General features: G+C 36.5%; 4 protein-coding genes across 6 annotated transcripts; all 4 read left to right on the top strand.

The window, feature by feature from the left end:
• Positions 1 to 12955: 12955 nt before the first annotated feature.
• col6a2 (collagen, type VI, alpha 2) lies at positions 12956 to 31271 on the top strand. The gene is given in 29 exon segments (XM_051912787.1): positions 12956 to 13079; positions 13082 to 13162; positions 16314 to 16409; positions 17297 to 17904; positions 18068 to 18088; positions 18545 to 18610; positions 18737 to 18790; positions 18927 to 18971; positions 19325 to 19351; positions 19439 to 19465; positions 19573 to 19617; positions 19977 to 20030; positions 20114 to 20176; positions 20985 to 21047; positions 21137 to 21190; positions 21293 to 21328; positions 21410 to 21472; positions 21625 to 21687; positions 21815 to 21877; positions 22065 to 22127; positions 22225 to 22275; positions 22549 to 22647; positions 23441 to 23503; positions 23656 to 23691; positions 23770 to 23815; positions 23888 to 24040; positions 24135 to 24590; positions 24708 to 24746; positions 29761 to 31271. Coding segments are annotated over 29 exon segments (3246 nt in total). The 5' UTR covers positions 12956 to 12970; the 3' UTR covers positions 30363 to 31271.
• An 871-nt stretch (positions 31272 to 32142) lies between these two features.
• phka2 (phosphorylase kinase, alpha 2 (liver)) lies at positions 32143 to 50519 on the top strand. The gene is made up of 31 exons (XM_051912392.1): positions 32143 to 32825; positions 33555 to 33713; positions 34438 to 34485; positions 34653 to 34821; positions 35401 to 35483; positions 35563 to 35643; positions 35726 to 35824; positions 36087 to 36233; positions 36673 to 36726; positions 36814 to 36936; positions 37067 to 37162; positions 37447 to 37554; positions 38208 to 38286; positions 39057 to 39191; positions 39326 to 39435; positions 39542 to 39686; positions 39777 to 39855; positions 39952 to 40091; positions 42107 to 42277; positions 42372 to 42472; positions 42566 to 42699; positions 42823 to 42979; positions 43712 to 43791; positions 43887 to 43965; positions 44068 to 44197; positions 44276 to 44377; positions 44465 to 44583; positions 44991 to 45044; positions 46045 to 46272; positions 46522 to 46722; positions 49150 to 50519. The coding sequence occupies exons 1-31, from the start codon at positions 32748 to 32750 to the stop codon at positions 49321 to 49323; spliced, it is 3663 nt and encodes a 1220-aa protein (XP_051768352.1). The 5' UTR covers positions 32143 to 32747; the 3' UTR covers positions 49324 to 50519.
• Positions 50520 to 50781: 262 nt separating this feature from the next.
• On the top strand, positions 50782 to 56877 carry si:ch211-227n13.3 (uncharacterized). 3 transcript variants are annotated; one of them, XM_051912394.1, is made up of 6 exons: positions 50794 to 50950; positions 51339 to 51399; positions 51528 to 52320; positions 52421 to 52499; positions 53767 to 53880; positions 55604 to 56877. In XM_051912394.1, exons 1-6 carry the CDS (start codon positions 50919 to 50921, stop codon positions 56289 to 56291), a joined length of 1767 nt encoding a protein of 588 aa, XP_051768354.1. In that variant the 5' UTR covers positions 50794 to 50918; the 3' UTR covers positions 56292 to 56877. The 3 variants fall into 3 exon arrangements, with proteins under 3 accessions (XP_051768355.1, XP_051768354.1, XP_051768353.1); XM_051912393.1 differs by having other exon boundaries at positions 51339 to 51453; XM_051912395.1 differs by lacking the exon at positions 51339 to 51399 and having other exon boundaries at positions 50782 to 50950.
• Positions 56878 to 57025: 148 nt separating this feature from the next.
• Positions 57026 to 64222, top strand: nxph2b (neurexophilin 2b). Its single transcript, XM_051913408.1, has 3 exons — positions 57026 to 58579; positions 59123 to 59244; positions 62769 to 64222. Exons 2-3 carry the CDS (start codon positions 59194 to 59196, stop codon positions 63513 to 63515), a joined length of 798 nt encoding a protein of 265 aa, XP_051769368.1. The 5' UTR covers positions 57026 to 58579; positions 59123 to 59193; the 3' UTR covers positions 63516 to 64222.
• Positions 64223 to 64661: the final 439 nt, after the last annotated feature.

Here is a 64661-nt window from a genome sequence, read left to right as displayed (position 1 = left end):
CTGAATTTATTTTCTATAAAATACAGTAAAAATAATAATATTTTGATATATTATTACAGTTTCAAACATGTTTTTTTTTTTTTTTTTAAATATATTTTAAAATGCAATTTATTTCTGTGATGGAAGCCATACTCCTGTCTTTAGTGTCACATGATCCTTCAGAAATCATCAGTCACTTTTGATCAATTTAATGCAGTCTTGCAGAATAAAAATATTTTTATTCTAATATATATATATATATATATATATACCTATATATATAACATATCACTTACCCCAAACTTTTAATATTAATGAACTCCTGAATCAGTTTATTTAATATCAAGGTGAGAAGGCATGAGAGGAAGCTGTAGTGTGCAGATCACATGTGGATTCGTTTTAGCCATTGTATGGTTTTAATGCTAATTTTCCCTAGAAAAGACATTGAAGAACAGCTGTGAAACATTAAAATAATTGTCTTACTGGATTCTTTTCAGGTAAACAAAACACTTTGCATTGGCAAGCGTTGCTTGATATCTGGCACCCTGTCTATTCATCCATCCTGCCTTTAGAACATCATTAGCATCTATTAGATGGTAATGAACCAATACTTTAAGATAACAAACATTTTATAAGCATCTATGAGGGGTCTGATTTTTTTCTCCCTACAGAATCTGTTACCGATTTGGATAGTATGTTTAAACGACCTTCAAGTTTACCCATTACTAATTATTACCCATACCATATTAAAAATTTTACCTTTGCGCTTCTCATATCTCTCAGAAGCACCATGTCAAGACCCATCTACATGATGTGTGCAGCTAGTATCGCCATCTTCACAGCAAGTGGTTGTTAAACCTAGTACTAGGTCATCTCCAGTCAGGGATTTAATAGCAGCGGCGTAATCTCACCTTCATCTGTTGAGGCTTTGCCATGGCGTCCGTTTCCTTTCCTAACTCTAGGGAGCGGAACCACAACAAACATTAACTAGGCCTAGTATCAAATATTTTTTGCAAACATGTAAATTATATCTAATAGTGAGTGAGTCATGACCACAACTTTGAATTTACAACATGGAATCTGTTTCCTGGCAGAGATTATATTCAGCAACGATGCATAAAATTGATCAAAAGTGACAGTAAAGACATTTATCATGTTTCAACAGATTTCTCTTTCAAATAAACACTGTTCTTTTGAACTTACTATTCATCAAAAAATCCTGACAAAAATTTTAAGCAGCACAACTGTTTCCATCATTGATAATGAGAAATGTTTCTTGAGCAGCAAATCAGCATATTGGAATGATTTTTGAAGGATCATGTGACACTGAAGACTGGAGTAATGATGCTGAAAATTAAGCTTTGCCTTAACAGTAATACAACCCGAATTCCAGAAATGTTGGGAGGGTTTTAAATTTGAATAAAATGAAAATTAAAAGACTTTTAAATCACATGAGCCAATATTTTATTCACATAGATAACATAAATGTTTAAACTGAGAAATTTTACAATTTTATGCACAAAATGAGCTCATTTCAAATTTGATGCCTGCTACAGGTCTCAAAATAGTTGGGACGGGGGCATGTTTACCATGTAGCATCTCCTCTTCTTTTCAAAACAGTTTGAAGATGTCTGGGCATCGAGGTTATGAGTTTCTGGAGTTTTAGTGTTGGAATTTGGTCCCATTCTTCCCTGATATAGGTTTCCAGCCGCTGAGTTTGTGGTCGTCTTTGACGTATTTTTTGTTTAATCATGCGCCAAATGTTCTCTATAGATGAAAGATCTGGACTGCAGACAGGCCAATTCAGCACCCGGACTCTTCTATGACGAAGCCATGTCGTAGAATAGCTGTAATAGCTGCAGTATGTGGTTTTTTGCATTGTCCTGCTGAAATACACAAGGCCTTCCCTGAAATAGACGTCGTCTGGAGGGGAGCATATGTTGCTCTAAAACCTTTATATACCTTTCAGCATACATAGTGCCTTCCAAAACATGCAAGCTGCCCATACCGTATGCACTTATGCACCCCCATACCATCAGAGATGCTGGCTTTTGAACTGAACGCTGATAAAATGCTGGAAGATCTCTCTCCTCTTTAGCCCGGAGGACATGGCATCCGTGATTTACAAGAATGTCAAATTTGGACTCGTCTGACCATAGAACACTTTTCCACTTTGAAACAGTCCATTTTAAATGAGCCTTGGCCCACAGGACACGACAGCGCTTCTGGACCATGTTCACATATGGCTTCCTTTTTGCATGATAGAGCTTTAGTTGGCATCTGCAGATGGCACGGCGGATTGTGTTTACCGACAGTGGTTTCTTGAAGTATTCCTGGGCCTATTTAGTAATGTCATTGACACAATCATGGCGATCATCTTTTGATGATGTTATGCACTGTAGATGATGAGATTTGCAAAGCCTTTGCAATTTGACGTTGAGGAACATTGTTTTTAAAGTATTCCACAATCTTTTTACATACTCTTTCACAGATTGGAGAGCCTATGCCCATCTTTACTTCTGAGAGAGACTGCCTCTCTAAGACATCCCTTTTATAGCTAATCATGTTACAGACCTGATATCAATTAACATAATTAGTTGCTAGATGTTCTCCCAGCTGAATCTTTTCAAAATTTCTTGCTTTTTCAGCCATTTGTTGCCCCCGTGCCAACTTATTTTGGGACCTGTAGCAGGCATCAAATTTGAAATGAGCTCATTTAGTGGATAAAAGTGTAAAGTTTTTCTGTTTAAACATTTGTTACGTTATCTATGTTCTATTGTGAATAAAATATTGGCTCATGTGATTTTAAAGTCTTTTAGTTTTCATTTAAAAAACATTTTAAAAAAATCGTATCAACCCCAAACTTTTGAACCACCCCTTCTTTTTTATTTCTTATTTCGTTTTTTAATCTACTTTTTGATTATTTTTTTAAATAGTGACCTCTTTCCTAAGAACAAGCCTTCCCAATTGGAGTCTTACTTGGAAAAATTCTGCAGCTGCTAAAACATCCAAACCCTGTCCAAATTGAACTTTTTTCCCCTCTCATCAGGCAAATTCAACCTACTTTTACAATTCTTTCTCAACTCAGCAAGCGCCTGAATATTTGACTGAACCAGATAAGCTTTTTATTGTTAGCAAACCTTCAGTTTCATAACACAAAGACAGTCAGCCTTAAAATTAACAAACTTCTGACTGATTTCAACATATTTAATTCTTTATGGTGCCAGATTTGGTGTTACAGTGCACTTCTTGTTATAAGTGGTGCAACATGGGTGGCATTGGGAGCTTCGCAATGATATAAAGTTATAGTTCAATATTCTGCCAAATCATGCTTGGAGCACCACATACATGCCAAACCCATTCACCAAATCTTCCTTGTTTGAAATCCCACAGACAAGCACTGTGGCCATGGAAACTGAGTGTATGGCGGTGTGGGGAAGGGGTTTAAAAGAGGAGGCGGGGAGGTTTGGTACAATGTGCCCAGCTAATGACTCCCAGCTGGCTTTGTACACTGAAGGCCAACATCTGGAGGCATGTGGTCACAGAAATATCTCCGTTAAAGGATGCATGTCCCCTGCAGAAAAAAGCTATGAGGTGAGGTGACAGAATGAAAACAAAAAAGGAAATATGTGTAAAAAGACTGGATTAAGTAAATATATTGGAGGAAATTTAAACTTATGTTTTGTTTAAGTTTGGTTCAAAGAAGTGGGCATGAATACAGAGTGAAGGAAACTTTGGGAAGATGGAGTAGAGAAAAGGGAGGATAAGAGAAAAATGGTGGGAGAGGGGAAGGAAAGAATTGGCTTGAATGGCGTAGCATGGTAATCCCACAATGCACTGTAATTTGCTTGAGCAATGAGAGCTGTTAGAGCTCCATAGTGGGAGTTTAGTTTAGTTTAAACAAACTCCAGCCAATAGTGGACCACAGGACCGGGATACCAAAACCACGGTTAAACACTTAGTCAAATGACACGCAATCTTGTTACAGCTTGTAGGAGAAGCTGAATCACAGGCTTAAATTAGGGGGAGGGAAAACCCACTTGAATCAAAACACTTTACATTATTATAAGCATGGATCATCACTAACATAATGGAATCATTACATTGTGATCTATTCTGAATAATTAATCATTTAACAAACTTTTCACTGGAAAATCAGCCTTTTCCTTACTGATTGATGTTGGAATTGCTGGACTGAATTAAGATGTTATTCATGAGTAACTTGCATGGAGTAATTCAATGAAATGTGTCTGATTTTCATAGTTATTTAAGTGAAAGTGAACCCCAGAAAAACAGCTTTCGGACACAGCTTTCGGCTGTGTCCGAAAGCTTAAAAATGCTGCCTTCGGAGAATGCATTCCAAGGAAGGCATCAAGGCACGTCTGAATCCAAAGTTAGCTTCACTTCCTGTCTCCTGAGATACCCGCATCTGATCGATTTTTGAAGGCAGTGGCTTTATCCTTTGCTGTCTTTGATATCTCACAATCCTGTGCGTTCCATTCTCTGACAGTTGAGCTTAAAAAATAAAGACGGCATCTGAAGATTGCGGTTGTAGAAATTACAATTGTAGAAATTAAAAATTTGCTCAGTTATAACCAAAGCTCATTTTATTTAGTTGCAGATTATTAAAGCGTTACACTGCCTCAGAAGTCTGTCTGAAATTAGTTTCGTGAGGTACCTTTGTGTGCAAACGCTGCCTGCAAAGTCATTGTCTGATAAGGCAGCGAGGCTGGCAACAAGGGCTGTTTGCCATTCAGAATTGCAATAAGAATGCTTTTTAAATTCCAGTTCAATTCCTAATTTTTTTAATTGAGGAAGCAAACAGGAACTAAAGTTACAATTTAAAGAAATTCATATAACCCCAATAAGTCTATTTTGAACAAGAAAAACTAAAAATCCCATTTATTTTCTCCATATAAGAAATTATTTTTTAACTTTAAAAACAACTTATATACAGTTAAGACAGACATACTTTGAGCTATGAGGTTAAATCGTTGGTATATGCTTTTGTTGAAGCCATAGTCCGCATTATTTCACATTATTTTTAAATAATCTTTAAATTTTTGTGAAAAACTACATTTCCCATGATTCTGCAAAGAAATCTCCACGAATCAGAGAATCGCACCAAAAGAACACTTTAGATTTTCAAATACTTTTTTTTTTTTTCAATTCAAATTTGTAATGTTGTAAATCACTTTGTAGCTGGTTGGTGTTGTTCATGGATTATAATTAGTTAACGAAGAAATTTCAGCGGTGCTTGTTCTGGAAAGCAGGGCCTAAAATTAAAACACGCCGAGCACCTAATGCCAGTAAAATTCGGCGTTGGCGAGTGTATGAAACTGTGCAAGTCGCCAGTTGGCCAGAAACTTTTTTTTTTTGTGACAGGATGAACAAACGTGAACTACGCTCTGTACAGTTGGCGGTTCAGTGCACCACGAAAGTTTCAGCCTTTCCAATGTTCAAGCGCTGCGAAAGGGAATTTGTTACTCACGCGCTGTGTGGGAAGTTTAACATTCAAAGCGCGACCTGAAAGCTGCGTTTCTCAGACAGCGAGCGAAGTTGAGCTCTCTTTCATGACTTCCTGCGCTTCAGTGGACAAATTCACATTATGTCGAATATCAATTATGTCAAAAAAAAAAAAAAACAAACAAACGCCAGTCTCGGCGAGTATCCATAGTAGTGGACTAGTAAACATAGTCGGTTATGTCTTAAGTGAATGCAAACACAAAACGTATGATCCGTGTGTGCATTCGGTCTTAAAGTGACAGTATCCTAATAATCCTGCTACTGTCTGCGTTTTTAATGTTAACCAAACAACAAAGTACAATCTAAAATTTTGGTGTCATAACTGCCTGTCTTTGTGTCATGGCTGGTAAAAAAATATTTTTGGCAAGTAAGTTTTCTCAAGTAACCGGCCATTGGCAGGTGTGGAAAAAAATAGCCCTGTCTGACTCTGGAAGTATTTTTTTCATTCATTTTTCCCATAGGGATTTTAAAATAGTGAAAGAGTTATAAGCCATGTATTGCTTTTTTGACTCTGATTGGTGTAATTTCAGGAATTCCACTGACTGTTCAACCTCGTAACTCACAGTAGGTCTGTCTTTAAAGGTTTATAAGTTATCATTCAAAATCAATTTCCTTATGAAGAAAATGAATTCAATTCAAATTAAATTCACACTTGTAAACTGAAGGAGAACCAACTCTTTTGCTCTATTGGTGACACAATAACCATAGATACAGTCAGCAGCTTTTATATGTGTAATATCAAATCTGAGCAGGACAGTCTTGTTCTTCAGTGTGAGAAGAAGGTCATTGGTCACTGCCAAGGTCAACGGCCACCCACTGAGAAACGTGAGCGTTTGCACCGACTCCCTTTGAATCTCCAAAGACTTCAGTATGTAATTGAAGGTTGCGACTGAGTCATCCAGCTAAACATCATAAAATGAGTAATGAATATGTCTTCCTCAGATTTGCACCTGTATCAGCCAAAATATCAGTTAAAACGCCTCATCAAATGACGATTTACAAATTTGACCCACCTCTATTTAATCTGGACCTGATGTGAGCACAGCCCAACTGACTAACAAACCACACTGTGTTTACAATACACAAGTAGATGACTCAATGGAACCGTCAACACACACTGCACACTTAAATAAAGAATATTCTGTGAATATGTTTTACGCTATGTTCCCATTGAGGCAATCTTTCCCCGTTGAGGGCAAGTCAGTGTTCTCAAAGGGATCCACTGTTCTGAAGCTCTGTCCAGCACGAGTCATTGGTTAGTGAGAAGGAGAGAGCGTTATGTAATGGGCTGTGCTGACTAAAAACTTGGAATTATTGTGAATAACGCTGTATGCCAATTGCAATATTGCATATCTAGTTTTGAACAGCAGACTAAATGTTATCATAAGCTAAATGTCATAGTAAGCTATGCTTGGGCTGCGCCTTGCTTTTATTAAAAACAGATCTGGATACTAAATGTGGGTGCACTAAAATTAAGATATTCTTTTTTTGTTGTGCTTCTGTTTTTCTAAACCTGTGGTTTCGTTTGAATAAGGAAATTGGTTCTGCGGCTAATTCCAAGATTTCAGAGGAGCTCTGGATTCAAACACAGGGCTCCATGATTCTGAGATGAGAGGACCGATGGCACGCACACATACTCTGAAGTTTCATTAGTTGCGTGATCATGGCTTATCTTATTTAATCTGTTATTTTTCATATGCACACATGCAGAAACTTCAAATTTCAGAGTAAAGAGTTCTTGTGAGTTCTTCAGAATGACAGACACGAGGAACAGTTTTCTGTTTAATCGCATACGGAGTTGTATGGACCAAAAAAAATGCTTTTGTAAATCATGACATAAAAGTATAATTGTAAGATAAAATGTAAAAAATAAGACAAAAAGTCATAATTATGATATAGTAATTGTATTTTGTCATAATTATGACTTTTTATGCCATAATTCATACTTTCATATCATTGTATCATTGTCGATTTTTACTTTACTTTTTTACGATTTTTTATCTCATAATTTAGTCTTTAAGTCATAATTATGACTTTTTGTCCTTTGTGCCATAATTATGACTTCATAAAGGAATTTTTATAATTCATTACATTTTTATTTTGACTTTTTATCTCATAATTATGACTTAGTATGGTCATAATTTTGACTTTTTATAATATATATATATATATATATAAAATAGTTTTTTATGCCAATTTTGAGTTTTATGTCACAATTTACCTTTTATCTCATAATTTCAAACTTTTTGTAATAATTTTGACTTTTTATCATAACTTATGTCATAATTTCTTTTTATCTCATAATTATGACTTGGTATGTCATAACTTTTACTTTTTTCTCATAATTCTTATAATAGTTTTTTGTCAATTCTGAGTTTTGTCAATTTACTTTTTATGACTTGTCATCATCTTGTCATCAAACTTTTTGTAATAATTTTGACTTTTATCATGACTTATCTCATAATTTTGACTTTTTATCTCATAATTAGCATGTCATATTTTTTTACTTTTTATCTCATAATTTTTATAAGTTTTTTGACCATTTGACTTCTATGTCATAATTATGACTTTTTATTTCATAATTACTTGTCATTGACTTGTCATTATTTACTTTTTATCTCATAATTGTGGCCTAGTATGTCAAAATTTTGACTATCTCACAATGTTGATAATTATAACTTAAAGCATATATTTTTTCTTACATGTCAGAATTGGGCTTCCATAAATAGCTGGTGATTTACAAAACAGTATATAAATGTGATCATGTATATATGTTATTCTGTAGAGTTGTTCAGTGAGGTCTTGATGTAGTTTTTCATTTGTGAGCTTGTAACTGGAGGGAAGTGTGGAATCATTCTTGCAGTGTTAGTCATCCAGTGCCTCTGAGACAAAACAGACTCAGTCCCCCTCATTTAGACCCCTTCCATCCCTTTTTTTCCCCTCGGTTCCTTTCTCTCCTTTTTAAGGAAATATGCAAGCGTCGCCAAGAAACATGAAAAAATACAAACCATCACTATTTCACAAGCACTGCCTGATTATTCTGCAGAAGTTTAGCTGAAATGATGTTTCCTCTCTGCTAACCACAGTGCATGTCTCTTCACACAGGTGCTTGACATCTGAATTTTTCCAGAGAAACATTTCAGCTAATCAGATAAGGTCCTGGCTGTCTCACAAAGCTGTTCTTCAGTCTTGCTCCAGTTCTGCACATTTTAAATTTCTGGCTAATCTAGTGCACATGATTTAAAATGGATGTGTCAGAATGAAGACTCTGCATGTCAATTTGCATATTATCCATCGTAAACAGTATGTAAGATTTTAGTTAGTGCTACCTAAATCATATTACAATTAAAACAGAAAGCTGAAAGTCTTAAATGATATACTATTTGAGATGGACTTACGAATGCTTATGACTTATGTATCATATACATTACCCAAAATGTAGTAAAGAAATGTGTTTAAAGTTTAAACTTTTTTTGGGGGGTAAGTACATAACCAGCCAGTGTTCAAAACTATCTCCTTACCTTAGCCCGATTCACTATGGTAAGCTTGTAATAATGTTTTATAATTCGGGTGGTACTGGTGAGTTTCCGCAGGAAATTCGAGCATGGCGCCGTTCGTCTTTGCGTCATTACGTCACGTCTGTTTACATAAAGATTTTTTTCTCACAGAAGCTGCAATAATTAAACATCATTTTGATGTCGGATTGTATGGTATGACAAATTAACGTTAGAGATTAAACTGTACAGAGATTGAAATCTACATGTATGTATCCACACCGGTGCAGTGACTGACAGCCACACATTCTCCTCAAAACATTAGATTCATCCGCGCTGAGGAGTCGTGTCGAGGCACAACCCACGTAAACATGATAATTCCACAAATAACTGCAATTGCAGGTTTCGAACAGAGATGGCGACAAAGAGGCAAAACTTACGGACTGCAGCTTTAACTATCAGGAAAATAATTATTGACTGTTCATTTTTTATTTTTTTAGGTAGAGAAAAGTAACAAGGAATGTGCAGCTGAATCTGTACCAGCACACCTTTCCAGCTAACAAAAATATGTTCTAAAAACGTTTTGCTAAAGTTATGAAAATGTTATTTCTGGATGTTCTCAGTTTTTTTTTTCATAGTTATACGATCGTTAAGGGAACATTCTATTACTTTTGAATGTTCTTTAAGTATTCTGAAACAAGTAGTAACTTGTAGCAACTAAAACATTTCAGAAAAACCATTCCATTAACATAATGTATAAATAATGTTTTTATGCTAACGTTTCAAGAACATTATTAAAGAACAGATAACTTTCTAACGTTCTATTAACGTTACTGTTCATAACTTTGAGAATGTTCCCTGTTACTGAAAAGTACTTTCCGATTATTAGCAAAGTACATGCTTTTAGTGAAGCATGCAACAGCTAAAATGTGTAGTGTTGCAAGCTGCACAAGCAGAATTGAGAAACATTCACATAGAACATGGATGCTTGTTGTTTGGATACAAGGTGGTTATATCCGGACATACATTAAATTAAGATGATTAAAGTCCTAACTGCTTTCATCTGCTAGTCGTCTGTACTGAAGTAGAGCAGGTGTAACTCTGGAACAGATCTATGTATGTACATTTTTTTGACTTTTTGAACTTGATATACATTGCATGTATGCATACATACGAACATGCCACACACGAAGTGTTTAAAAGTGAAAGGGTAGCAAAAAAGGATAAAGTCCATCTGGAAGTTGTTGTTATTCTTTTTTGTGTGTGTGTGTGTGTGTGTGTGTGAGAAAGAGTGCATGCACATCTGTGAGTTTATGAGTGTGACCACGGAAATGTGTGTGTATGCGAGCATGTGTGTGTGTGTATGAATCGAATGTGTTACTGTTTGAGTCTCTGATTTGGTAATAAATAGCAGAACTACTAAGTTAGAATCACAGTCCAATCCTTTTCTCACTCCTGGCATCAGTTTCATGTTTATTTTGCTTAAATGCCTTCTAAAACAGCTCCATTTGAATTGGTTTAAATGGCCCTGTTTTATTCCACATAAAAGGAGGCATCTTCGTACATTTGCATTTGACACATTATGTAAATTATGAACAAAATTCGTTCATCTTCAGAACACAAATTAAGATATTTTTGATGAAATCCAATGAAATTACCACATTTAAGGTCCAGAAAAGTAGTAAAGACATCCTTAAAATAGTCCATGTGGCAACAGTGGTTCAACCTTAATGTTATGAAGCGACGAGAATACTTTTTGTGCTCAAAAACAAAGCAAAAATACTGACTTTCTTCAACAATTTATTCTCTACCCTGTCATTCTCCTACGCAGTTGACACAGTGAATGCAGTGTAGCACTTCCGTGTTTACGTCCGAACGCCAGCCCAGTATTGGCCGACGCTGTTCATGTGAGCAGCACGACGCATTGGGTGTGATGCTTACGCAGCAGCCGGCCAATACAGAGCCGGCGTTCTGGCGACGCGGAAGCTCTGCAATGTGAGAATTCTGTGAGAATGACAGGGTAGAGAGGAAATTGTTGAATAAAGTCGTTATTTTTATTATGTTTTTGCGCACAAAAAGTATTCTCTTCGCTTTATAACATTAAGGTTGAACCCCTGTAGTCATGCTAACTATTTTTTCGATGTCTTTACTACCTTTCTGGACATTGAATGTGGCAATTTCATTGCTTTCAATGGGAGATTAAAAAAAACCTCGGATTTCATCAAAAATATCTTAATTTGTATTCTGAAGATGAACGAAGGAAGGTCTTACGTGTTTGGAACAACATGAGGGTAACATGAGTAATTAATGACAGAAATTTCATTTTTGGGTGAACTAACCCTTTAAAAATAAATATTCTTTTTGGCATCGATGGTTCCATAAAGAAACTTTAACATTCATGGAAACTTTTCATTGCACAAAAGGTTCTTTGTTGTGGAAAAAGTTTCTTTAGATTGTTAAATTGTTCTTCACACTATGAAAAAAAGGTTTTTAAGCCTTTATTTTTAAGAGTGCAACGATTGGAGCAAACTTCAATGTGTAACTCATCCTGCATCGAATGATACCTCAAATCATGCCGCTTCTTGAAAAGAGGTAAAATGCAATTCTTAATCTGACTGACTAACACTGAAGGCAGGAAGCAAGCTATATCTAGGATAAATCTAACCCTTTCACATCCCAGCAACCACTCAAACACTAGCATTACGATGGTGAGATTTGCATGAGCAAGTACCACTCACATTTTCTTCAGAAAATAAAAATCATGTTTATATTATAGAACATTAGTTTCCCTCTCTCTTCCTCCCACATATAAAGAGCTTTCTGTGCTGCTTTACTATCTTATGTAACATGGGTTCAAGGGGATATTTGTGCAAGTGATATAAAATTCTGTGGAACTTTGGAAAGGATGTTGAAGATATCTTTTTTTCTCTCTCATGCTCTTGTTCACCTTTCTTTCCCCACTCAGGGGAAATCCCAAATCTCGTCACCCCCTTCTCCCTACCCAGCAGTACAGGACACATGGCATACAGGCAGCATGATGATCAGTAATTTCCTCCTCTCATGTGCTGTCATATGAATGTATGCTTTTGAGGATTATAGTAGTTTTGTATGCTTATTTTTTGTAGTATGAGCAGTTCTGTGTTTAAACGCATTGAGTTGTGCATTTGCTGGGTGTGCACTTACTCATATTTATGGGAAAGTTTACTGGAATATGAATGTTTGTGTTTATATCTTTTGGTGTATGTGACTCAGTGGACTTGCACATGCTCTGTCAGATGCATACAATTGGAAATACCTTGTTATGCTATGTAATTGGCAAAGGAAATAACTACAGCTGTAACCATGGTCACGTAATGACTGAAAAAAAAAAAAAAAAAACTTGCCGAAGCTCATGAAGGCTCTCAAAAGATGAGAGGTCACATTTCTACCTAAAATAACCAAAATAAACAAATACTTAAATATTGTATTATGAAAAAATGGCGATTATTCACACGGTAAACTTTCACATGTTAAAGTACCAGTATGCAGTCTACAAAATTTTATATATATATATATTAAATTTATATGTTTTTCCCATGCAAGGAAACTGCAAATAGAACTCAAAAGATATGCCATAACGCCTGTTACCTTTGAAAATGAGCTATGGTCATTCTGTCGACAGATAAGCCTACTTTCTGCCATATGCGTTTCATTAATGCACTTCCACAGAAGAAAGGCCATATGAGAGTTCCTGCGATTAACACGACGCATACGTTTTACTAAAAACAATAAATAAATTATAATTCAATAAGATATCCTCACTCCGGTCTTTGTGAACATGTGTGGGTGATCCACAACCCCCCCACCCTATTTTATCACCCGACATCCATCAAAAATCGCGAGGAGTGGGAGTGTAGTCCATCAGTGTGGATGCACAGCGCCGCCATGCGGACAGAATACACTCTGCACAGATGCTCGGTCCTCTGTCGCTGATGAAGGAGGGACCAAACTTCTGTTCAAGCTCGGAGAAGCGCAGAGGAAACTTCTCCTGCAGCTTGGCTTCTCACTCACTCCCTTATTTTGGACTTTATTCTGATTTCTGCTTTACCTAGTTCGGAATGTACGCTTGATAACCATAAACATAAATCAGCGCTCGAAAAGTTCTTCAGATTTTCTGATCTTTGGTGGGTAAGTGAAGACTAACTTTATGTAACTTTGGCAGTGCGTTTCTGTCTCTGATGAGTGGAAGTGTGGAAATGCTCAGGCACTTATGCTATCACTTTGTTGCATATTGTTCAGTTATTCAGTGAACTGTACATTCTCACCTGCTTCTTATATTTGCTGAAAAACAGTGAAAAGAATAGATGGTTTTGCATGCTGTATTATTAGTGATTTTTATAACTCTGTGTGTTGCATGCACTTATTCATGCTATTTAATGTCGTAGATCGTCTTACAGATCACATTTGTGCTGCTGTTCTTCATGAGTTTATATTATGACTACAGCCTATATTTCATATTTCATATAGAATGGGCCTCAAATACCTGGTTATGGTGTAATCAGTATGATTAACAGACAGCCCTTGAAAATCAAACGTAAATTTAATTAAATGTAAAATAACTTTTAAAAAATACATTTTTTGTGTAATGCATATATAATATTTGCAACAATTTATGCATCATAAATATTTACAATACTTGATGATTCATCATGTCATTGGATCACCTGTGCTATTTGGATGTAAGCAGGAATAACACTGTGTCTAGAGGCCATATATATATATATATGGCCTCTAGACACAGTGTTATTCCTGCTTACATCCAAATAGCACAGGTCTGTATAGTTAGTCTGAATTGGCATCTGACAAATAAGGTCCAGAGAGAATATGACCTCAGATTAGTTTTCAACAGATTCTATTCAGAAAGCTAGCAAGTCAGGGGATGAATAGAGGCTCAGAAAGTCACGTTGAGTCATTTTTGTTTTATTGGAGACATTTGATGTACTAAACTGTACAATTGTTTGAATCTATTAATTCTAGTGATTTATATCTGGCATGCGGATGAAAATCCACCACTATATAAAATTTATATTTGTATTTAATCTTTATACAGTAATTGCAATGACTGTGATTGGTCCGTTTTGACCACCGCAGAGAAAAGTAACAGGCCGTCTGTTTGGTGCTTCAGCAGCAGCCTGGACAATAATTCACATGTGAATAATGACACTGAGAAACTTCATTAACTATTCCATTGAAAACACAGTGAAAAGTTCAAATAACCTAGGATAATTACTATGGAGTCTATGAAGACAATTAGAAACAACTTCCGGTCAGCTAAGCCACGCCCTTATTTAAAGCTAATAGAGTGCAACAGTGCCCGCCCCGCCCCCTTTTTCAGTGGCGCTGGTTCCGGAATTTTTTTTTTTTTTTAATTAATTTTTCCTATAGGGATTTTGAAATAGTCTTTGTTAAAGAGTTCTAAGCCATGAACCAAGCCAATCAGCTACGAGGTGAATCACAACTTCGATTTGAAGCAAAAAAAAAAAAAATCAAAACACAAAAGGTACAGGACTGAGTATGGCTTTAATAAGAGAAAGAACTACAATCCCATAAAGCATTGCAAATGGCATAGTCGAATTAAAAACAACAGAAATATAGAACTATTGTTTTATAGATGTTTGTTATATATAGAAACAATATATTTTATGTCTATTGCAATATATCATTATTTAGCAACTTCCATTTTAAAAACTCTTCAAAATTGGTGTGAACTTTGTGTAACATATGTCGTAGAATAAAACATGAAAGTCTCTGCAGGTAGTGTTAATCATGACACTTATTTCACTCATAACTTAAAACTCCATTGGAAAAACCCATTTGAAATTTAATGCCTCAAAATGCTAATTCTCTTCTGGATTTTAGGACTACAAACTGAACAGCTCTATTGTCATTTGACAACATTCAGAAACATGCACAAGCTCTTATTCTGCTGACAGTTGATGAATCTCTGGCTCCTGTAATATTTATACATATTGGAAGCAAATACATAGACTTGTACCCTGAAAAACATGATAGCTAATTCCCAAATGGATTTTACCGAATTGAATTTGAAGTGGATTTGAATTGAGGAAGCAATTCATGTAAGTAGATAATAATAATAAAAATAAATTTGTAAACTTTAGAAACAAGTAGGCTAATTTTTTGGCGATTTTGCCTTTATTATGATAGGACAGTAACCCCCGAAGCGCAATGGCGCTATATGTTGGTGCGCTGCCCACGAGGCTATCGGAGCCAACAATACAAGTAATTTTTAACAAGAAAAATGAAAGTTTGGCAAGACAAACTTTGAATGTTGTGGAAAAACACTTCATTTCCCAGAATGCCATTGGCATCTTCCTTCTCATCATCAATTTTCTAAACTTCTTATGGGTGTGGCTAATTATTGTTTCCATGGCATTTCCTAATATATTTGACACAAATCCAATAATATTTTTTAAAATAAATGTCTTAAAGGATTAGTTCACTTTAAAATGAAAATTACCCCAAGCTTTACTCACCCTCAAGCCATCCAAGGTGTATATGACTTTCTTCTTTCAGCTGAATACAATCAGAGTTATGTTAATAAACACCCTGACACTATCAATCTTTATAATGGCAGTGAACAGGGTCACGAGTTTGAAACTCAAGAAAGTGCATCCATCCATCATAAACGTACTCCACACGGCTCCTGGGGGCTAATAAAGGCCTTCTGAAACGAAGTGATGCATTTGTGTAAGAAAAATATCCATATTTAACATGTTATAAAGTAAAATAACTAGCTTCCGGCTAAACTGCCATACGGATTCCAGTTATGTCTAAAGCGTAACTTACGCGTAACTTATTAATATAACTCCGATTGTATTTGTCTGAAAGAAGAAAGTCATATACACATAGGATGGATTGGGGGTGAGTAAATCATGGGGTAATTTTCATTTTAAAACTAATCCTTTAATAATTTATTAATAAATTAAATATTGATTGTTTGACCAGTTAAGCTGTTTGTATGTCTCTAGTACTGGTGGATAATGCTGATGTAAAAGATACATTATGTGAAACTGAATTTATATAGATTGTTAGTTCATAATTTTATTTATGTGCATCAGAGTACTTTAATTTAAAATGGTAAAACAGTCACATTCCCCAATCTGTGGCACTGCAGAGACATATTTTACCCTCTTGTAAAAGTCCTTATGCTTTATAAATGGTCCTGCTAGAAGGTAACAGATGTCCACAGATGGGATGTCTGAGAATGTTGTGTTGTGATCATGGTCAACACATCCTGTTTACTTGTCTGTTTAGGAAGGAGAATGAGGATGATGAGACTGTCTATCCTCCTCCTTTTGTTTGTGGGCGTTCCCACACAGAGCCTGATTCCAGACGGCTCTCCTTGCACAAGTGAGTAAAGGCTTGTTTTAGTAACCGATTAATCTGCTTTATTCTTTGAATGCATTTCTTTGCTCATTACACTTTTGATCAATTTAATGCATGTATGTTTTATTTAACAATATGGATAGACAGATTAAATTGACCAAAAGTGACATTTATAGTGTTTCCAAAAACTTTTTTTCAAATAAATGTTGTTCTTTTGAACTTTTGAACATCAGAATTTCGTCAAAGAATCCAGAAAAAAATGTATGACGGGTTCCACAAAAATATTAAGCAGCACAACCGTTTACATTATTGATAATAATAAGAGATATTTCTTGAACAGAAAATCAGCATTTTTTTCGAAGGATCATGTGATGCTGAAGACTGGAGTAATGATGCTAAAAATTCAGCTGCACAACAGGAATAAATTACATTTTACAGTATATTTAAACAGATAACAGTTATTTTAAATTGTAATAATATTTCACAATATTACCATTTTTACAGTGTTTGTGATCAAATAAATGCAGCCTTGGTGAGCATAAGAGTCTTCTTTCAAAAACATTAAAAATCCTGCCATATTAAAAATGTCTTTACTGTCACTTGTGAATAATTTCTGGATCATTGCTGAATAAAAGTATTAATTTCTTTAAAAAAATCTTTGATTAATAGAAAGTTTAATAGAAAACAGCATTTATTTGTAATATAAATATTTTGCAACATCATTAATGTCTTTACTCTTACTTGTGACCAATTTAATGCATGCTTGCTGAATAAAAGTATTAATTTTTTAAAATAAAAAAGACCCCATACTTTGAAAATAGTAGTGTATTATTTTAACAAATATAAGTTATTTAATATTATCCTATGTCGTTTTAGTAACTTCTGTTGCTATGTATGTTCTGTCCCTCCAGAACCGATCGAATGCCCAATTGACTTGTACTTTGTCATCGACACATCTGAGACCATAGCGTTGCAGGAGAACCCACCTGGCAGCTTGGTAGAGAGCATCAAGAGTTTTACCACTGCCTTTGCTAGGAAACTAGAAGACGTTAATCACAGAGGTTCGGTTCAGATCAGCTGGTCTGTAGGAGGCCTTCACTTCTCCCAGAAGCAGGAGATCATCAGCGACGTCACCAATAAAGATGAATTCATCAGGAAGCTCCAACAGATCTCATACTTGGGCATGGGAACTTATATTGACTGCGCCATCACCAACATGACCCAACAACTCCTCAGCTTTCCATCCAAACCCAATGCCACGCGCTTTGCGGTGGTCATCACCGATGGTCATGTGACAGGAAACCTATGTGGTGGGATAAAAGTGGCGGCGGAACGAGCGCGGGATGAGTTAATTAAGATCTTCGCTGTCGCATCGTCCAGGAACCTGGAGGAGACAGGACTCAGGGAGATTGCTAACTCTCCCGCTGGAGTTTTTCGTGATAAATACATGGCGGTTGATCTGACGGGAGTGCGGCCTGTAATAGTGACATCAACAATTGACCGCATTTATGACACAATGGTAATGCAATGCCTTTTATACCTTTCTTTTGAGTATTCAGTGGCATAATAATCTGAAATGAAAACACTGGATTATTTTAAGACACATTTAATGATAAAAACAGAAGTATTAGACATGATTTAGTATTTTAATAATTTTTCTTTGGTCTTGTTCTCTCTTACAGCTTCATCTTGCTTATCAAGAGGTGAGATCCATATCTCTGTTCTGACATCCATTGATTTTTTTTTTTTATTGGGTGCCAACATGTTGAATCACTTTCTTCACAGCTGTCACTACATTCTTAAAAATAACGGTTTAAAAAGAGGTTTTCACAGAAATGCCATAGAAGAGCCATTTTTGGGTTCCACAAAGAACCTTTCAGTGAACAGTTCTTCAAAGAACCTTTTGTGCAATGGAAAGGTTCCATGAATGTTAAAGGATCTTCATGGTACCATCAATGCCAATGTTTGATAGGTCTACAAAGGATTTCTGTCTTTCTCCTAGAAAAATCTAATAGAATTTGTTTAAAGCATTTGGACTTTATTGTCCTCCTTGTAGCTTCATCAAATAAGTGAGGAAACATCTCAAAAAATATCTGGAATATGGAAAATATCTTTCATTGTATCATGATTTCTTACTCAATTTCATTATAATGTTCCAGTGCTACTCTGCAAAATGTTTGGAGACTCCAGGACCTCCAGGTCCACCAGGAAACAGGGGACAGAAAGTGAGTCTCAAAATCTCAAATGAATCTCAAAAAACAAAAGTAAAAAAGACATCTCTGACTGAAATCTTTACTAACAACTAATTTCACTGCTGTTTAACACTTGATCTGATGCCTTGATTATTACAGGGAGCTAAAGGAGATAACGGTGACCCTGGCCCTAAAGGTCAAACAGGACGCCCTGTGAGTACAAACCAGTTCTCATGAAAGCATTTGGTAAAATACTGCATTTTAACCAAAGACTATACTAAATCTAATTTGTATTCAGTAAAGCTCTTACACCAGTGCTATTTGTATTAACTCATGTCAAAACCTACAGGGAGATCCAGGTATTGAGGGACCCATTGGACATCCTGGACCTAAAGTAAGTTCTTCACATTCCTCATGTGCAATAAAATGTCTAGTCATAGACCAATATATATCGGTCAGACCAATTAATCTGCACATATTTGGCTATTTTGACAATATTGCCATTAAATGATAACCATAACTGATTACCAGAAAGGAAGGCTCAGACAGCCTTTACAATATATCATGTAATTTTAGTGGTTTTTAAGTAAATGTTCTATTAAATTCTCAGTTCAGCGTTTCATTTTAAATTTTGTGTACATCTAATTAGCTGTCATTACATTAAATTATGTATATGTCAGCCTTATAACACTCAAAATGTCCAGTTTACTAGTTGTAACCACCCTACTGTTTCTTTTTCTCGTTTAGGGAGAGCCTGGTAGCAAAGGAGAAAAGGTATGACTTTTCTGATATATATCTGATAAATATGGTTGGCATATTGATAATGCACCAAAAACTTATATGGAAATTATCTGTTTTTAGGGAGAAATTGGAACACAAGGGAGAAAGGTAAGTTCCTCATAACATTTACTTATCACTTTATATTTTCTCTGAATACAGAATCTTACATGCTGCATGTATTTTGAAATATTTATAAAACATTTTTATTCTAACAGGGTGTTGCAGGAATAGCTGGCCGCAATGGAACGGATGGGCAGAAGGTTAGTTATGATAAAAGTGGGGTAGACTCAGTGGCGTAGCGTACGGGCACGCGCTGCGGGGGGGCCCTGCGTGTTGTTATATCCGCTGTCGAGGGGAACGCGATTTCTACCTGAGGGGGACCAACAACCAACCCCCCACACCACACACACACCCCCCCTCCCCGGAACGCAATTACTACTGGGACCACGGAACACGATTTCTACTGAGCGGAGCCACGGACTTGAGGTTCACGTGGAGGCCCGCAGATTTGCGCTGCGCCACTGGGTAGACTCAAAGTGAAGTTTGGATAAAACATCATTAGACTGTCAAAATATACATCGAAATAAAAAATAAAATAAAAATGTCTGTTTTTTAACAGGGAAAAATCGGCAGGATCGGTGCTCCTGGCTGCAAAGGTGACCCGGGTGACAAGGTATGTGAGTCTATTCTTTTGAATATCTGTTACTTGAGTTATACAAGTCAATTAATGTCAATTAATGAATGTGCCTTTCACAGGGTCCTGATGGCTATCCTGGAGATGTTGGAGAACCTGGTTTTTCAGGGACTCTGGGAGAAAAGGTACCTGATAAATTAGCGAAAAAATAAAAACTTGACATTTAAAGGTAGGGTAGGCAATTTTGGACAAGCTAGCAATAGCAAGCTAGCTTTGAAAGCATAGGATCCCACCCTCCCACCCTTCAGAGTGTTCTCCAAAGCCACGCCTCCTTCAAAACACAGGAACGCACACAGCAGTGTCTGCAAAGTGTCATGAGACGAGAGACGGTGTTAAATTACCTCACGTCTCAAAGCATATATCATTATAATAATAATGAATGTAAACAACTTACAGAGCTCTAGTTGTACCACCTGACTGCTGCAGATTCATTTCGCCGTTGACAGTGTTGACATACTAGAAACATAAATCTGAGTCTGAGGACGTGAACAGCTCTGGGTAGAACGTCACGGGTTGCTGTCTCTATAGTACGGTTATGACAACATGATGTAAACTCTGTATAAGCTTGTTGATTTAGTTGAGTAGGAACTGTAAAAGCCGGATGCTGTTTCTTTTGCATAGCCTTGTGCTGATGACATGTGATGTCTGCACGAGCAGGGTGTGCGGAGGTATGGAAAAACATATATTGACGGGCAGGTAGGACATCCTATCATTGCATTCGGACCAAATTCAGTGATTGGATGAAAATTGTTTTGGTCCTGTGACTTCCACAGAAGATATATGTACATATTTTAATATTTAGACCACTTCTATTATTGATTGCTATCAGGATGTGAAGAGAGTTTCAACCAGTATAACAAATTGCCTACCCTACCTTTAAAAGCCATTAGGCATATTAGTTTGAGGTGTCATGGTTTCTCACTTTGTTCTCAGGGTGATCCAGGTCGTCCAGGAAGACCAGGTCCACTCGGCCCAGCTGGAGATCCTGGACCCAAAGTAAGATCTCACAACCACAGAGATTACATTAATATTGCCTAGCCATCATTTTGTAATGTATTGTAATGTATCACTGACACCCCCTACAGGGAGAGAGAGGAAGCCCTGGATCTCCTGGATTTCCTGGCCAGAAAGGATCTCCTGTATGTATTTGTTTTGGCCTTACTGTAATGTTGTTATTTTCATTTTAACACTCTAAATTAATTTTGATTTGATGTTATAGGAAATTTTGTTTTATTTTATAGGGGGCAGCTGGAGGACTTGGACCTAAAGGCGACCCTGTGAGGAATAGTTTTTGGACATGTAAAACTACAGTAGGTTGACCTGTGTCAGAATTGTAATATTTACTATTGCATTTTTAGGGAAGAAGAGGAGACTTTGGACCTAAAGGCAGCACTGGACCTAATGGGCCAAAAGGAGACAAGGTCAGTGTTTGGGTTCACTGAAAATGATAAAAAAGGTGTTAAGTAGCTCTTTTTCTGTTGTAAACGCAGATTGCATGAGGGGAGACTTTAATGTAATAATTATTTTACCAATGTCCTAGATGATTAATTGAAATATTTATAATGTTTCACAGGGTGAACCAGGTCCTGAGGGACCCAGGGGTCTTGCAGGGGAAGTTGGCAGCAAAGGAACCAAGGTAATTTGGTGATTTTGTGATCTGGTTGCTTAAAAACAAAAAAAAACAAAAAATGAATTTTTATTGGTTTTAAGGTGGATGTAGTTAAAAAAAAAAATATTTTTTGGCTGTTGTTTTTAACTTTTAGGGTGACAACGGACTTCCAGGACCAAGAGGCCCACCAGGAGCTCCTGGAGAACCAGGCAGAAATGTAAAAAATACATAATTTTCTCTTGTTAAATAAAAATAAGCCAAGTCATATTTGCTAGCTGTCTCACAGTACACATTGGCTGAAAGTGACCGAAAACCAAAGGCAGCTGCCTTCTTGTATCATTGCCCAGTCTTATGATGAACTTATTTAGCTAGAATTGGTAATGAACGTATTATCTCCATTATAGGGTTCCCAAGGTGATCTAGGTGATTCTGGCCCTAGAGGTGATCCTGGTCCCCCAGGGCCCAAGGTACATCACACACACAAAAAAATCTAATGGTTTAAAAATGGTGATTTTTAAAATGCTTGTCTATTATAAAAACAAGATGTTGTTTCTCTTGCCATAGGGTGATTCTGGCAGACCTGGGTTCAGCTATCCTGGACCAAGAGGACCTACGGTACTGTAATTAGTTTAATTTGTGGTAACACTTTAGTATGGGGAACACATATTCACTATTAACTATGACTTTTCCCTCAATAAACTCCTAGTTAGTAAGGTAGTTGTTGTAGTGGTTAAGTTCAGGTATTGGGTAGGATTAAGGGATGTAGAATATGTGCTTTATAAGTACTAATAAGCAGCCAGTATGCAGGCTAGTAAGCAACTAGTTAAAATTTACAAAATATCTAATTATTTCTGCCAAATGTTTATATATTATATATTTGTTCTACAGGGTGACAGAGGTGATAAAGGTACACCTGGACCCAGAGGAAGTAGAGGAGACTGCGGACCAAAGGGTGACCCAGGTCTAAAGGGAACTTCAGGAGAGCCGGTGAGCAAATTGACTCATTTTAGCTGTACGTTAGCTGTTCAGAAATTTTCTTAAAGTCAGCATGTGATAGTCTTTTCTTCTCTATTGTGATGTATATGCGAGTTAAAGGATTAGTTCACTTTAAAATGAAAATAACCCCAAGTTTTTTCATAAGTTGAATACGGAAAGCATAAGACGTAGCGTAAGCGTTTTGAACTGCTAGAGACGTTACACTTTCTTCGTAAGTTGAATAAGGAAGGCGGTCTGGCGGAAGCTAGATATTTTACTTCATAACTTGTTGAATATGGATATTTTTCTTACACAAACGCCTCACTTCACTTCAGAAGGCCTTCATTAACGGAGCCATGTGGAGTACGTTTATGATGGGTGGATGCACTTTTTTGAGATTCATACTCGTTGGTCCCGTTCACTGGCATTATAAAGCTTGGACGCGTCAGGATATTTATTAATATAACTCTGAAGAAGAAAGTCATATACGCCTAGTATGGCTTGAGGGTTAGTAAATCTTGGGGTAATTTTCATTTTAAAGTGAACTAATCCTTTAACTGCTTCTCGAACAAGAAAAAATGTACTTGATTTTGTACGGGACTTGTACGGGACTTGATTTTTGTTTTGTCCATTGAGAATTGCTTAGATGGTTGGATGGTTGTGGTTTGCTATTGGTCGATTTCATGTGTGTGACAGGTTGTCCCGATAATATTCCCAGTAATTCCCAGAATATTGTCCCAGTAATATTCCATTTTACTTCCATCATATATATATATAACAATAATATTTCTTCATTGTGTTTTAGGGAGAGCCCGGACCCCCAGGAGAGCCTGGACGAAGGGGGCCTAGAGGAGAAGGAGGAAGAGATGTAAGCTTAATTTTTAGTGCATATTGATGTTTAAAGGATGGAATATTTTATCTATTCAGTCACAGAAAAGAGCTTAAACAACAGTAAATGGCAACATCAGTGCAATTTATGTGAACTTAGTATTAAATGATTTTAAATTATGTCCTTAACAGGGTGATCCTGGACCAGAGGGAGACCCTGGCCTTACTGTAAGCATTAAAATTCAGTTTTTGTAATTAAATAGCACATAATTAAATCAGGGATGAATGTTGAATACATTTTTTCAGGAATGTGATGTCATGAACTACATCAGAGAGACCTGTGGATGCTGTGGTAAGATTCTTGAAATGAATTGATTGCTACAGTATATTTGCTTTTGTTACACAATTTTCTTGTTTATTTCAGATTGTGAAAAGAGATGCGGTGCCCTGGATATTGTGTTTGTGATTGACAGCTCTGAGAGTGTAGGGTTGACCAACTTCACCCTGGAGAAGAACTTCGTGATAAATACCATGAACAGACTGGGCTCAATGGCAAAAGATCCCAGTTCTGAAACAGGTAAAATTAGCTTTTAAATACACTTAGTAGCAATGTAGAAGTGGATTAATTTAATCTAACAATTAATTCAATCTGTATTTTCTAAATTTCTCAGGAACTCGAGTCGGCGTTGTCCAGTACAGTCACAACGGAACATTCCAGGCAATTCGGCTCAACGACTCCAAGATCGACTCTATGTCCGCCTTCAAAGATGCTGTGAAGAAGCTCGAGTGGATCGCTGGAGGAACGTGGACACCTTCTGCCCTGAAGTTTGCCTACGATAACCTGATTCGTGACAGCCGTCGTGCGAAGGCTAACGTCACAGTGGTTGTGATCACAGACGGCCGGTATGACCCCCGTGATGACGACAAACTGCTCAATTACCTCTGCATAGACACCAGCATTGACGTGAATGCCATCGGTGTTGGTGACATGTTCGACCAGCCAGAAGAGAATGAAAGCCTGAAGTCCATTGCTTGCAGAAAAGATGGAAGGGTCATGGGCATGAAGCGTTTCGCCGACCTGGTTGCAGAGGAATTCATCGATAAGATTGAGACCGTACTCTGCCCAGGTGAGTCTTGTGACCTGGCCTGACTTTACAATGTTTTTTAGCATGCTGTCTTGATAGCCAAAATTATAAAAATAGAGCTTTCTTTTCATTACTTTTCTTTTTTTTTATATGTTTTAGATCCAGTGATCGTTTGCCCAGATCTTCCATGTAAAAGTGGTGAGTATTCTTTCCTAATCTGTCCATACCACTGATATTTATATAAATGAATGCAATGGGCAGTCCAGTCTTTTAAATAGATCAGTGGACCATACACAAAAGATGAAGGCCCCTAATTCTTAAAAAAGACATTCTAAATGTTTTTGTTTCAGCCAAGTCAATGTAGCCCAAAAATACCTACATTTTATTATTTTTCTTCTTTACCTTATTGTTTTTTAATTTCCTTTTTCACAGGGTTTGAATGGGTATAAATAGAAGCTATGCACTCAGTGCATACAATCAGTGTTATTTTAGTTATAGTATTTATTCATATTTTGAATTAGTTTTTGTTTTTATATTTTCAGTTTTCTATTTCAATTTTAGTTTTAGTAATTTTGTTGTGCTATCACCATTTTTATTAGTTTTTTTTTTATATTTCTATTTAGATTTAATTTATTTATTTATTATTTTATAATATTTATATTTATTTATATAATTTTGTCATCTAATATTTTATTTTATTCACCAAAAAACGATTATTAATAGTTTTAGTTTACTAATAACAGCACTGCATACAATATTATTCATGGCCAATTATTGGATGACATTAATAGGTTCTGTGTCAGCCATTATATTTTGCTATTATATAAAAAAAATATCAGGTTGTATTTGGCTTATTGAAGCCATATTAATAATGTTTTCTCTGCAAATTAATAAAATGCACAGAATTGTCCAGATTTGCAGAGTAAATCAACATCATATTCATGAAGGTCATTTTTATACATTAACGGTTCAGTACACCTAACAAATGTTATACATTTGTTAAGTTATGCATCTCAAATGTATAAGTAATGAATATTAAACATACATTTGTTATGTGTGATAACCAGCCCAGTCTCGCAAGGGAAATGTCACTGTAACACCGTTTGCAGAAACTAAACATTGCAGTGAAAACTTTGTCACCTTGTTTCGATTTTGTAAATCGAAAGAATTTTTGATCAAATAAATGCAATATGAACATAAGAGACTTCTTTCAAAAACAAGCACAAATGTTCAATACCTACTGTAGTCAGATTCATTTACTGTATAGTAAATAAGCAGTTTGACCAGTTAATTTAGATCTTTTAGATAGTTATGTACTGTATGGATGACATAAATTTGTGTGGTTGTTTTGTACACAGAAGAGTCATACACATTTGTACAGTATCAAACTACTACCAGGCTAGTAAAATCATATATGAAATCAATATTAAAAGAATTTCTCATGGAAAACATGTGAAAAGACATTAATGGCTCATTTCCACCGAGCGGTATGGTTCAGTTCAGTACAGTACAGTACGATTCGGGACGGTAGACCCTGATCCAGCTTGCGTTTCCACCGCCAACAGTACCCTTACTTGATAGGTGTGGTGTATGCTGGAAAGTAGCGATCAACGTCATTTTAGCGTGAAGAAGAAAGTGACACTAAATAACAATGGAGGACATAGAACAGCTTTGTTTGAGCAAAGGCTTAGGGCTACATGGAAAAACAGCCGAAAAATACACATTTGCTGCGTCCAAAATCACATACTGTTGAGAAGGTATTACATTTGAATTTAAATTTACTTCACAACCATTGAGTATGTTCTATATAGTACGAATGCATGTAGTATGAATGAATTCGGATGTACTACATCCGCCATGTTGTTACTGTCACATGACCTACCAGCGTCAGTTACGTCCTTTCAACTCCATTCATAAATCCTCTCCCGAGGCCTCGGGATAGTAAAGTGTCCATCGTACGCGCACTTCAGAATCAGTGCTTGTGTTGCAACAGTATTGTTGTCATTCCCCTTGTAACATGCACAAGTGGCAATTCTCTGTCAACCAATCAACATTCTGCAGCTAGTGTAGCTCCACCCTTTTGGTACCAGTACTATTGGTACTATTGTGCTAGGTACCCAACGGAAGGGTCCCAAAAAAGTGGTACAGTAAGGTTCGAAATTAGGGTACCATTCACAACTTCTAACAATGGAAACGGCAACAATTGCGTACCATACTGAACTGTACTGAACCGTACTGCTCAGTGTGGAAACGAACCATAAAGGACAACAGAGGCTCAAGGAATCCCCTGCACTGAGGTTAAAAAGTTATCTGAACATTTTAGTGGAGTGTAAACAGTCATTGAGTGACATTTCCTTTTGAGCGTGTCAGCTAATCGCACAATAATCAGCGCAAAAGTTATCAAAATAAAATCTCAAATCAATCAAAACAGCATCTAAAGGGAGCCAGTTGCTAGGAGGCCCCTAAAACTATTGTTTCAACACTCACTTGCAGATGATGCCCTTGCAGAGGAGTGGAAGGACAGTCCCATCCCAACCACTGTACTAAGCGTCTCAGACTTAATGAACAATCTACAAGAGGCCAAACACCCTGATATCTACACCAAGGCTGTAGCTACATTGGCTTACGCAGCCCAGATGGCTAAACTGACCTCTGAACCTGACAAACAGAGATGGACTGATCTGTTCATTGACTCGTTTAGAGTAATCTATTCTGAGATGGGAGACCCAAACAAAGCTCTTGGCTTGTGTTAGGAAGCATGGGATTGGGCATTTACCAAAAAAAATGTAATTGATAGCTTGACTAAAAGGATACAGTAGGAAGCACTTGGCCTCGCTGTAGAATTGTGCTTAATAAGGACAGTTAAGTAAAAAGCTAGCTGGTCTATGCATGAATGTAGTTTTTGCGTTAACAGTAATCGAATGCAGTCGCTAATACCTCTCTTTTTGATGCAGTTTGCAAGAAACTAGCATGTTAGCATCATGGACAGTTAACAACCACTTATAATTCTTTGCTAACCTCTGCTAAAAACAATTCCCTGCTACAAAAATGTGAAATGGCAACCTTTGCCTCTTGACATTGACACCTGCTGCTCTGTAATAATTGTTTGCATTCAAATTTGCAAATGAAGAGAATTTTTCAACACTTTGCTTGCATAGCATGCTATCATTAGCTTACCCTAATTTGCTTGAATCCTCAGGGTTTCTAGGATTTGAAGTGATTTTTTTGATCCATAAAAAATTTGGAAAAAATAATTTACTCATCCTCATGTTGTTACTACGGAGCCCCGGACATGACATGCAAGAAAAAAATAGTAGGCTAAATCGTGCACACGATTTACTATTTCGTTCCCTCGATTTACTAAAACGTGCACACGATTTACTATTTCGTTCCCTCGATTTACTAAAACGTGCGCACGATTTACTATTTCGTTCCCTCAATTTATAAATCATGCGCATGATTATAAACCGAGGGAACGAAATAGTAAATCGTGCGCACACTTTAGTAAATCGAGAGAACGAATTAGTAAATCGTGCGCACGATTTAGTAAATTGAGGGAACGAATTAGTAAATTGTGCGCATGATTTAATTTTTTTTCTTGCATGTCATGTGCGGGGCTCCGTATGTTCCAAACCTATATGACTTTCTTTCTACTATGACAAACAAAAGGAAATGAATTAAAAAGGAAGCTTTCCATATAATGAAAACATATTTTAACCAAGGGCTGTCAAGCTCCAGAAAGGAAAATAACTCCATAAAAGTGTCTTAAAAGTAGTACATTGAAAGAAAGTCATACAGGTTTGGAATAACATGTAATGATGACAGAATGTTCAGTTTTGGTTGGTCTGTTCCTTTAATTTTGATACTATATTCATATCAGTTTTGCACTTTGCACATTAAGACTGAGTTTTTAAGCCATGTAGATTCTCATAGGTTGGTGAAATATCTATGAAGATTTTTAGTGCTGCTTTACCATTGTCAACCTTCAAATGCCCACTATATTGTAGACAAATAATTTGTATGATGATTAATTGAGATTTTTTTTTTTTCTTTTTCTAAATTGCATTACCTCTGTTATAGCATTCAGGTTTATTCTTCAAAAAATATTTCAACGTTTATTTTTTAAACTTATTAAGTATATTTACTAAATAATTGCCCCCTAGAGTTAATCTAATTTTTAGGTAACCAGTAGCTTTAGAGATTATATAATTCTTAAAGCATGTATTTGCAATGGCAATTCAGTCATTCTTTTTTTGTAGGCTCCTTATATAAATGTTAATGGCCATTTATGTGACATATATTGCATGATTGATGATTATCTCAGTGATTTTTTTTTTTTTTTTTTTTTTTGAAAAAATATAAAAAATACATATAAATGTGAATTAGCCATCTGTGAGTGAAAAAAAAGATGTCTGAGATATATGGACTATACACAATTCAGTGAGAATATTTTTTTCAGTCTGCCATTATGGTAAATAATGAGATTTTTCTTGGTAATACAAAATTATGTATATTTAGTAGCAAGTATTATATATGACACTGTATATCAGAAATGTGCAATGAAAAAATGGCAAGCTCTTGGACTGCAAGAAATGCAACTTGAATTATTTGTAACAAATAAATATCTTTAGCAATGAAATTCTTGTTAGGTTTACTTACTCTTAAAATTAACTTTATCATCTCAATTTAACACATTTTATTTTGTACAATTAATGATAAAAAAACAAACAAAAAAAACAATCATGCATCCAAAATTGCATACTGAGTAGGTACTACATTTGAATATACTTCGCAACCGTTAGTACATTCTATTCAAAGTACATTCTATATAGTATAAATATGGGTAGTATGAATGAAATTAGTCATTTTGTTATTGTCACATGACCTACCAGCATCAGTTGCGTCGCTTCACTGCCATTCATAAATCCTCTCCCGTGGCCTCATGGGATAGTAAAGTGTCCGTCGAATGTGCACTCAGCCGAATCTCAGCCGAAGTAGTAGGTCATCCAGGTACTTTCTGCCCTCAGTTTTTCGAATACTATGTATTCAGACATACTCTGTTGCAGTACTGTTTTTCACATACTATATAATAGGGAAGTATTCAATTTCAGACGCTTTAGGAATTTTTTATTGGTTCAATTCAAGCTTGAAGTACCACCTAAATCCAAAGCATGACAACCTAGATAATCATTGCTGTTTTTGTATTTTATAGAGCCAGCCGTAGCCAACTGCATCCAGAGGCCTGTTGATCTCATCTTTATGCTGGATGGCTCGGAGCGCATGGGTCAGGAGAATTTCCGCTATGCACGCGAGTTCGTGGAGAATGTCGCTAACCGTCTGACCCTAGCCCGGAAAGATGACGATGAACGTAATGCCAGGGTGGCTCTTCTGCAGTATGGCGATGAAAACCAACACCAACTGGCTTTCAAATTTACCAACAACTTCACCGTCATCTCTGATGGCCTGGCCAGCATGAGGTACCTGGATTCTACTTCCAGTGTGGGAAGTGGTATTGTCTACGCCATCAACAACATTGTCAATGCCGGAGGCAAACAATCGGCCAGACGAAATGCCGAGCTATCGTTCGTCTTCATCACTGACGGGGTCACCAGCAACAAGAACCTGGACGAAGGCATTAGCGCGATGCGCAGGGTAGAGGGCATTCCCACAGTGATTGCCATGGGCAGCGACATCGACAAGGAAATCCTGGTGAAGCTTTCGCTAGGAGACCAGACGGCCATTTTCAGGGGTCAGGATTTTGCCCATTTAAACAAAGCCAGCTTCTTTGAGCGATTTGTTCGGTGGATCTGTTGAGGGGTAGGGTGGGTTTTTAGTAAAGAGGGGGATTGGAGTGTCATAGGGTTCAGCATTATGGTTAGAGTAGAACGGATGCATTGTATCTACACTAAATCTATGCAATTCAAGCACTTATATTGTGGCAAAAGAGGTAAAAATGGTTTGTTACGCATATCATAACTGAAATGACAACTTGGGAAGATCTTAGAAAGAATGCAACTCGATCATTAGCCTGAACTCAATGATGCACCATTGGAAATGGGTTGTGGGTACAGGAAGACACTGCAGTAAAACCAAGAAGTCAAGTTACTAGTAACACTCCAAAGAATATGTACTGAATGTGTATTTTGACAAAGTTGCAATTGTAGTTTTTATTTCTGTATTTTTATGCTAAATGGCCTCTAACTGAATTTTTGTTTTATATATTCCTCTACACAAGGTGCTAAACCAGAGTAAGACTGGAGTTTTTCCTGCATATCATTATCAGATGCACATTGGTAAAGAAGTGCACTAATTCAGGGGTACAAGAATTCGACAAATACACTTGCCACATTCATTCTGTGTCACTTAGGATACCTTTATATCTAAAAACATTGTTTAAGACATTTACTTAAAAAGGGCCTGCAGTAGCTAAAATGAATCTATTCAACCTTCCACAGCACATGCAATCTTGATCCAACACATGCTTAGGAGTCCAGTGTTTCAGATTAAACATTTACTTATAGTGAAATATAGGTTTCTTCACCAACATTTTAATGTAAAGAATAATTATGAAACTATTATTAGCACCTCAAATAGTCATTTAAATCGAAGAAGCAAAAAGGAACATTTGAATATTTGACATGCTGTTGGACACTTGAATGATTATTTCCATTGTTGCTGTCAAACATAAATTTTAGTACAATAAATCAAGCTGTGGTATCACAACTGAGGTCTCTGTGGTTTTTGTTGAAGATACAATATTATGTCAATGTCAGATACAATGCCACTAGGTCTGTTTATACCCTATTGTATTATCATGCTGCTCTCTTTTACATTATATTCTTTTCTGTTTATATGTTCTATTCTGTTCTATATTATGTAATATAGAAGCAGCATTCTGTAGTTTTTGTTTTTACTGAACAACATATTGAGAAATCGAGCTGAGGGACTTATCGTCACCAAAAACACTTTTGGACTTTGGATTGGTCCAAGTAATAATTCAATTTAAGGTCAGTCTGTTCACTGGTTTACAAAGTCTCTGAAAGTTGAAGAAAATATACAGACCTGAAATGTCCCACATGAAAAAAAAATATTATAGTATTTACAACACTTTGTTAACGAATGCTACAGCATACTGTAGTATTAACTATAGTGAACTGATAAACTGTAATTAATACTGTAGTATACTTTAGTTTTTGCTACAGGAAATTGTAGTGTATTGTAGTATAATATACCCTACTATAGTTGCAGAAAACTACAGTATTTGGTAAAGTAATTACCACAACAAATTCAAGTACTTTACTATAGTATGGTTCAAAAACACTTTACTATAAATTACTATAGTATTTTTTCATGTAAGATAAAAGTATATATGCTATACTTTTATATAACTGACCATTGTTGATGGAATCACTAAATATTGTTTCTTTAAACGGACATGGCTCAGGATAAGATCACACTGACCTCGTAAAACTAGAGAGAAACTTTATTGTTGGCTTTCAGTGTCAATGCACTCTATGTATTTTCGTGCACTCATCGTGAACCAATCAGAAGACGAGCTTCATGAAAACAAATCGCGTTTGGTCCAGCGCGCATACCGTAGACGGAGCTCAATGTCAAAAGGAGAACGTAAACGGACTGTACCGTTATAAACCCCAAAACATGACATTTTAATTAACAGTTTGGTAGCGCTTAGCACGAGGAATAGGTGTGGATGATTAGTAATGACACTGACAATTTAAACAGGCTCTTACGAATTGGAATGTTTGTTTTAAATAACTATAAATCTTCCGTCCGTCTCTGGATGCTGACGAACGGAGTATTAAACTTCCCGGTTTTCCTGTCACTCAAACTTCCGTACGTCATCGTGTGGGCGGGGTCAAGTTTGCTGTCAACATTCATGCGGGATGTGCAACACTTAACAAACATACAGAGCTTTAATACAGATCCTTAAAATGGTAAAAGGACGTTTAATGACTCTGAAAAGCCTGTTAATGCGGTGAACCTGTTTATTTTAATCGTTTTTATTATGAAGTAAATGGATGGACAACATTGCGGACATGACTTGGCTAGTCATGAATCACTAATACAGTAACAAGATATGGTTGCATGCTCTCCTCCTCCTGTAATCGACTAGGAGGCGGAAGATTTCTCTTTCATATCTTCTTAAATTCCATGTCAAGATCATAAATAGATGACAGCATGAGGAGCCGCAGTAATTCAGGAGTGAGGTTGGATGGATTTGCCAGACTTGTCCATGAAACAATATTATGTCACCAGGTTTGTTCAAAACATCATTGAGAATTCTATTCTATTCGTCTGTATCTTATTCTATTTTACTATAGTGTGTTATATAACGCTGTTCTATTCTAATCTGTTCTATTCTGTTCTATCATTCTGTTCTGTTTTGTATTATTTTGCTATATTCTGTACTACTCTGTTTGACTTTACTGTTCTAATCTATATTATGCATATATATTCCATTCTGTTCTGCAGTACTCTGATCTATATTGCTTGTTATGTCAAACCAACTTATTAAAAGAGACTGGTGAAACACTTTAGTGTAAAAATCAAAATCCAGCTCAAATAAAAACAGGCCTTTCTAGTGTCTTGTGGTTAAGATCCTTCTATACCATTGGGGCCATTCTGTTTGGAGGAATCTAAAAATAAATAAGGCTTGAACAAAGGTCACCTTTAAATAACCTGTGTGAGTGAGGGAAATATTCGTACTATCTGCAGCATGTGAATTCTGTTAAAAGCAGAGCTGATGCTTTATGCACAACTGAGGAAACTGTATAAGTAATAATAAGTAATCACCATAACTATATTAGATTATTTTTATTGTTTTTTATATGATTTTACATTAGGTATCTAGTATTTAAAACACTATATAAAAAATATATACAATGCTCCAAGAATTAGCCTAACAAATTAGATCAAGCTAGTATTTAATTATTTGAACTATTGTACATTTGAACTAATAAAGATGGGTTTGACTTCTCCATACAGGATCCAGTGACTGGTCTACTACCAGCTAGCGAGCAGCAGAAGGATGCCTGGGTCAGAGATAATGTTTACAGCATCTTGGCAGTGTGGGGCCTTGGCATGGCTTATCGCAAGAATGCAGACCGCGATGAGGACAAAGCCAAAGCCTACGAGCTCGAACAGGTGACTGAAACTTCAAAACACGACCACCTGTTGCAGCATTGTTTAGTAGTAGATTGTCATTGAGTGGTGTATAACACGTTGTTGGATGATTGCTTCCACTATACATGCCAAAGACTGAAACACCTTCTTATTATGTGCTCTTAAAGTCTTATTATGATTGACTCATGTTCAAAAGTTTGGGATCGGTAAGATTTTGTAATGTTTACAAGGAAGCGAAACATTTTTTAATGTTTTTCGAAGAAGTAAAACAGTTAAATATTATTACTATTTTAGATAAATGTTTTCTATTTTAATATATTTTAAAATGTAATTTATTTCTGTCATGCAAAGCTGATTTTTTAGCAGCCATTACTCCAGTCACATGATTCTTTAGAAATCATTCTAATATGCTGATTTCAAGAAAGTTGCTCAAGAAACATTTATTCTTATTATCAATGTTGAAAACAGATGTGCTGCTTAATATGCTTGTGGGAACCAGGATACATTTTTCAGGATTGTTTGATGACTAGAAAGTTTAAAAGAACAGCACTTATTTGGGATAGAAATCATTTGTAACATTTTGTAAATCTTTTTTGATCAATTTAATATGCCCTTGCTGAAAAAAAGTATTAAGTTGTATATAAAATATGTAAATATAAATATAAATGTATCCAAAATATTGTGCTGCTCACTCCTTCTCGAGAAAATCACTACTCGCGTTATTAATAACATTTTGTTTTTTCAGAGTGTGGTTAAGCTAATGCAGGGGCTGCTGCAGTGTATGATGAGTCAGGTACGGCATTTTACTCATGGCATTAAATGCCCATTTGTTATTCTAAACCCATCCATTTGAGCTATAAAGTGTTTAATTTTTATTTTATACATTAGTTCATTGATTTTTTTTGAGCTCCTGTCTGCACACATCTGAACAGCTCTCTAAACATGTTCATATTACTGCAGGTGGAAAAGGTAGAGAAGTTCAAACACACACAGAGCACAAAAGACTGCCTGCATGCCAAATATCACACACCCACCTGTGCCACAGTGGTTGGAGATGATCAGTGGGGGCACCTTCAGGTCGATGCCACATCTCTGTACCTGCTCATCCTGGCTCAGATGACCGCTTCAGGTGAGAAGAACAATTGATCCTTAAAAAGATAGTTCATTCATTTAAACATTTACTCACCCTCATTCCAAACCTGTATGACTTTCTTCCGTCTGTGGAACACAAAAGAAGATATTTTGTGTTTTTTTGTCAATACAATGGAAGTCAAAAGTCACCAAAACTGCTTGGTTTCCAATATTCCTCAAAATATCTTCTTTCTTGACATCAAGGTTTGGAACGACATGGGTGAGTGTATGATGACAGAATTTTCATTTTTAGATGAACTATTCCTTTGAAGACCCTCGAAATTCCTTAACCAGCACAGTTTTCTTTCCTGTGTTGACATATTTACTAATGAAACATGAAATCCTAATGGAATGTATCAAAGGATTTGCTATTTGCTTTTGCATGTCATAAGGATATATTTAGGGGCATTTTCTTTCTAGAGAACATTTGATTGGACAAAAATATGTATAGTAATCATCTTGGGTCCATTTTCTTGAGAAAATGTCTGTAAATTTTAAACTTGTATGTGTGGTAATTACTAATTTTGTACAATGTTAGGAGGTTTCTTATTTCATTGTTGTTGAAATCATATCTCAGGTCTACGTATCATATCCAACTTGGACGAGGTGGCTTTTATCCAGAACCTGGTGTTCTACATCGAGGCAGCGTACAAAGTGGCTGTAAGTTCTCATTGGTTTATCAAGAGGTTATATACCAGAGCCGAACTGGCATCACAGTCCTGTTCATTTTCCCCTGCAGGATTATGGGATGTGGGAGAGAGGAGACAAGACCAATCAGGGAATTCCTGAACTTAACGGCAGCTCTGTCGGAATGGCTAAGGTAGGAGAGTCATGTGTTCTCGTTTAGTCTGTTTGCGCATTCAGAAGTGGATTTTGATGTTGTTTGCTGTTCACATTTTTAGGCAGCTTTGGAGGCCATTGATGAGCTTGATTTGTTTGGAGCTCACGGAGGCCCAAAATCAGTCATTCATGTTCTCCCAGATGAAGTAGAACATTGTCAGGTAAATTAATCAGAGTTTGTACTTGCTTCTTAGTTGGTTATTATTTTACAGACCAGGGCTGCAACTCCCAAGAGCGTCATTATGTCTAAGTAGATCATAGAAACCATTGGCACTAATGGTCTCTATGATCAACTTAGGCTTACGATGCAGCCCAGGTTTATTCTTAAGAATTTAACTGAATGATTCACATTTCAAATTGATTGGTTTCTCCAATTAATAAGATTTCCTGAGCCAAGTATCTTGTTTCTCATTGTGTTTCAAGTCTATCCTGTGCTCCATGCTGCCTCGAGCTTCCACCTCTAAAGAGATAGATGCTGGTCTGCTCTCTGTGATCTCATTTCCTGCGTTTGCAGTGGAGGATGCAGATCTGGCCAACATCACCAAGGGTGAAATCATCACCAAGCTGCAGGTACTGTGACATCAGGGAAAAGGCTATGCGGGTCAATCCATCTTAAGTGATCTAATTTTTATCGAAGATTGCTCAGGGTTCCACATTTAGGCTCAGTTTATAATGGGAAGGATTTAAGTCTCAGCTGGAATGTTTTTCTAGGAGGTACCTTAGTAAGTATAGTGTCCATGTAGAACATTTCACCTGTTCATTTGAAACATATCTTAATTTTTTATGGGGGCGAGAATGTGTGAAAGTGTGCAATTCTTTAAACTTAAAAATGGTCAAGCAACCAACTTTTCAATTTTTGGACCTCTTGAGATGGAATTACCCATGACACACACACATATTATTAAAAAAAACGCGAAAGAGAACAAACGCAAAAGTTTCTGGCTCTGTAGTTTTCAACTGTGGTTGCTATTTATTTATTACAAGCTTAAGCATATTTTAATAATTTTAGGGACGTTACGGCTGTTGTCGATTTATCCGAGATGGATACAGGACTCCAAAAGAGGTAAGCAGATTTTACACAAAGTAAGTATTTTGTGGCTAGGTCTCCATTAATGTGACTGCATGAATCCAGTTTTTATGGTTGTGATAGGACCCCACTCGACTTCACTATGATCCAGCTGAGCTGAAGCTCTTTGAAAACATTGAATGTGAGTGGCCAGTGTTTTGGACGTACCTTATACTTGATGGCATCTTCAATGAGGACCAAGAGCAGGTATAAACAGGCTATCCTATAAATACTCACCTGTATTCTGAAAGCAGCTGTAGTAAATCTAACAAATGAGAATTATGGCCAAATGGAGGCTGCATGTAGTAATGATTGACGACTGTGTCATTCTTCATAGGTGCAGGAATACAGAGAGGCTCTTGATGGAGTTTTGATCAGGGGCAAACACGGGATTCGTCTGGTGCCTGAACTCTACGCTGTACCTGCTGACAAAGTGAGTTTAAACTGTTTAGAACTAGTTTAGTTACTCAGATCAGGACCATGAACATTTCATAAATATCTGACTTTCATCTGCAACAATTTATCATTTATCATACTGAGCTGTCATACACATTTATTTATTCAATTGTACATTAAATCTATACTAAAGTATGCCGGTTCTGAAAAGTAATTTAAGTTGAACGAGTGTTTGCGCTTTAGTCAGTTAGTGTGACAACAAGCAATTGTGGGTAAAATGTTTTAATCTGTTGCTCATCTGTGTGTTTGTTTCTTGTTCAGGTTGAGGAGGAGTACAGGAATCCTCACTCTGTGGAGCGTGTGGCCGCTGGTCAGCTCCCGCATATGTGGGGCCAATCACTGTATATCCTGGGCAGTCTGCTGGTTGAGGTACTGAAGCCTGGAAAGACAGGATCTGCTTTCATATTAAACATGTTATATGTAATCTGAAAATTTATGTGATATCATGTCAGGTGTTGAAGGGTTATCTTTGGTATCTTTGTTGATTAAGTGCACATGTGAAATGCCAAAATAGAGTTATTCTCTGAGTAGTTTTGGCATGTTAATAAATATGTTAATGTATTTGGTCTCTGCGGACTAGACCTGCTATGCATGCTGCTGCTGCAGAGCAAGAATGGGCTTGCTACCGACATTAGATACACAGACACGCTGCTGTGAGCATGTAAGATATGATGCTGCTGCATGAATAGACATATATAATTCCCAGGCAGATCTAGACAGGTGGAGCTGGGGGAGGTGGAGGATTTCAGAGGAACTCTGATAGCGTGCTGCAGGACCAGCTTACATCAAACACTGAATCAGACTATTTGAATGTTGAGCAAGCAATCTCATTTGGCTGCAGAATCAGTAGAGATCAATCAGCTTGCCATGTGGTAGTGGTGTGATAGCTTGCAGATTACATGTAAAGGATCTATCAGTCTGCACCATCTAGATATTTATTTCAGTGTTTCTTGTGCAGTCCTTCATGTTTTATCTATTCTGCTCCTTTTATTATTATTTGACAAATTATTCCTTTTTATCAGGGATTTCTGGCCCCTGGAGAGATTGATCCTCTTAACAGGCGATTTTCTAAGGAATTCAAGCCAGATGTTGTTGTGCAAGGTTTGTGAATATTATTTCCTATTTTATAAGGAATATAGACAGTTATGCAAGACACGTACTATTTTGTAAAATTGTGTTAAAGTTTTGTTCCTGTTAGTACCTTTTAAACTTAACTGTAATTTAGGGGAATAGTATATGCAAGATTTTTAGAAATATGTTTTGGTTAAGCTCAGGCACTTTTGCTTTTTTTTAATTCCAGTATAATTTGATTAATTACACAATAGTTTTACAACAAAATTAACAAGATATAAAGTGATACAGGATATAAAGGAAATAAAGAGATAAAGGGCAAAAGTTGCTCAATAAGGGAGTGACAGCTCACATGAGAATGAATTAACTTTTTAAATGATGATATTATACCGATTTCTATGATATCTAACAAAGTGAACAATGATCACTGTGTTTGAGTGAGACAAAACAATTATCATCGAATTCATTGCTAATACATATGTTTAGCCTTTGTTTTTCATGTTAAACATATATAACAAACTATATAATATACACTAATATGATTATGATATAATAGATAACTTTATCATATGATTTCCATCAATAAAATATGTGAGCTTAATATTTTATTAATATTTAATATTTTATATTAGGGGATATGAGAATCTTCCACATAGTAGGAAGGACCCAGCTGGTTGCTTTGGGCTGAAGCAGATTCAGTTCATTACTTGAAACTCAATTCTGAATTTGAATCTTGACACTATAATTTGCTGAACAGAGAAAATTGACCTTTTGCTAGCAGCTCTATTTGTTGTGTTTAGTGAGTGTAGTGGCTGAGTCAGTGCAGATCCAGCAGCTGCTGAGGGATCATGGGATTGAGGTTCAGACGGTCTCTGATGTTTCGCCCATCCGGGTCATGCCAGCTCGTATCCTGAGCCACGTTTATGTGAAATTGGGTAAGTGTTCAGATCTATCGTGACTAACAGGACAAAGCTAGATGGAATAAATGGCTACATCTGTAAAATTGCTTTAAGAAGAAGGTCTTTAAGGTTCTAGGATACAAAATTAAATTCCTTTCTCCATTGCACAGGCAACTATAAAAAACTGAATCTGAGCGGGCGACCATACAGGCACATCGGTGTCCTGGGGACTTCAAAGTTTTATGAGATCAGAAATGGTACTTACACATTCACTCCACAGGTAAATAAAAATGATCTCACATGGCAGGAAGTTAGACTGCAAATGTATGCATATACTGTAAAGTCTAATAAAATCAATTTAACTATGTTTTTTATTCTTCTCATAGTTCATTGACCGGCATCACTTCTATTTGGCCTTGGATAACCAGATGATTGTAGAGATGTTGCGGACAGAGCTTGCTTACCTCTCTTCCTGTTGGCGGATGACTGGAAGACCTACCCTCACATTCCCTATCACACAAAGCATGCTGGGTAATACTTCTTTTTGTTGGTACCCTAAGAACATATTGTTGCAATATGCAAAAAATAATATTAACCATTTTTTTTCTATTATTGGGCCAGTTGAAGATGGTGACAGTATTGACCCCTGTATTCTGTCCACCTTGCGGAAGCTTCAAGATGGCTACTTTGCGGGTGCTAGGTCAGACAAATTGTGACAATAATAATAAAAAGAGATATGTATAGTATGATGTTTAAGGCACAAATGTGGTTCATTTCAAATCCCTTTGCTCTTTAGGGTGCAGATGGCAAACCTCTCCTCGTTCCTCACCACCTCCTTCCACACCCAACTCAGCTTCTTGGATGCAGACTCTGAAGAGAATCTGCTAGAGGAGGATGAGGAGGAGGAAGAAGAAGAAGAGAGTTTTGGGCCCTCAGGTATCCCTACTGACTCACACACAGCTGCTTTGGAAATAATCTGTCGGCAAAAAGTATATCAATACCTTGCTGAAAAGACCAGCTTAGATAATTGATGTTGGATCAAGGTTGGATTTTGCTAGTTAGTGCTGGTCAAACTAATGGTCATTTATTGGGATACATAATATATCTACCATATCAGCAGTGTTGTTATGGCCTCTTTTATCAGTAGTGAATGGGAGACGACAGCAAATATAATTTTTGTTTTCCCATTTGCTCCAATAGCAAAAGAAAAAAATCAATGATTGCATTTCCATGACTTTTCCAAAAGGGAAAAAATATCTAGAGATTGATTACAAAGCCGTCATAAGAGAGAATGATGTAAAATTTGCCGTCACCCGTTGTATTAGAAAGATTCACAAAGCAAGGTGAATTGCTTTTTTTGTAATTTACTGCCAAGTTAAGATTAAAAAAAAGAAAAAAAAAGAAAATATAAAACAACAATACATTTGCTATGTTGATAACTTTGGAAACGCGTCATTACAGTCTGTCAAAAGGTTTTTGTTAAATAAAACTATTAAAGCTGAAATAAAATAAACAAATAAATTACGCTTTATTTTAAGGTGACGTTGTTACACATTACTACATGTACACTATATTGCCAAAAGTATTGGGACAACCCTCCAAATCATTGAATTCAGGTGTTCCAATCACTTCCATTGCCACAGGTGTATAAAATCAAGCACCTAGGCATGCAGACTGTTTCTACAAACATTTGTAAAAGAATGGGTCGCTCTCAGGAGCTCAGTGAATTCAAGCGCGGTACCATGATAGGTTGCCACCTGTGCAATAAGTCCATTCGTGAAATTTCCTCACTACTAAATATTCCACGGTCAGCTGTTAGTGGTATCATAACAAAGTGGAAGCAATTGGGAACAACAGCAACTCAGACACAAAGTGGTAGGCCATGTAAAATCACAGAGCGGGGTCAGCGCATGCTGAGGCGCACAGTGCACAGAAGTCGCCAACTTTCCGCTGAGTCAATAGCTACAGACCTCCAAACTTCGTGTGGCCTTCAGATTATCTCAAGAACAGTGCGTAGAGAGCTTCATGGAATGGGTTTCCATGGCCGAGCAGCTGCATCCAAGCCTTACATCACCAAGTGCAATGCAAAGCTTCGGATGCAGTGGTGTAAAGCACGCCGCCACTGGACTCTAGAGCAGTGGAGACGTGTTCTCTGGAGTGACGAATCACGCTTCTCTGTCTGGCAATCCAATGGACGAGTCTGGGTTTGGCGGTTGCCAGGAGAACAGTACTTGGGGGGGGGTTTTCAGGGGGTTTATGCATAATTACAAGTAACTTAACCTAAACCAAACCGTAACCCTAACTGTTACTCTATAGTAAGTACATGTAGTTAATTAATATTACTCAGTACTTATTTGAGTAAGTACAATGTAACTACGTAACCTTAAAAATGAAGTGTACCCTAAAATAAAATATAATATTACATGAAAAACCTAAACTTAAAAAAATGAAAAAGCTGAATTGTTGCTTTGGCAAATTAAATGAATAAAACCACAACTTTAATAAATATAAATAAAAGCTAAATAGAAAATATTAAAATAAAAAAAACTAATAAAAATGACCAAAGCACATAACAAAAATGACTAAAAAATAAACTAAAATTAAAATGAAACTATAAAATAAAAGCTAATTCAAAATATCAATAAATACTATAATAGTATATACAGTAAATAATACACTGCATATCAGTTATCCACTGATCTTAGAGCATTTATTTTTACGCTTTACCTATAAGCTCACTTAGATAATCACAAGTTAGCTCAAAAGTTGATCTTTAAAAAAAGAATAATTTTAACAATAATTTAATAATTTAACACTGATAAATGTAATCTTTAGCAAATCTCAAAGTGAATATCCATTTTTCATACTGTACATTATAATGGTGTGATACCTAAGTGCACTTTTTTATTTTTTAGTATTTAATTTAGTTATTTATCATTTATTTCTCGCAGGAGGCTCGGGAGACATGTTTGACCAGTATCTCACAGATCTGTTGCACAGCACTGCCACAAAATGCCATCTACCTCCCATCCAGAGGGGGCAGCACCACATTTTCAGTGCTGAACACACCACCAGGGACATCCTTTCTTTCATGGCCCAGGTTCAGGGCCGCAACATGCCCAGTAAGCCCTCAAGGTCGATCTTTAATTGTTAAGTTGATTTTATGCTTTCTATTAGAGGACGGCTAGCCATCTCATTATATGATGTGCTTTTCAGAGTCTTCCATGTATTTGCCTGTTGCCCCCATCATGAGCAAACACAGGAAGTCTCTGAACCTGCTGGATGTTGCTCAGCACAATGTTTCTCATCACACCAAGGCAAGTCCACACACTCCAGCAAACATAAAGTGAGGAGAATAAAATGAATGAACTTGTATGACGTATGTGTGGTTTTGTCTGCAAACACTCTAGGCTGATAGTGTTAACCTGCACTTGCCACATGATTCTCATGGGAACACAGACTTTGCTTATCTGGTCGATCAGATAAAGCATTGTCCAACCCTTCAGGACCAGGCAGATATCCTCTATGTCCTCTATGCTATGAAGTGAGACCATCCATATAAATCATCTGCGCATTTCCATTCTAATATTTTGTTATTTAACACAGCCATTTTAATTGAAATCAATCATTAAAGCGCTCTCTTCCTGGTCTTTTTGTGTGTGTTTAGAGGTCCGGATTGGGTGGTAAATCTGTCAGGACAAGGTGAGGCAACGGTTCGCTCTCTTCTTGAGGAGCTTTATGTTCGGGCGGGAGCGTGTAAGGAATGGGGCCTCATCCGCTACATCTCAGGCATCCTGAAGAAGAGGGTGGAAGTCCTTGCTGAAGTGAGAGCTCATGTCAATCAGTGCATTTTTGTCAACTACAGGCACTTTTATGTTTTTCACAGGTTGATATATATGTGTATATATATATTTGTTACTCTACCATTGAAAAGTTGGGGTTTGGTAAGGGTTTCTTATGCTTACCAAGCCTGCATTTATTTGATGATAAAAAAAATACAGTAAAACAGTAATATTTTGAAATATTATTGCAACTATTTTAATATATTTTATAATGTAATTTATCCCTGTGATGCAAAGCTGATTTTTCAGCATCATTGCTTCAGTCTTCAGTGTCACATTATTATGTTTCTCAGGATTATTTGATAAATAGAAAGTTCAAAAGAATTCCATTTATTGGAATAGAAATCTTTTGTTACATTATAAATGTCTTTACTGTCATTTTCGAACAATTTGTTGAATAAAAGTATTAATTTCTATCTTGCTTTAAAAAAAATCATATTCCAAACTTTTGAACAGTAATGAATGTGAATGTCACATTAAAACTGTCTTGGAAACTTTTCCCTTCATTTATTCATCATTTTCCAGACTCAAATTTTAATCCTAAACTATGAAAAGCCATCACAAAATATAAATTATTAGATTTATAAAACATAAATAAAACCAAAATAATCTAAAGGTGTAAAAAAAAATATATCAGTTTGACCTTCAATTGCATTATTTCCACCATGACCAACAGTTTTGCCTCTAATAGTTTTTTTGTTTGTATGCACACAGGCCTGCACAGATCTGATTTCCCATCATAAACAGCTAACAGTGGGTCTTCCTCCCGAGCCCAGAGAGAAGGTCATCACAGTGTGAGTGACTTTAGTTGCCTATAGTCATTTTTAGATGTTCCTTTTTAAACAATTTTAATATTATCATATTACTTAACCAATTGTCTTATCTGTAGTCCTCTTCCTCCCGAGGAACTGATTAGCCTGATCTATGAGGCCAGTGGACAAGACATCAGCATTGCAGTGCTCACACAGGTAGTCCTAATTTTAAGCCTTAAAGTGATGTTCCTATTTTTTCCACTCAACATTTGATAAACTTCATCACACTCAATTCACTTATTAAACTTCTGAATTCAGGAGATCATGGTGTATCTGGCCATGTATGTGCGCTCTCAGCCATCTCTATTTGGAGATATGCTGCGTCTGCGCATCGGGCTCATCATGCAAGTGATGGCTACAGAACTTGCTCGTAGTCTTCACTGCTCAGGTACAGCCAATCAGACAATGCAAATCTTTTCATTCGCTTACATTCACTGCAAAGAATCTGTCCATGTGACCTCTACAGGTGAGGAGGCGTCAGAGAGCCTGATGAGCCTCAGTCCATTTGACATGAAGAATCTCTTACATCACATCCTGAGCGGGAAAGAGTTTGGTGTAGAGAGGAGCAGTGAGTATTAATCAACCTTATGCTGTTTACTCCAGCAAATATTTCTGCTGGTCTGTTCTTTAATAATTTCCCTGTATTGTGTGAAAGTGCGTCCGATTCAGTCTTCAGCTACCAGTCCTGCCATCTCCATCCATGAGCTCGGACACACGGGGGCCACCAAGACCGAGCGCACAGGCATCAGAAAACTCAAGACTGAAATCAAACAGGTGGAGTGAAAGAGGAGAAATGTGTTTTTATATTTCATAAATAATGATATATTTACCCTGTCATTTAAGATGTTGTAAACAGATTTCTTTACTAGTGTACATTAAATAACATTTATATTATTTTGTTTTCAGCTTGATGACTCCAGACCCATAAGCGTGGGTTGAGTTTGTAAAATTGTTTTTTTCAGGCATGCTGTGCTAATATTTTAGAGTAGCTTGATGTCACAACATTTGTCGAACCATGAAACTTCTGAGTAATATTCAGTTTGCCCGTATCATACACATCTTGAAGCATCTTTTTGACTGTAAGCCTCTCTGTATGATGCCTCAAATGTTCATTCGTCTGAAATACTTTCCATTCTTATGTTCATTTTAAATGTTTATATGTTCTGCTTTTATCCTCATAGATCTTTACCAGCAGTCATTCCATCAACAGTAATTTCACATCCCCTCGTTCCACGGTAACTCGCAAAAAAACCTACCAAAACCCTCTGTTATCTATGGAAGCTTGTTTCCGCCACAGAATAAAAAAAATAAAAAAGGCAATTGTGACTTTTTATCTCACAATTCTGACTTCTTTTCTCAGAATTGCGAAATATAAACTCGTTATTCTGAGAAAAAAGTCGTAATTGTGAGAAAAAAATCTATTTATTATTCTAAAGTTTATATCTCGCAATTCTGACTACTTCTTGCAATTGTGACTTTATATCATGCAATTCTGACTTTATAACAAGCAGTTGCGAGTTCGAGTTATAAAGTCAGAATTGCGAGATATAGAAAATTCTGAGAAAAAAAGTCAGAATTGAGTTTATATCTCGCAATTCTGACTTTCTAACGCAATTGCAACTTTACATCACACAATTCTGACTTTCTAACGCAATTGCGATTATTTATATCACCCAATTCTGCCTTTATAACTCACATTCGCTACTTTATATCACGCAATTAGCGAGAAAAAAGTCAGATTTGTGAGATAAAAAGTCGCAATTACCTTTTTTATTTTTTATTCAGTGGCGTAAACAAGCTTCCATAGTTAACCCCTGCTCTCCACTATGTCAAATACTATTTTTTACATCAGTCATTTTAAAAGACTAAAGATTAATTCAACTTGGAGGGGTGTGTTCTGCTCATTGGTTCTCAATAAATTTTTAGTTTAGTTTTTTTCAGTGCTTCAGATTAGTTATCGGAGTTGAAATGGGACAAACTTGCAGCCATAACATTATTGTAATATGTCACAATTCAATCTTGTCTTCTTGTGGTCATTTCACTCACCTAGCATGGGCTGACATTATGACATCTTTAACTATGTTTGTCCGACTTCTTGCTTACTAAACCCGAAGCATGTTTTTAACTGTTATATGTGCTGATTAGAGCTGTCACTTTAAAGCCGACATCCCACATTGTTAGCTCTGCCTTTGTATCTTTGATATACTAACAATGCAAATGTATAAATGTCTGTAGCGATGCAGCAGCCCCTCCACTCCCAGTGGGATCCTGTCTCCGACCGGTACAGGCGACTCACACCTGCAGTGGGAGGAGCGCCAGGGCCAGTGGCTGAGGAGACGCAGATTAGACGGGGCTATAAACAGGGTGCCCATGGGCTTCTACCAGAAAGTCTGGAAGATTCTCCAGAAATGTCACGGCCTCTCCATTGCCGGATACGTCTTGCCTTCCTCCACCACCAGTGAGGTACATCCGCCTCATGCACACATACACACTATAATGTATCGTTTTTACTTGATCAAATAAATGCAGATTTGGTGAGCATAAGAGACTTCTTTCGTAAACATTTAAAAAATCTAACCAACCCCAAACTTTTGAAAGGTATTTATATAGTTATGTATGTTGTATATTGCTATTGAAAGGTGAACCTGGAATTTTCCTTTAAATACCCATAACCATGTGTACATTGTCTTTTGTCTGTGTGTGTTATTGCAGATGACAGAGGGAGAAATTAAGTTTGCAGTGCATGTGGAGTCTGTACTGAATCATGTCCCACAGCCTGAGTACAGACAGCTGCTGGTGGAGGCCATTATGGTGCTGATGCTTGTGGCCGACATGGAGATTCCCAGTATTGGTGGAATTATTCACATTGACCGCATTGTCCACATGGCCAATGATCTCTTTCAGCAGGATCAGGTATCATCATGCTTTTTTATATGCTGTTATCATATGATGCTCATAATATGTTGCCTGGTATGTAAATGTATGTACACACCTGCTTGTACTTTATTATTACTATTTTCTGTATTATAGCATAATGTTAAAGGGGTCCTATTATGCTTTGTACATTCTTCAAAGGGTTAGTTCACCCAAAAATGAAAATTCTGTCACTCACAAAATTACTCACCCTCATGTCGTTCCACACCCGTAAGATCTTCTATATTTTTCATTAAATCCGATGGCTCAGTGAAGCCTGCATTGCCAGCAAGACAATTAACACTTTCAAAGAAAGCCCAGAAAGCTACTAAAGACATATTTAAAACAGTTCATGTGACTACAGTGGTTCAACCTTAATGTTATGAAGCGACGAGAATACATTTTGTGTGCCAAAATAACAAAATAACGACTTTATTTAACAATATCTAGTGATGGGCGATTTCAAAACACTTCAAAGCTTCGAAGCTTTACGAATCTTTTGTTTCGAATCAGTGGTTCGGAGCACGTATCAAACTGCCAAAGTGATTTCAGTAAACGAGGATTCGTTACGTGATAAGTGTTTCAAAATTTCAATGGTAACCACTGGGGGACGTGACTTTGGCAGTTTGATACGCGCTCCAAACCACTGATTCAAACCAAAAGATTCATAAAGCTTCGAAGCTTCATGAAGCAGTGTTTTGAAATCGCCCATCACTAAATATTGTTGAACAAAGTTGTTATTTTGTTTTTTTTTTGGCACAGAAAAAGTATTCTTGTCGCATGAAAACATTAAAGTTGAACCACTGTAGTCACATGAACTGTTTTAAATACGTCTTTAGTAGCTTTCTGGGCATCTGTTAATTATCTTGCTGGCAATAGAGGCCTCACTGAGCCATCGAATTTTATGAAAAATATCTTAATTTGTGTTCCGAAGATGAACAAAAGTTTTACGGGTGTGGAACGACACGAGGGTGAGTAATTAATGACAGAATTTTCATTTTTGGGTCAACTAACCCCCTTTAACTTTCTTTAGTGTGTAATGTTGCTGTTTGAGCATGAAAAAGGTCTGCAAAGTTACAAAGCACAAAGTCACTCCAAAGGGAGTTTTTTTTCCAGGAATGTATGTCACAATATTCCTCAATTAAATAATTCCTGCCCAAAGCATATGCAAAAAAAAAAAAGGGGGCGAGGCCTGGTTGAGTTGGTAGTGTGTTGAAACTCATGGTTATGGTGAGGGCCGTGACATTTTTCAAAACACTCTCAAAGTGGTTGACCAGTCACAACACACTGGTCCAGCCGACCAATCAGAGCACATTGTGCTTTTCAAAAGGAGGGGCTTCATTGAGACTGAAACTAAACAGCGCGTTAATGACAGACCCCAAAAACAAAATCAAGACTTTGAAAAAGGGCATAATAGGTCCCTCTTAATGTCATCAAAACTGTGAAATAACCCAAATGAAATTAAAGGATTAGTCCACTTTTAAATTAAAATTTCCTGATAATTTACTCACCCCCATGTCATCTAAGATGTCCATGTCCTTCTTTCTTCAGTCGAAAAGAAATTAAGGTTTTTGAGGAAAACATTCCAGGATTTTTCTCCATATAGTGGATTTCAATGGTCTCCAAATGGTTGAAGGTAAAAATTACCATTTCAGTGCAGCTTCAAAGGGCTTTAAACGATACCAGATGAAGAATAAGGGTCTTATCTAGCGAAACAATCGATCATTTTCTAAAATTTTTTTAAATGTGTGCGCTTTATATAAACAAATGATCGCCTTCAAGTGGTTCCGCCAAAACCGCACTTCCGTATTCTTCAAAAAGCTTACGCTGTATGTCCTACGCCTACCCTATTCTACTTACGGAAAAAACGGAACTGGTGCCTCATTCGTTCCATATGTTGAATAGGGAAGGTGTAGGACATACAGCATAAGCTTTTTGAAGAATACGGAAGTGCGGTTTTGGCGGAACCACTTGAAGGCGATCATTTGTTTATATAAAGTTTTTTTTATATATTTGTTTATATACATTTTTTTTTTTTTTTTTTTTTTAGAAAATTACAGATTGTTTTGCTAGATAAGACCCTTATTCCTTGTCTGGTATCGTTTAAAGCCCTTTGAAGCTGCACTGAAACTGTAATTTTTACCTTCAACTGTTTGGAGACCAATGAAGTCCACTATATGGAGAAAAATCATGGAATGTTTTCCTCAAAAACCTTCATTTCTTTTCGACTGAAGAAAAAAATACATAAATATCTTGGATGACATTGGGGTGAGTAAATTATCATGAAATTTTAATTGGAAAGTGAACTAATACTTTAAGCCAATTATTTACTGATGTAAAACATTAAACAAATCTAACTCTTAGATTTTTGTCTAGATTCCAGCTTTGCACAATCTGGACACTGTTGCATATGTGTTTTTATTGCAGAGATCCAACGGGGCCAATGAGTTTTTTTTGGAGAAAGATCCTGCCACAGGAATCTGCAACTTCTTTTATGACAGTGCTCCTAGCGGCAGCTATGGTACGATGACTTATCTTTCCAAGGCTGTGGTCACATATGTTCAAGACTTCCTGCCAAGCAGCAGCTGTCTAATGCAGTAAAGTCTGCAGTTCCCAACAAAATCTGTGACCTTCAGGACTGATCTATGACCAGTTTCGTTAAATCTAACAGTGAAAAAATTCAGTTGACCTCAGTTCAGTAGCAAAGGACAAGCATCAACAGGGAAGCCACAGGATATGTTGTGAAGCTAACACTGCAGGAAATGGACCACTGTGCTGTTCTGTGTTTGAAGTATACAATCCTATTTAAGAACTGTAAAATGCAAATAACTCTAAAATAATTAATATAATTAATTTAAACCGTTCCATGACGGTTTAAATCTTTAGGTGATTTTAAGTATCTTTTTTTTTTTTTTGGTTGGTTGGTTAGTTGGTTGGCTAACTCATTTTAAATAATTTATCATTTTATGTTCATAGAAATGTGTTTTATTTTATTTAAATTGGAGCTTAAATTATATGTCTATATAGGCCACATAAAGGTCCAGTGATCTGTACTCTGTCTCTAGTTAAAGAAAACACAGTGTTGTATTACTGTAAGCTTTGAGACTTGTGTTTTCCTACTAACAATATCTTATAGCTTGTTGTTACATTATAAAATTACTCTGTAATGTGTTATTTAACAGGTGCTTCTTATTCAAAGAAACATGCAGTAAACATACAGGCAATACAAAATGTAATGCCTCTGAGAATCATGAGAAAAATGAAATCATAGTCTGTACTTTGCATGAAAAATGCAACATTTTTATAACTCATGGTAAAGCCTAGCATGTGCAAATCAAACTTGTACTTTTTTTTTTTTTTTTTTTTTTGTACAGGTAACCTGGCAAATCAGGTATTGGAATTATTATTTAGTGAGCAGAAAACAAGTTAATACATAGGTTAATATCAGAAATGTATTTTCACTTTTTTTTTTTTTTTTTTTCTTCAGGGTTGTTAATGGAGAAAATTAAGATAAATATGATGGATTAAGCAATTACATTAGGGAAAAATGTTTTAGGTTTTGTTGTATGTTCCGTCCGATCTGTGACATTTGAAAAGCATAAGGGCATTTGAAGTTTTCTTCTTCATGGATATTGACAGTTGAGATATTAGTGTTTGGCCAATTGATTTTTACATTTTGTCTAGTTTCTCTTTATATTTACGTAGAATTACTACTTTTAAAAGGAAGTACTGTATTTTAGCCCCCATTAAGAATTTGTATAACCACCGACAAATAAAATCTAATTGTATCTAATTAACCATGGCTTTTCCTGGCTGTATGTTGTGGATTTTCTGGTTATAATGTTTAAGAATATGCTAATGAATCGTGGGACACTTTTTAAAGTAATTAGGAATATACAAAGATAAGAGTATATTTACAGTTATTTTGAAAATCTTAAAAAGCTAAGCAGTATGTGAACTGAATACCTTATTTTGATTTTCTTCTTGAACTATAGTATCTCAAGCCATCATCATTTAAATATAGACTGCAGCGCCATCTTATGACCAAACTAGTTGAACTGCAGTTTCCGGTTGATGATGACAGTTCGCGCGAGGCTCAAAACTGATCGCGCGCGAACAGCCCAGCAGCTCTGAGGTAAACACAAAAACTGCGTTTACGCTTCGGATGGATCCTCTTAGAACTCCGTTATAAAGCGATGGACATGGACTATCGACATTTCGAGAGAGAGTAAGACATATGTTAGATTTTATTGTAATTATAATCGTTATTAAACTAGCACCAAAGCTTCACGAGGCAATCAAGTAAACCAAAACGTGACCAGGGTACAAATAAAATGTTTTATTGAGAGTTTTGGGTGGATCCGCGAAAATATTTTATTGGTGAGGTGATTTAGTGCTTTATATAAAGATTACACGTAAAATTATTACGTAAATTAAGATATTTTATTGTATGTACAGTACACAATGTAGTAAGATGCTTCCCAACAAACTGCTGGGCCATTCAAACGTGCTAACGTTACTTTTACGTTGTTTGGATTTGTAGTCACCCAGAACTTTGGTGACTAGTTAGTCATAAAACAAACTGTATTTTAGTCACTGATGATTATTGTTTTCAGGGCATGCTACTACTACCTCACTAATTTTCCTCAAAGACAAGAGTCAGGATGCTACAGTGAGGTAGAAATCACCCTAACCAGTCTGAAACTATTACCTAGAAGAGGTTTAATATTAGTAAGTTGCATATTATGTCAGTATATGTTGTTGTTTGTTAAATTGTTGTTTGATTTTACTTTTTGATATCACAGGTGAATATCTTGGGTCTCAGTGAGGTCACTATCAAATCTGTCTCTATGAAACTGCGACGCAAATCAGTCCAGAGAGCTCGACAGCAACAGCAAGAACATGTGAAGGTCTCCAAGAGCATCTCTGTGGTGTTGAGTGACACTGACTCTAGCCAGTCAGACAGTGTTGAGGAAATAAAAGACCATGCGTCTGTTATTCCTGATATGAAGCATCCAATAAAGAAGAGTAGAGCTGGTGCATCATGCCGATTGAGTAAAGATGACTCTATGACACTGCGGGGTAAAACGGTCCAGAGAGGTCGACAGCAACAGGGAGAACATAAGATCTCCGAAAACATCTCTGTGGTGTTGAGTGACACTGACTCTAGCCAATCAGACAGTGTTGAAGAAATAAAAGACCATGTGTCTGTTATTCATGATATGATGCGTCCAATAAAGAAGAGTAGAACTGGTGCATCATGCCAATTCAGTAAAGAAGATGAGAGGCCGCTTTCCATTGTGGAACCACAACATGTAACGGTTCAGAAGATCTCCCTGGCTCCAGGTGCAGTGGCTGAGGACACTCTAGGTAAACTCAGGTTGATGGCTAACACCTCTGACTCGGAGCCGAGACCTAGAAGCCCTGTTGAGTCTCGAGGAGAGTCTGTATTGGACGAATCCAGTACTGATCTCATGGTGGAATCGGGTCCCAGCTCGCCCTGTGGTCCTGTTGTTACCGTAAGATGCAAAGAATGCGAGAGTCTTTTCGCCAAGATGAGAAGACGGCCAACCCCCAAAAAGAAAAGCAGAGATAGGAGTAAGAATTTCGGATGTGACGTTTATAGAAATTAGATTAATGTGTAATATAAAGTGCCTGTTATCTTGTTACCAAAACATTTTTTTTATTGGTATATTAGATCCAGCATCTTTATCTTGTGATGAGTGGATTCTGCTTAAGAAGTGGCACCCTCAGAGACACCGTCATCGGGAGAAGGGGTATGTTATGTTTTAAATGAATATCACATTGGAATGTTTATTATAAAAAGCCCTGTTTTAGGTTTTCCCACAACAATGACTATGGTAATTTAACATCCAAAAGTCTCAACAAGCGGACATATAAAGGATTAGTTCACTTCAGAATTAAAATTTCCTTATCATTTACTCACCCCCATGTCATCCATGATGTTTGTCTTTCTTTCTTCAATTGAAAAGAAATCAAGGTTTTTGAGGAAAACATTCCAGGATTTTTCTCCATATAGTGGACTTCAATAGTTACCAACGGGATGAAGGTCCAAATTGCAGTTTCACTGCAGCTTTAAACGATCTACACGATCCCTGACGAGGAATAAGGGTCTTGTCTAACGGAACGATTGGTCATTTTCTAAAAAAAGCAAATAAATAAAAAATACTTTTTAACCACAAATGCTCATCTTGCACTAGCTCTGTGTTGTGCCACACATTATGTAATCACATTGGAAATGTCATGCGTGACATAGGTGGAAGTACCGCGGTAGGGAGAAAAACTCCATCTTCTTTCTCCTCCAACTTCAAAATTGTCCGACATCACTGTTTTACCTTTTTTTTTTTTTGTAAAGGTCATTTGACTTAGTCTTTGCATGTTCGCTTTGAAAACACTTGCTCGGTACTTCTGCGTGACCTTTCCAACGTGATTACGTAATGCGTGGCACATTGCAGAGTAGTGAAAGATGAGCATTTGTGGTTAAAAAGCATATATATATATATTTTTTAGAAAATGACAGATCGTTTTGCAAGATAAGACCCTTATTTCTCGGCTGGGATCATGTAGATCCCTTTAAAGCTGCATTGAAACTGCAATTTGGACCTTCAACCAGTTGGTAACTGTTGAAGTCCACTATATGGAGAGAAATCCTGGAATGTATTCCTCAAAAACCTTCGTTTCTTTTCAACTGAAGAAAGACAGACATGTCTCGGATGACATGGGGGTGAGTAAATTATCAGAAATTTAAATTCTGAAGTGAACTAATCGTTTAAAGACTATTTACATTATAGAGAATGGATGAGAAATTCATTGTCATACAAGACGAAATCGTTGATGTTTCCTTACATTTTTGCTTAAGGAGAACACCACAGCACCTTTTCTGTTTCCTCTAGTCATATCGATCGTCTTGCTGCTGGATAGACAGCCAGGTTTTATTAAAAGCCCATCTTGCCAGTGGTGAATTACCCCTTTTAATAAGTTAAGTTTAAGTTAATTAGATTAAATGTGAATGTTGACCTTCAGATTATTGTGGGCAAGCCTGACTCGCATCAGGAAGCTGTCAGCAAAAGGCTCCAATTCTGCAGCAATCAACAGAAATCAAGTGAACTGCTCCAGACCTCATGTGTTTCAGCAGAGGTGAGTCAATATGTCATTTATTATCAGAATCAACTGATAAGTGTTGCAAGATTAGCACACTTCCAAACAGAAACCTGTAAAGAAACAAACTCAGACCCAAACTTTTCTTTACACTCAAACTGCCCCTGATCTTGGTGGACTTTTGTCTATTTTCCATTCATTTTATGTTTTGTGTTTTTCTAACCCAGCCCACTTGAATATTATTGCAATATAATATTTATAATATGTGACTATTATTATTATTACTTTTTTAATTAAAAAATTAATGAAATTAATTTTTTGAATAAATTAATACAGTATACACACTATCGTTCAAAAGTTTGGGGTTGGTACGATTTTTTTTTTGTCTCTTATGCTCACCAAGACTGCATTTATTCGATCAAACATACAGTAAAAACCATAATATTGTAAAACATTATATTAAAATAGAAAAAAATAATATTTTAAAATGTGATTTATTCCTGTGATGGCAAAGCTGAATTTTCATCAGTCATTTCTCCAGTCTTCAGTGTCTCATGATCCTTCAGAAATCATTCTAATTTAGCCAATGTTGATAATCAAGTGAACCTAGATGCACATTAAAGGGTTAATTCACCCAAAAATGAAATTTCTGTCATTAATCACTCACCCTCATGTCGTTCCAAACCTGTAAGACCTTCGTTCATCTTCAGAACACAAATTAAGATATTTTTTGATGAAATCCAAGGGTTTCTGAACCACACATAGGCAGAAACGTCATTGCACCGTTTAAGGCCCAGAAAGGCAGTAAAGACATCATTAAATAGTCCATGTGACTACAGTGTTTCAGCCTTAATGTTATGAAGCAACAACAATGCTTTTTGTGTGCAAAAACAAAACAAAAATAACTATATTCAACAATTTCTTCTCTTCCCTGTCATTCTCCTACACTGTTGACATAGTGAACGCAGTCCAGCACTTACAGGTTCTACGTCAGAACGCCGACTCATTATTGGCCCGGTCTGTCTCACTCTGTTTCCTATAAGCTGGTGTATGGCGGGCGTTCTGGCGCAATATGGCTGCCGTCGCATCATTCAGGTGGATGCTGCACATTGGTGGTGGTGGAGGAGATTCCCCCTTCCATATGTAAAGCACTTTGAGTACCCAGAAAAACGCTATATAAATGTAAGGAATTATTAATTATTATTATTATTAATAGCTCCTGCGTCAGCATCACACGCATGCGTCGTGCTGCTCATGTGAACAGCGTCGGCCAATACTGAGCCGGCGTTCTGACATAAACATGGAAGAGTTGAACTGCATTCACTACGTCAACAGCGTAGGAGACTGACAGGGAAGAGGAAAAATTGTTGAATAAAGTTATTTTTGTTTTGTTTTTGCACACAAAAAGTATTCTCGTCGCTACATAACTTTAAGTTTGAACCACTGTAGTCACATGGACTATTCTAACAATGTCTTTAGTACTTTCCTGGACTTCGAATGGTGCAATGACGTTGCTGCCTGTGTGTGGTTCAGAAACCCTTGGATTTCATCAAAAACATCTTAATTTGTGTTCCGAAGAAGAAACGAAGGTCTTACAGGTTTGGAACGACTCGAGGGTGAGTGATTAATGACAGAAATTTCATTTTTGGGTGAACTAACCCTTTAATAGTAGCTTAAAATGATAATGTTCAAAGAAAACTGTAAATACCCCAGTACTATAATTACAGTGGTAAATAAAGTCATTTTGTGTGCATATGTTTAGGAGTTTGCGTCGCTGCAAGTATCTAAACTCTATTCAGACTGACCTGTCTGTTACCAAAGCAAAGCCACGGCATCGTAAGAGGCCGCGAGCTGTGGTCTGGCCACCCGTTGGAGGGTGGAACTCTGTGGTGAAAAGAAAGTCTTCTTCCATAAACGACACATTATCTCAGCAGCTTTTTCCACTCAACCTCAGTGTCAGTGTGACACAGGAGGACAGACTGCTTGTAGATGAGCAGATTTCAGGATTAAATGCAGATCTCAAGCAGAACTCAGATGCCTCCAGCAAACCGAGGAGGACTAATGTCCGGGGCAAATTGAACGAGCAGGAAGTGTCTGATGGCATAGACGGAACACGGCGGGTGCTGAAGTTTGATGACACGACTGAAACTGTTGCTGTGGAAACTGCGGAACAAAGGAAAAGCCCTGGGCAGCAGCATGAACATGGAGAGATTTGTGAAGCCCAGAAAGGTTTCCAGAATGAGCAGCAGGAAAAGTTGTCTGAGGATTCGGATGGGTTCAGGACGCCCACAGATCTCTTCAGCGTGAAGCCTAAGATTAAACGAGGGAACCAGAAGAAAGTCTCTGCCTCTGGTGATACAAAACCTGCCGTACAGAAGCCAAACTTCATGTCCATGTTAGCCACACTAGTGAAAAAACAGAACCAGATTATTAAGGAACCCTGCAAATAAGCGTCAATGGGAGTTTTGTAATTAGTTCTGTTGTTTTGTATAATTGAAGAGACATGCATTGCTGCTACATGCAAGTTTTGTTTCCTCCGTTACTTTTTTAAATTAATAGATCTGATCTCTGAAAAAAAAAATCTGCTGGTATTTATTGTATTGCTCCTTTATTTGTGTTCTAACATTGGCATTTGCATGAGTTAATAAATCTTGCATTAACACATCTGTTAGTCTGTGCTGTAAACTCCAAGGTGGCTTGAACTGCAGTCGCTGTAATAACCACAGAGCGGAGCTGTTTCCAAACAAACGTGCCTATGTGCACTTTTTTTTTTTTTCTTTCTTTCCCATTTTAGTTTCTTGAACCATTTAAGTTACAACATTTGACTTAAGTGTATTTGTCACATTGAAAAAATGTTATCACATGTTTTGAAATCTAACAACATGAGTTGCAGGACTGCAGGACTTCTCATTTCTCTTTTCAGTGAATCAACCAAAACCGTTTTATCACACAGTAGTTTTAAATGGATGCATGTCCTTTAGACCAGTGCTGTCAAATGATTAATCACATCCAAAATAAAAGTTTGTTTACATAATATATTTGTGTGTATATTATGTGTGTATATATATATATATATGTGTATATTATGTGTATATATATATATATATATATATATATAATACACACACACACACACACACACACATAAATGTATATATTTAAGAAATATTTACATGTATGTATGTGTGTGTGTGTGTGTGTGTGTGTATGAATATATATATATATATATATGTCCTTCAGACCCAGCAATATTTTTTTTTTCACGGTATTGGACAAATTTGAATTAATGATTTTGCCCTGGCATTTTTATGACACTTAATTCTTAGAGTTGTGGCTGATTTGATAATACATTATATAATTTAGAATGTAGATAGAAGGAAGGCTTTGAGTCAAAGGTTAAATTATACAAATGTGTTTTCACTAGCAGTTATACCTCCTTAAATGTAAATTCCAATACTTTTGTAATAGCTGTTGAATGAAACAGAACTGCACAAAAAGTAATTTAACTGGTAATTTCCATAAAGGTTGGGGCAAGTTTTTATGATTTAAAGTTTGAATGTACACTGTAAAAAAAAAAAAAAAAAATGTTGGTTTAACTTAAATAATTAAGTTACCTGGTTGCCTTAAAATTTTGAGTTAATTGAAATTAAAAATTTGAATTAATACAATGAAGGTGATTGATTTAATCAACAGAAACTTAAAATATTATGTTATCTGAACCACATTAATTATCAGTTGATTTGACAAAAGAAAAAAATGCTGTGACAACAAATCATGAAAATAATTTTTTATGCAAGTTATTACAATATTTGTTTTGAAAAACTGGTTTAATTTTTGTTACCTTTTACATTTTTAGTGTTTCGTCTTTTATAGCATACTATGTGGAGTAAGGTAAACATGTTCATTTTGATTCTGGGTTAAATGTTTAATAGCTTTTTATTACCGAGACGTATCTGGTATTTGTCTATGCAGAAACCAGATAAAAATAAAGCCACCCTGAGAAATATTTACCTTAGTCTCCCAAATATTTAATTTTTTTTTTTTTTTTTTTTTTTTTTTTGCAGTCTTGTGATGAAAGATGAGCCAAAATTGCCTCTGAATTTTATCACAAAAATATAAACTCTGCCCACAAGGCAAGTGTTCTGCTGTTTTATGAACCAACAAAGTGCTTCTTAACACTGAGTTTACACTTAGTGGTTTTAAATGGGTTTACATACATAAAAAAGCTTGAAACTGTGATGTGTGCTGTTATTGGTGCTGATGTTAAGGGGTTGGGCTCAGTGACTCCACTGTCACAACCCAAAAGCGCACTGATCCATCACACACAACATCAGTTTAGGAAGAGCGAGCAGGCAAGAATGCTGCAAAACTGGACTTTTACCCAGGGGACTGCTTAGAGAGCAGTTTTATTATTTGTTTTTCTTTTGGATGGACAATCACATGCACACATAATCGTGTTAGGATATGTGAGTGTTGCAGAGGAAAGGCATGCAGCCAGATGAGCAGAGCTAAGAGGATTTAATGCAGCTGGACATGAGCCACGCTGAGTAAAGAAGAAGATTATATTGTTTTAATCAAATGCAAAAAAGTTTTTTATTGCTGATCACTTTGAGTTGGGACTGTCGAGGAGCGATGTTTGTCTTCACCAGGTTTCATCCTCTCTTTATGCAATCTGTGAACGACTCTGTAAGGATGCTCACCGCACAGAGATGTATGGATCCAGCTCTACAGTAGAAGGGTGAGTTATACTAATACAGATGAATAATATTAAATATACTTTGCTATTTATTTATTTGGTAACACTTTACATTACTTTGCACCTATTTCATGTAAAGCATCTTTTCAAAAATAATTACTTGTTCATTAATATTGCTCAGTAATTTTCTGTGGTGTCATAATTTAAAACTAATTTAAACAACATTATTGTAATTCTATTAAAAATATTTGTATTACTTTATTTTATTTGAGAGACTACATGGTGTGTTTGTCTTTTTTTCTTTCTTTTTTTTGAATTTATTTTTCACACCCCAGGATCTGCAAAAAAGTCAAAAGGCGATTAAAATGGTTATACTTCAACCAGTAAACTTGACAGTTATATAGGTCTTAAAATGTATGCTTTCTTTTATACATTCATATACATTTTAACCTGTTATTGGACAAGGACATGCTAAAATAATTACACTGTAAAGTTTGACCATTTCTTGTTGTCTTTTGTTTGTTCTTAACACAAATTTTATATATTTCCTCATATCTTTAAGCATGATGGTTTTTGTGTTTTTAGGCATACTGACACAAGACCTTGCCACAAGTGGACCTGATCTTTACTAACTCAGATCTGGACTCATAAAACACATGAAGATGTGCCAGTGTTACTCTGCCCTGCTTATGCTCTGCTTACACATGGTATGAATTGTATTTAAATTATTTTAATTAAAGTAAACATTTTTTATGTGACTATTACAGCATTTGGCTTGCCAGAATTAATTAACCTTTTCTTCTCTCAGGGTCTATTACTGGTGAGAGATGGAAAAAGACGTGTATTATTATCATTATTATCACTGCAACTAATCATTCTATCTCTATAACTATCAGTCATTGTCATTGTTGAGCTATTTTTTGGAAGTACTGTGATTTTGCACTGTAAAAAGTAATACGCTATATCTACTCCATAAAATTTTGGCAACAGATTACAAGCAATATCATTAATTAAATTCAACAAATAGAATTGAGTTAGAATTAATCAAATTAATTCCTTAAATGTGAACCATTTAAAACGAGTAAAATTTAAACAAAAATATCTGAATAACAACTCTTTATTTTTTATTGCCAACATTGAAGACACCTGATGATAACAAGCAGAATCACTGAAGGAAAGAGAAACACAAGAATTTACAGAGGTTTAGATGTTGATGTTGATTTTATTGAAAATGTTTGGTCACCATCATGGTGATCAGTGTTTCATTTAGTTGGGCAGTTTGACTCTTTGCTTTTTATGTCAGTTTGTGGTTTTTGTAATGGTGTTTGCTAATTTTACACAATTTAAATGGTTGATTTTTAAGGAATTAATTTGATTAATTCTAACTCAATTCTTATATGTTGAATTTAATTAATGATATTGCTTTTAATCTGTTGCCACAATTTTATTGAGTAGATAGAGTGTGTTTTATTTCAAAAATAAATATACATTAATTATTTTAATAATAAATTATTGTATAGTTTATGGTATTTTTCATTATTTTTATTGAATAGAGACAAAACAGGTTGGATAATTGAAATGTGCCTTTAGAATATGCTGTCGCTTTTTGTCTCATTTCCTGTATAAAATTTCAAATAATCCAGTTTCCGCAGGGCCCTTAATCCTTCAGTTTTACTTATTTCTCAAAGGAGAACAGAATGTGTGCGTGATTGGTTTTTTTTTTATTTTCCAAAGATTAATTTGAATGCATATGAATTGACTTCACAAAGCCAATGCGGGGTTTAATTTAAGACTTTAGCCCAGAAACCAGTTTAAGCCAGTTTAAGATGAAATGACAACCTGTGTGATGGCTCAGCCTCTCTCAAGTCCTCTCTCAAGAGACCATTCTTTCATTGCCATCACTAAGCCAGATTTTTATCATGATTATTACTTATTTTCATCTTTGAACTTTAATAAAATGTATTTACTTCATGCTAAGTACAAGTCAGTCTAATCTCTAATTCTTCTAATTTTACACACTTTGCGTCTCATCTTTCCTTTCCAGCAGAGAATGTCGGTAGCTATTTTGTTTTGTGGATCATGAATTTGCATTATATTGAAGTTGACAAACAGATTTTTTTTATTTATTTTTTTTTATTTATTTTTTTAAATGCACAGAAGGTTTTAGTTCTCATTCACCATCACAGGTTTGAATTGTGAGGTGTACAGAACAGATAATCTGTTTCCTAAATATCTACCCGCTTTAGTTCTTTATCTCTGAAAATAAAAGAGAAATGCTGGAGAACGCTGAATATATACTTGGGGAGATAAACAGCCTTTTGGGACATATACACTTTCATTCTATCAAATTATGCCTTTGAAAGTATGTGTGAGAGTCTTTTGAGCTTTGCTGAAAGATCGAGAGATAGTAAGGAGAGTAGGGCAGCTGTTCCCTGATCTTCCTCCTTTGGTCTTTCCTGTGCAGTTTTCTGCATTCATATTTCACCATGCCTACAGTACAAACAAACTAAAAACACTGATTGGCTGTAGTACTAATATGAAACTCTAGACTAAAAGAGCTAGCTGGAGTCATGGTTGTTTTTTAAGAACCAGTTTTGCTGGGTGTGTGAGGGTGTCACTCTCTTAAGCTTTAGGTAGATAGTGTTGTGTCAGTAGTAAACTCACATTGCACTGAACAGTTTCATACTCTGGAGATGTTACATCCTGTTTGCATCATTTAAACAAGGCTGATGCAGCTTTCACTTTTCCATCCTTTATGTTTTGATTATTTATGTAGTGATGCATCTCATTTGATTTCTTCTACGTACTAGCTGTGTACTAGATACTGTATTCATGTATAATTTTGCATCCGAGGTGTGCACATCAGGTTATGGTATTTCAGGAACTCTTAAACTTTAATAGCGTAATATGAATGTTCACTAAATCTAAATATATTTTTATGTTTACATGCAACTTGAAATCAAAATTTCATTCTTAATACACATTTCTGGATTTTTGAGGGACCCTAAAAAGTGTTTTTGACCACCCCCCACCCCTGGATTTCCTAAAGCATTTTTCGGGTTTATCATAATTGTCTCTTGAGTATCTTTACATTTTAAAGTGTGGTATGAAATGATACATTTTTGTGTAAAGATGCTTGAGGCGTCATTTAGGGTTCATCAGATTGATACACTGGCAGAACCCTCTGGAGAACCTTCAAAATGGAAACCAGTTCCTGCAAGAACTCTAAACACTTTCTTTGGTACCTCCAGCAAGCCCATCATTAGGGAAAGTTCCTTGAGTACACATTAGGGCCCTGTTTACACCTGGTATTAAGATGTTTTGGTCGATTGGATCACAAGAGGACAATGCTAAATACAGGTGTAAATGGGGTCTAAAACATTTTGAGCTTGTCCATTTTTCGACCACTTCCAGAGGTATTCGAAAATGCATTTGACTGGATTTCTTTTGCAGTGTAGCTCATGTGGATGAATGTGTTTTAAACAGCCGCAAAAGACCGCCCACTGATAGCCAGATGGGATTTAAACCTTGTTAGCTGAAGACCTAAGTTTAGTTTGAAGACTAAAAATGTACCAAGCACAATGTTCTCTCACCATTTCCAGTTTCTAACACGCGCTCACCACATTCAGCATGGTTTTGCGGCTATCAGAGCAGAAACGAAAGCTCTTCATATGTTTTTCTGTCATCTCCGGACACGGTCATATCTAAATTGTGTGATGTCATTTTGTTCGTTAAACTAAAAGATCTGAAAAAGCCCATATATATATATACCCACCCATAGACCCTCCCCTCAAAGAAATCAGGACAGAAGTGGTTGAAAGTGGACAGACGAGACGGACTAAAACACCAGGTGTAAAAGAGGATGTGTCTCCCTTGTCTACTTGTGATCAAATTGACCAAAATGTATCTTAATACCAGGTGTAAACAGGGCCTAAGATATTTGAAGCACCTTCAAAAGGTTTCCTAGCATTTCTTCAAAGGGTTCCACTAGTGTAGCAATCTAAGAAACCCATATGGTGCCTTAAATGTCTTCTGTATACAATTAATTCTCAATGGATAAAGACCCACAGAAATAGGTCAACTTATGGAAATAGAGTGGGTTTTGAATGTCATTTCATGTAAACCTTAAGATAAACCACTGGTTTGGATTAGAATCGTTATTTTTCTCAGTATACATTAGCTTCTACAACCTTTGCGGTTAACAGACCTCTTCCTGGTTTTGTCTTTGAAGGTGACATGTGGCGCGGAGCTCAGAGCAGCTCTGTCTCCTCTGGGTTGGAGAGAGAGTGATAAGGAGGAAAGTGTCTCTCCTTACGGCTCTCGTTCAGGGATTCTCAAATCCCTGCGGCTTTTCTCCCACACGTCCCAATCTAACAGCCAGAGCCGTGAAGCTGCTCCGGACCCTGGGGCACTGGATCTGTGGGCTTGGTTATCTAACCACACTGATACCGAAGGAACCCTTTCGAGGGCCAAACGTCGTCCCTATGTGAAAACAGGAAAGTTTAAGAAGATGTTTGGTTGGGGTGACTTCCATTCAAACATCAAAACAGTCAAGCTCAACCTTCTCATTACTGGGAAGATTGTTGACCACGGCAACGGAACCTTCAGCGTCTATTTCCGCCACAATTCAACTGGCCTGGGCAACGTGTCCGTCAGTCTGGTCCCGCCTTCCAAGGCTGTCGATTTTGAGATCACTCAACAGGAAACCATAGAGGTACCCAAAGACAATAAGGCCTTCAATTGTCGAGTGGAATACGAGAAGACGGACCGCAGCAAGAGGACGTCTGTTTGCAGCGACTTCCCAAACAGGGTATGCTTCCAGGAGCAGACCCAAAGCCATGTCTCCTGGCTTTGCTCCAAGCCCTTCAAGGTCATCTGCATCTACATTGACTTCTTCAGTGCAGACTACAAGCTAGTACAGAAGGTCTGCCCAGACTACAACTACCACAGTGACACTCCCTATACCTCTGTAGGATAGCACAGCCTAGATTGGATGTGTTGAGGGATCTGAGGTGACAACTCAGTGTTACAGCCTCTCTAGCCTATAGTTTCCTTGTCCTGTTCCACAAAGAACTGGAAAAATGGAAGCAAGGTCAGATGAGGAACCACTCTTTCTATTCTACCTGACTTGTCCTCCTTTTAGGGAAGTTAATGAAAGGAATAGTTCACCCAAAACAGAAATTGTTTATTTCTGCCATCACTTTTACAATTTATGTTTCTGTTCCAGAGAAGAAAGTTTGGAACAAAATTAGGGTAAGTGATGACAGAATTTTCTTTTTGGGTGAACTAACTCAAACTTAACCCAGGCTTAAGAGCTGATTTCCTGAAGGCTGATTTGTGTTTTTAACTTACGCTTGGGAAAACCAACACATCTACAGTTTCCACAGTGACCCCTAATCCTTTATCAGTGACTGTTGTGATGTCATCAGTGTGAAGTTTTAAAAGATACAAACATTTCCCAATCAACATAAGCTGGGATTCAAGAACACACAAAAAAAATATAAAACATCTTGTGTTGCAGCCATTTGTGATGCCCTCCTTTTCATGCCAATGTTTTTGTGTTCACAAAAAGTCAGTAACTAAGATTAATGTTGAAGCCATAATGTGCTCCACTGTATCCTCAGATCTTTTGTATTTTGTTTCGTTATTAAAGAAAAAGATGAGATTTGAGTTTCCAGAACCCTCCCTTGTGTTTGTTTATTGACTCCAACTGCCTCATTTATAAAACATGCATATGCAAAGATTTGAATTTAGAGTGTGCGTAAAATCCACGCCAACATTTATTAAAACAGTCTTTGACGTGGGAAAAGTGCTTAGACATCAGGGTCTAAACAGATGTACACATTTTTTCTTGTGGCAGAGAGTTGGAGAACTGCAGGGGCCTCATTTATAAAATGCTGCGCAGAAACCGTCCTAAATTTGATCTTGCGATCATTTCTCAGATGTGCGTACGTGGGATTCATAGAATGAATGTACACACAGAAAATGAGCGTACGCCTCTTTCAGATGTGAAACCTATAAATCGCAAATAATCTTGAACTTGCGTGCAGCTAAATGCTTTCAGTTCTCCGCGTTTTAAACGACACCTAATTAATGTCATTTACATATAATAGATCAACAGTCA

This window comes from Ctenopharyngodon idella, chromosome 11 (genome assembly GCF_019924925.1).
Source record: "Ctenopharyngodon idella isolate HZGC_01 chromosome 11, HZGC01, whole genome shotgun sequence".
Taxonomy (NCBI): domain Eukaryota; kingdom Metazoa; phylum Chordata; class Actinopteri; order Cypriniformes; family Xenocyprididae; genus Ctenopharyngodon; species Ctenopharyngodon idella.
This window is presented reverse-complemented; position numbering and strand designations above follow the sequence as displayed.

Bases quoted from the DNA above. Each gene is read 5' to 3' on its own strand.
- nxph2b (XM_051913408.1), top strand. From the start codon at position 59,194: ATGAAGATGTGCCAGTGTTACTCTGCCCTGCTTATGCTCTGCTTACAC. The intron at 59,245-62,768 runs GTATGAATTGTA...TTGTCTTTGAAG, and splicing joins TTATGCTCTGCTTACACATG to GTGACATGTGGCGCGGAGCT.
- phka2 (XM_051912392.1), top strand. From the start codon at position 32,748: ATGAGGAGCCGCAGTAATTCAGGAGTGAGGTTGGATGGATTTGCCAGA. The intron at 36,727-36,813 runs GTAAGCAGATTT...TGGTTGTGATAG, and splicing joins GATACAGGACTCCAAAAGAG to GACCCCACTCGACTTCACTA. The intron at 42,980-43,711 runs GTGAGAGCTCAT...GTATGCACACAG, and splicing joins GGGTGGAAGTCCTTGCTGAA to GCCTGCACAGATCTGATTTC.
- si:ch211-227n13.3 (XM_051912393.1), top strand. From the start codon at position 50,919: ATGGACATGGACTATCGACATTTCGAGAGAGA. The intron at 51,454-51,527 runs GTAAGTTGCATA...TTGATATCACAG, and splicing joins CTAGAAGAGGTTTAATATTA to GTGAATATCTTGGGTCTCAG. The intron at 52,321-52,420 runs GTAAGAATTTCG...TTGGTATATTAG, and splicing joins AAAGAAAAGCAGAGATAGGA to ATCCAGCATCTTTATCTTGT.